The sequence below is a fragment of the Ascidia mentula genome, chromosome 4 (assembly GCF_947561715.1).
Source record: "Ascidia mentula chromosome 4, kaAscMent1.1, whole genome shotgun sequence".
NCBI lineage: Eukaryota > Metazoa > Chordata > Ascidiacea > Phlebobranchia > Ascidiidae > Ascidia > Ascidia mentula.
Genome location: NC_138569.1, coordinates 14,800,850 through 14,864,422, shown reverse-complemented (window position 1 = coordinate 14,864,422; position 63,573 = coordinate 14,800,850). Strand labels below are relative to the sequence as shown.

At 37.4% G+C, this 63,573-nt stretch overlaps 10 protein-coding genes across 12 annotated transcripts; 6 read left to right on the top strand and 4 right to left on the bottom strand.

Moving 5' to 3' along the window:
* Positions 1 to 751: 751 nt before the first annotated feature.
* LOC145899070 (trypsin-like) lies at positions 752 to 4,639 on the bottom strand. The gene is made up of 10 exons (XM_082987782.1): positions 4,528 to 4,639; positions 4,336 to 4,456; positions 4,197 to 4,268; positions 3,556 to 3,713; positions 3,381 to 3,479; positions 2,950 to 3,125; positions 2,604 to 2,769; positions 2,178 to 2,317; positions 1,702 to 1,840; positions 752 to 1,462 (listed from the first exon to the last, which is right to left on the bottom strand). The coding sequence occupies exons 1-10, from the start codon at positions 4,589 to 4,591 to the stop codon at positions 1,323 to 1,325; spliced, it is 1,275 nt and encodes a 424-aa protein (XP_082843908.1). The 5' UTR covers positions 4,592 to 4,639; the 3' UTR covers positions 752 to 1,322.
* Positions 4,640 to 7,146: 2,507 nt separating this feature from the next.
* Positions 7,147 to 14,057, top strand: LOC145897063 (uncharacterized). Its single transcript, XM_082985227.1, has 8 exons — positions 7,147 to 7,399; positions 7,938 to 8,078; positions 8,973 to 9,210; positions 9,740 to 9,890; positions 10,044 to 10,204; positions 10,376 to 10,982; positions 11,270 to 11,556; positions 12,677 to 14,057. The coding sequence occupies exons 1-8, from the start codon at positions 7,184 to 7,186 to the stop codon at positions 14,050 to 14,052; spliced, it is 3,177 nt and encodes a 1,058-aa protein (XP_082841353.1). The 5' UTR covers positions 7,147 to 7,183; the 3' UTR covers positions 14,053 to 14,057.
* A 1,587-nt stretch (positions 14,058 to 15,644) lies between these two features.
* On the bottom strand, positions 15,645 to 18,664 carry LOC145897064 (uncharacterized). Its single transcript, XM_082985228.1, has 8 exons — positions 18,543 to 18,664; positions 18,101 to 18,183; positions 17,505 to 17,590; positions 17,242 to 17,417; positions 17,024 to 17,167; positions 16,440 to 16,649; positions 16,255 to 16,328; positions 15,645 to 16,077 (listed from the first exon to the last, which is right to left on the bottom strand). Exons 1-8 carry the CDS (start codon positions 18,570 to 18,572, stop codon positions 15,645 to 15,647), a joined length of 1,236 nt encoding a protein of 411 aa, XP_082841354.1. The 5' UTR covers positions 18,573 to 18,664.
* Positions 18,665 to 19,287: 623 nt separating this feature from the next.
* On the bottom strand, positions 19,288 to 21,673 carry LOC145898944 (protein dcd1B-like). Its single transcript, XM_082987620.1, has 12 exons — positions 21,596 to 21,673; positions 21,402 to 21,534; positions 21,252 to 21,349; positions 21,078 to 21,148; positions 20,777 to 20,885; positions 20,561 to 20,690; positions 20,352 to 20,456; positions 20,172 to 20,287; positions 19,937 to 20,047; positions 19,745 to 19,862; positions 19,466 to 19,682; positions 19,288 to 19,398 (listed from the first exon to the last, which is right to left on the bottom strand). Exons 1-12 carry the CDS (start codon positions 21,671 to 21,673, stop codon positions 19,341 to 19,343), a joined length of 1,344 nt encoding a protein of 447 aa, XP_082843746.1. The 3' UTR covers positions 19,288 to 19,340.
* A 1,591-nt stretch (positions 21,674 to 23,264) lies between these two features.
* On the top strand, positions 23,265 to 24,816 carry LOC145898141 (heparan sulfate glucosamine 3-O-sulfotransferase 6-like). Its single transcript, XM_082986576.1, has 5 exons — positions 23,265 to 23,280; positions 23,457 to 23,530; positions 23,615 to 23,775; positions 23,900 to 24,074; positions 24,220 to 24,816. The coding sequence occupies exons 1-5, from the start codon at positions 23,265 to 23,267 to the stop codon at positions 24,814 to 24,816; spliced, it is 1,023 nt and encodes a 340-aa protein (XP_082842702.1).
* Positions 24,817 to 27,618: 2,802 nt separating this feature from the next.
* Positions 27,619 to 29,203, top strand: LOC145898140 (heparan sulfate glucosamine 3-O-sulfotransferase 6-like). Its single transcript, XM_082986575.1, has 5 exons — positions 27,619 to 27,634; positions 27,832 to 27,905; positions 27,989 to 28,149; positions 28,277 to 28,451; positions 28,607 to 29,203. The coding sequence occupies exons 1-5, from the start codon at positions 27,619 to 27,621 to the stop codon at positions 29,201 to 29,203; spliced, it is 1,023 nt and encodes a 340-aa protein (XP_082842701.1).
* Positions 29,204 to 30,355: 1,152 nt separating this feature from the next.
* Positions 30,356 to 31,866, top strand: LOC145898139 (meiotic recombination protein REC114-like). The gene is made up of 6 exons (XM_082986574.1): positions 30,356 to 30,431; positions 30,788 to 30,844; positions 30,914 to 31,107; positions 31,170 to 31,289; positions 31,547 to 31,680; positions 31,743 to 31,866. Exons 1-6 carry the CDS (start codon positions 30,356 to 30,358, stop codon positions 31,864 to 31,866), a joined length of 705 nt encoding a protein of 234 aa, XP_082842700.1.
* A 327-nt stretch (positions 31,867 to 32,193) lies between these two features.
* On the bottom strand, positions 32,194 to 44,842 carry LOC145898723 (uncharacterized). Its single transcript, XM_082987304.1, has 28 exons — positions 44,689 to 44,842; positions 44,276 to 44,336; positions 44,079 to 44,211; positions 43,821 to 43,934; positions 43,707 to 43,758; positions 43,587 to 43,654; positions 43,392 to 43,529; positions 43,171 to 43,283; positions 42,977 to 43,066; positions 42,659 to 42,769; positions 42,447 to 42,570; positions 42,101 to 42,210; positions 41,891 to 42,044; positions 41,557 to 41,818; positions 41,273 to 41,403; positions 40,921 to 41,032; positions 40,551 to 40,614; positions 39,888 to 40,137; positions 39,470 to 39,545; positions 39,263 to 39,401; positions 38,791 to 38,972; positions 38,506 to 38,666; positions 38,209 to 38,338; positions 37,740 to 37,872; positions 37,509 to 37,622; positions 37,323 to 37,383; positions 36,816 to 36,971; positions 32,194 to 32,305 (listed from the first exon to the last, which is right to left on the bottom strand). Exons 1-28 carry the CDS (start codon positions 44,739 to 44,741, stop codon positions 32,265 to 32,267), a joined length of 3,333 nt encoding a protein of 1,110 aa, XP_082843430.1. The 5' UTR covers positions 44,742 to 44,842; the 3' UTR covers positions 32,194 to 32,264.
* Positions 44,843 to 46,499: 1,657 nt separating this feature from the next.
* LOC145897381 (cytochrome P450 10-like) lies at positions 46,500 to 55,567 on the top strand. Of its 3 annotated transcripts, none has more exons than XM_082985647.1 (10): positions 46,500 to 46,722; positions 47,880 to 48,056; positions 48,118 to 48,287; positions 48,361 to 48,486; positions 48,563 to 48,638; positions 48,831 to 48,958; positions 49,023 to 49,153; positions 49,692 to 49,857; positions 49,955 to 50,081; positions 54,804 to 55,567. In XM_082985647.1, the coding sequence occupies exons 1-10, from the start codon at positions 46,659 to 46,661 to the stop codon at positions 55,121 to 55,123; spliced, it is 1,485 nt and encodes a 494-aa protein (XP_082841773.1). In that variant the 5' UTR covers positions 46,500 to 46,658; the 3' UTR covers positions 55,124 to 55,567. The 3 variants fall into 3 exon arrangements, with proteins under 3 accessions (XP_082841773.1, XP_082841774.1, XP_082841772.1); XM_082985648.1 differs by lacking the exon at positions 54,804 to 55,567 and adding an exon at positions 50,333 to 50,976 and having other exon boundaries at positions 46,502 to 46,722; XM_082985646.1 differs by lacking the exons at positions 46,500 to 46,722; positions 47,880 to 48,056; positions 48,118 to 48,287; ... (4 more) ...; positions 49,692 to 49,857; positions 49,955 to 50,081 and adding exons at positions 51,654 to 51,835; positions 51,995 to 52,171; positions 52,241 to 52,410; ... (4 more) ...; positions 53,963 to 54,128; positions 54,189 to 54,315 and having other exon boundaries at positions 54,804 to 55,563.
* A 4,939-nt stretch (positions 55,568 to 60,506) lies between these two features.
* On the top strand, positions 60,507 to 62,746 carry LOC145898765 (trans-L-3-hydroxyproline dehydratase-like). Its single transcript, XM_082987364.1, has 7 exons — positions 60,507 to 60,754; positions 60,806 to 60,955; positions 61,014 to 61,167; positions 61,482 to 61,649; positions 61,721 to 61,843; positions 61,903 to 62,018; positions 62,077 to 62,746. The coding sequence occupies exons 1-7, from the start codon at positions 60,609 to 60,611 to the stop codon at positions 62,222 to 62,224; spliced, it is 1,005 nt and encodes a 334-aa protein (XP_082843490.1). The 5' UTR covers positions 60,507 to 60,608; the 3' UTR covers positions 62,225 to 62,746.
* The last annotated feature ends 827 nt before the right edge of the window (positions 62,747 to 63,573 follow it).

The window sequence follows — 63,573 nt, the reverse complement described above, 5'->3', positions numbered from 1 at the left end:
GAATTCGCAGTTCTGTCTATCGCCGTAGTTCCTTTCCTTGTGAAAGTCCATTCATCACGGAACAATTGCCAAATTCCCATTGACACAAATTCGAACCTGACGAAACCCAGTTCACGCAACTGCCACTGCCAGGTAGGCTATAATATTAACATTACCTAGTAGGTTCGATGAGAAAGCGAAAGCTACAAAATACCCTATCGATTTGTATTTTACCTTAACCATGATACTTGCGTAGAAAAACAATCGCCCTGACTTCTGAATCAGGTGATCTCCGACCAACAAAAGCAATCGCGCTTTTTGCACAATTCTCTTCACTGCAGCATAGAAATAAAATGACCTGAAAAAATTAACTCAAAGGCCCATGGCGACACCTAGCCACAAGATTGGGCTACAATGGCGAAGTTTTGGCGTAAAATCTACATATGGAAACAAATTATGTTTTTTAAATCATGAACTCACCCTTACCCGCAAATTAATCTCTTTTTTAAATATTGCTTTCCACAACGCAATTTCTACATGTTTAATTCTTTTTTTAACTAATAAATCGAATCCTAATCCGACACTTTGAAAATGTGGTAGCCTACACAGTTTGCAGGCACAACACACACACTGCGTAAAATATTCACTAGCAGGCCGCCCCAGGTTCCGCACTGCAGGAATGACTGTAGGTTACTCCCCTTATCTCACAGCCTCGCACGTAGCTTCCTGTGTGCATACAAATGCAAACTCCACCCCGCTGAAACCACGCACATATTTTATTCAATAGACTAGGGAACGAGTACCGGCGGTACCGCTTGGAGAGGTTAGTATACAGAATGTGCCAATAAACCATCACATTCGCATAGTCGAACGAAATAAACAACTGGTAATTTCATGAAAACAAAGACTTTGGTTTTGCAAAAGCTAATAGTTTGATTTGAGTTAACAAGAATGGGAAAATGATGTATATTATTTTATTTTAAAACTGTACTTTAGGTTTGTTTTTGTGCCCCATGACTAGTTTGTTATTTTTTTGGTGATGTTTATTGCATCAGGTTCGCACAGTCAGCATAACTCAGATAAAAGGCAAGGTGACTATATATATAATGTTTTGGGTTTGACATGTATTAAATAGTGCAGGAAATTAATTTTGTGGCAACCGAAAGTTTTTATCTGAACCCTGTTCAACAAATGTAAACATATAGCGTAAATAAATAAGGTTGCAATAAATTAAGTTTCTTTTTTTTAATTTTACAGTGTTAGTTTATTTAGAAAAACACAAAATTTGGTAATGCACCCTACGCCACACTGCAATGACGCAAAATTTAAAAAAAAATAATCCACTAGACGGCGTTAAAGGACAACAAAAAACCCCGCTTGGAAACTGTGTTGTCCGAATGAAAGACAACCTTGAAGATTAATCTTTCTCCACCTTGTCTCGCCACAGTCAACTGACCCGGTGTCTGACCACCGCAGTAGGTACCTTCAAACAGGAGTCAAAATGTTATGGTGCTGGAAAAATGCCAACACGATTTAATTCATAACTTTAAAGTCCCTTGTCACTCGCTGTGATACACATCAGTTGTGTAGTTGGTAATAGCATTGTACATATGAACTATTAATGACATCTCGTGAAAGCACGGAAAAACCCAGATGCTATAATAGGCTTATATCGGTTTGTATTTGACCGAAACCAAACAATCAAATAAATACGACATTTACCTAGAAGCTTGTCGAAATTTTCCCCTACGAAGATTTGTGTGTAATCGTATCGACAATCTTCTGGTGTAGGGGGTTGTTCCAAATCAAACTCTTGAAATTCGAGGTGTGCCTTTGAGTTTGGCGCCGTGACATAGGAAAGCTAAAAACGACAGAAAATTACAATTTTAGATGAATTGCAAACAAAAAATGTTGAACATGAACGTATAGGGAATTATAGACACCATTTGCAAACAATCAATTGCTGGAAGAAGGAGTTGTCAGCTGATCGCAAGAGCCTTAATTGGTATTAAGCAATGTGTTGAGTCACGCGAAACAAGGTTGCTTGTTGGACTGTCATCGCACGGCTTGGCCACGCTAAAAGTAAACTAATGCCACATAACTTCCTTTAAAGGGTAAGCGGGACGCAGTTTTAAAAATGGCAAGAATATTTCCGTGCAACTTGTTTTGAAATTTAAAACTATTTCAGTTACACATACGTCGACTTCCCAAGTGCAAGTGCTGTCGTTTGGGTATTCCCCTTCGTCATACCCTGGACTGGCGATGTAGCCGCTGTTCTTGTCTTCAATTTTTACGCCGCTGTATTTGCAAGCGTCGTTGTTAATGGCAGACGGTGCAGCTGCACGAAAACGTAACATGTTTTTCTGTACTTCATTTATGGTGTGCAAAAAATGGGTTATAACAAGGACATTTTATCTACAACCTTTTCGTCAACCACGAGAATATGTTGAATTTACATTTTCTTACGGTTTTATTTTATAAATGCCATTAGGTTGCTTCTGCTTTTACCAAGACCTATAGTCAATGATTGTACTGATAAATCCAGCAACATCCATACAGAAAAACAGTGTTAAATTGTAGATAAAGCAGTTTTCAACCAAGATATTATAACTTTATTTACTTACATGTAGTTGCGTTTATCCAAGCCATGTATGGTTCAATGCGGGTGTAAATTCCTGGTTGGTGTTTTTCACCACAGCCCCTTCCCCACGATACAACACCGCTTAGAACTTGTTCGCCGTCGGCTTTTTCCCCATATCGACCGCATGTAAGAGGCCCGCCACTATCTCCCTGAAAGATATAACTTTCTGGTTTAAATTTTTAAAACACGCTTTAAAGTACGGCACCTAAATCTCCGCTGCTTTTAGCCTATAGTTTAGCCAACAACAGCATTGTCTTTCCTGGAGTGCAAACGAAAACAAACTTGGCGGCGAAAACTTTTTGATTGTGGAACTTTTGTTTGAAGTTTACCTGGCAGGAGTCTTTGCTTCCGTCAAGATATCCGGCACACAACATCTTCGGAGTAAATTCGGCGGAAATGGCAGACGCAGAATGATGAAGTCCGTAACACTGTTTCTGATGTAAGATTGGGATTTTTAGGGTCTGCAAAAGATCTGGCTTCGTTCTTGGATCAACGAAACCCCAACCTGGACAAACATTAAAGTCAATTTCATTATAGCCTAAATGCGTATAAAGTATAACCGTTTTGTGTGTGTATTTACAGAATCGACTAACGTTTTAAAACCATGAAGAAAAAAGCCAAAGCAAAGATGCTGTTAATCATTTTCAGTAAACGTTTCGAACCTATACTTGGTTCATCATCAGTTTTAAAACCAATTTCACAAACAAATCAACCACCGTATATGCGGATCAAATGATAAGGAACTGTCGTATGGATATACCTGAAATAGTGCACATTGAGTAAGGGAACGGGGACTCGTCGTAACGCGGCAAACACGCTGGCACCACATAGTCGTTATATTCATACGGCCGGTCGGCTTCTGTCGTAAAATAACGAACGGTTTAATTTTCTGTGTCCAGCAATTGGACCAAATACATTTACGGCCGATCACCCACCGAGAAGGGCGATGTCGTTTTTAAGAGACTGAATTCCGAACGCAGGGTGAATGAGGACCCGCGTGGCGTAGCGCACTTGTTCCTTTGAATCCCATTTGCTCACCGAGTGATCTCCGGCCACCAACCGATAGGCCTTGTTTGCATTGGGGTTTATAGCGCTGAAAAATTGAGTGCAGCGTAACATAACTCGATTCATTTAGGTTTCTACAAGCCTTTCTAGGTCACTGCTAGAGAACAGGTTGCGTCGGAAGGCATTAAGCTTTTTCAGAGGTCACCATTGAAACTGTGTTATTGAATGGTGATTATATATATGTATTTGATCGGTTGCTTCGCTTTGGATAGTCTTTCTGGCTGTGTTTGTGTTTAAGGTGTTTGCATTCACTTGAATTTACCTGTATTTAAAAACTTTGGATCTATGCAAAAGCATATCTCTATGCAGATTTAACGGACAAGTTATGCATAAAAATACAAATGAAACATTCTTTCTTGGATACAATTAAACGGGCCACATTTTTGTGCGTTTTTAGAAATACAACTTCATCGCGTTCTTGGTTCTTTTGTTAATATTTGTATATCGCGAATGTACTTACAAACTACACCCATTGGTTTCATTCCGTGATCAAATTTCTTGACAAACTTACCTTGCAATAACACAATGGGCAGCGGATAACACCCATCGCCTTTTGATGATAGTTCCACCGCATTTCCTGATTCTAAAGTACATTTATTGATTTACGATAATCGATTTATTCGTCTTTTTAGTAACAGGTCGTAACTCACTCGTTCTCGTATAAATTAACTTGCCACGGCACCTCGCCGTATTGAGCAGACTCTCCGCCGAATATTCTCGCGAATGCAGCGTTTCGAAGGGCAGGCTTAGTCCCGCATAGTACCTGACATTCTGCAGCAACAAAACAACTTTATAAAATAAAGGATGCCTTTACGCTTGTTTAGTGTAAATTGCGAACCTACCGACAGATGCAGATAACAAAAATAGAACAGCACCGCTCGTAAGTACAAAAAATGTAGAGGTCATATTGCAGGTAATTTCCGATATTCTGTTCCTTCCTGACAATGTTTCAAAGCTCTGATAACGCGTATATGAGTTGCAAGCGAACACTTCGGTGAATTTTGTTCCGCAAATCTAAATACGCGCGAACCAGGAAGTTGCGTCAATGTAGGATTACGCTTTGCTGCGTATCATAGGGTGACACACTTTGCATGACTCATCAAGGAAAGTTGACAACCAGTTCTGGTTTAATCAAACCGATGATGTAACGAACGTGGATTGAGCAATATTGGCATCCATGCTCCAAAACTGGAAACAAATTTCAATCCCCGAGTATGCAGTAAAAGTAAAGTTGCCCTCATTTGCCACTAAAACTACTTTCGCGAGCTGATAAGTCAGAACTAACTTCCTGTTGTAAGACGTATAATGAGCTTTTGTCATTTATGCGCAATGAAACGTGATTGGCATGTTTTACTTCAACCCAGGAAAATTTGCATGAAGTATTGGCACTGTGCAAAGGCTATGTACGGTCACTTGCATTACTAATCTGATGTGACTGCTAGAAACCGAAGAAATTGTCGTATTTGGACCAAATGCTTTGACAATTTGCATGCTTTATATTCATTTCGAGTAGAAAGCATTCGGTAAAAATTGATCAAAGTTGGGCACCAATTACAAATATCCCACAAAAAACAAAAATAAATGGAATATACGGCGTAGAGAAAAAATGTACATCGATAAAACCTGGGGTAAATAATGCAGACGGCATAAGGGGATTTTCTTACTTAATCACGCCCCCTGTACGACCTTACCAGGCCGCGCTTGTTATTCTGCTAATTTAAGCAGCGTTTCCTAAAGCGGGTTCAGCGGAACCATGAGTTCCACAACAAAATATGAAGGGCTTTATGAACTACTATCTCAGTTAGTTTTAGGCAAAGTTTAATATGTTCGTCAAGCGTTTAGGCAATAAACGCATATATGAGAACAAAAACAAAATGAAAAACTAACGACAATTTGATGTTTTCCTGGTAAAATAAGTGATAATTGTTGGTTGTAGAGTTCTCCGTAAAACTGAATTTCAGTTAAAGTCTGTGAAATTTAACGGCAGCTTATTCTCTAAACTTCTTCAGTTATTCAACGATGTTAATTGATTCTGGGAATCATTCCCCATTCTGTTGCAACTGGCCCTGACGATTTCCACCTAATAATTTCTGTGCTGCGTAAACACCCTTCTGGCATTGCCTTTTTTGAACAGGATCAATGGAGATTCCTCCATTTCCAAATTAAAAATTTACTTAGAATATTATTCATATTATTAGCTCCATATGGCCTACAAAAATGTATTGTGATTTGGTTGGTTGCACTTGAGATACATATCAAACACAAGGTGTCGCTTTAAATAATTACAGGAAAAGTTCAGAAAACGGAAGGATTTGTTGTGCAAGTTGTTTGCATGAAAAAGTGAAAATGTCGTTGCTGCAGTCTCATTAGTTTCTCGTAGAGGATAACCGATCACCGTTAACACATTTTATGAATAGAATACATGTTCGTTGAGATCTAACGCCTAATATTGCATGTATTATGTAGCTCCGGTAAATTAATTCATTATTTAATTTGTATACATCTTGCCAATAGTGACCATCTTTGCTTTTGCTATCAGGCTATGCAGGCGCCGAAGATACTTTTAGTGCTGACTTAGCTTTGAAATGAAATCTTGCATTTGTGAATAAAACTGATGTTTGCAATTTTCAAGCATGCTATTGTATCTCAGATTTAAAAGTTGAAAATTTGCGTGGAGGATTTCTTGTTGATTGTGCCTGCAGACAAGCAAACTACTTGCAAATCTATAATGTTGCGTTATGGTGCACGACTAACAGTTTGCTGGGGACCGCGGACCGGGGTACCTTAAATCCAGTTTAGTTAACTTTATTATGGTGCACACTGGCTGAATTGGAAAGTTTTTAATTTACGCTGAGGATTTTTGTCGGTGAATGAAGGTTGTGCAGACAAACTGACGTTTTTCACATATTAATGCATTATGTTTTTGCGCGGATTGGCGATTAAATTGCATGTCATTCTTTCCAAGCATTTTTTTCAGTCAGGGATCTATCCATATGATGTATGATACAATTGATATCCATTACATGGTGTATACAGCATAAACTATATTTTTTTGGAATGAATCATTTGTAGTACAACCCACATTGTTGAGCTCATAAAAGTAAACTGTATCCCACCTTAATATGATGTACTGACTCATTTGTATTATCCTGCAAACATGACATAATATCAAACTATTGTTGTATATTGTTTTATTGTATACACAGGAAATATGCTGTTTCATAAATTTACAAACAATGAACGCTTAGTTCTAGGTCACATTGCTGAGTTTAGTGTTATGTCAAGACAGTTTAAGCCTTGAATATATGTGTTCATTTAGCACATCAGATATATCCAATAGTTTGTTTTGAAATAATTTAAAAACAAACTTGGTTGCATCTTGAATGAAGTAAATAGGTCTGCAACATAAGAACTTACATGCTCAATAACTTCTGTTTCATTTCTGCTTTTCTTAGATCTAGTTTGCTTTGCTGTCCTGAACACACTGTGTTCAGCAAAATGTGGCAGCCCGAACATCGGAAAATTGCTGACTCCTATGAGCTGAAGAAAACATTGGGCCGGGGTCACTTTGCAGTGGTGAAGTTGGCCCACCATGTTTTTTCCGGGGAGAAAGTAGCTGTAAAAGTAATTGATAAGACCAAGATGGACAAAATATCTGCAGATCATCTTCATCACGAAGTAGTATGCATGAAGTTGGTGCAGCATCCTAATGTGGTATGTAAACTTTAGGCCTGTTGCATTCTAGTTCAGGACACTTCATGACCCTTTTATCAAAGAATGGTTAAGCACAAAATTTGGCATGGTGGTTAAATGATTTGTACAGCATAGTTTACATAACTGGTGTTTAACTGTTAGTTACCCAGTCCTCACCTAAAAAATGTGTTGGGTATTTATTACTAGACATACAAGCAAATATTTGTATACTATTAAACAAAACATTGTTTTGTCCTTTTATGTAAGATAGTAAAACTGTTTATGAAAAAAACAGGATGCAAAATCCATTAACTACAATACCAGAATGAGCTACCAGTTGTGCAGTGTGTGCATATTTCTTCATTACTTCATACCACATATTGTCCGGGAAACTTAATTTGAACAATGAAAATACCATGCAGCTAATATAATTGTGTACATACTTTGCAGTACTGCATGACATTCAAGGGTATTTTTTTAGTGCAATATGCTCTTTGCTTGCCGTACTTTTACGCCGTTTATTAAAAACAAACTTGCAAAAATTCACTTTTGTTTGCAGGTTAGACTGTACCAAGTCATAGAAACATCAAGCAAACTTTATCTTATCCTTGAATTGGGGGATGGAGGTGACATGTTTGACTACATAATGAGACATGACAAAGGTCTGCATGAAGACCAAGCCAAGGAATATTTTGCCCAGGTAATTATGGAACCACATAAATCATATCATCTGCAAATAACACTTTTTGAAATGCCCTGGTGAGAAAACAAATTTATTTTGGCACAGGTTCTAAGTGACCTTTGCTAGTGAGAGCTTCCCAGATCAAACTGTAAAGGTTAAAGTTGTCACTCTAAGAATAATAAATAGCATTCTTTGTGTTTGAGCTGACTATGGTAATTACACCAAATGCCTTTTAAGAATGTACATACATGTTGAACTAATATTTGGACATACCTATTTAAATGTGAATGCATACCACCATATAGGTATGTGCTCAGCAAAACATGTTATGTTGGTATCATAGCATCACAAACAATCGTTGCCGACTAGGTTATTGCAGATGTTTTCAAACAATCCGGGTGGAATTTTGTCCACCCACACAGCACTGAAATATGATATAGGCTGTTATGCTTTAAAAAGAACATTATGTAGTGCGCTGTATGGGTTTCATATTATGAGGGTGTGACCTTTTGTAGAAGTATTTTCTTATGGCATGACAATGGTCCGGCTTGTAAAACTTTGATTCAATCTCTTAACAGTAAATTTTTACATGGCAACACTTGAATTGTGTATTCTATTTTTTGTGTGTAAGTCCTATGATATTTAATTTTTTTATGCATAATAAATGTGAGGCTTCATTGTGCAGAATGTTAAGAATGTTCAAATTGAATATTAATTTATGGTTGTTTTGGAATTTTATTGTATTTACAGTGAATATTACAAAATGTTAACATTTTTCATAAGCAACTATTAAAGAAATTATATGTGTTATATACTTTTCCTACTGTACGATATACTTATCGTGTACACCTTTGCCATTAATATAGGTGGCTGTATAAATACATTTTACAAAAATATCACAAAAAATTTCAGATTGTCAGTGCAATAGCCTACTGCCATAAATTACATGTGGTTCACCGAGATCTCAAGCCCGAGAATGTTGTGTTTTTCGAAAGTCAAGGCCTTGTCAAGTTGACTGACTTTGGCTTCAGCAACCGTTATAGGCCTGGTGAAAAACTTTCCACTTCATGTGGTTCACTTGCATACTCAGCACCAGAGATATTACTCGGGGAGGAATATGACGCACCTGCTGTTGATGTATGGAGTTTAGGTAAATGACTTTTTAATCTGCAGCTTTAGGCACTGCAATGCAAACCTGCATAAATGATCCTTGTTTTGTGATTTTTTGTTAGTACCATGTAGGTTAAGTTTTTACTTCAGTATGCATTGCTGCATAAACAAGTTGAGGATAATCCTTAATGTCTGTTTTATCAATGATACAACAATGAACGTTAACTTAAAGTTGTCGAAATTAGCTGTTTTTGTAAAATAACTGGAAGATTTGTTTGAAGAACTTTATTAAAAAAGGCCAAAAATCATCGTTACCTATTTTGGAAATTTTGGTGAAATGTGTAATACAATATAACTTGCCACTTTCACAATGCAGTATGCATGCATTATGTAGTACCTTAAAAGCAGACATGCTTTTTAATAAATTTTGGGCTAAATAAAGAACAGCTATTTGTGATGTGACATGCTATTGCACAGGAAATGACCAAATGGGGCAAGCTAAAGGTTTTTGCTGAAATGCACATTTCCTTATCATTTGCATGATGACATTATTGATTTGTATTTTCCAGGTGTAATACTGTACATGCTGGTTTGTGGAGTTGCCCCTTTTAATGAGGCAAACGACAGTGAAACCCTTATTAACATTATGGACTGCCGCTATACCGTGCTCGAGCATGTGAGCGAACAATGCGAGGACTTGATCAAGCGCATGATTATTCGGTTAGTAATCTCAAATAATAGTGTTGGTGCTTGGTTATTCATTGTCAGGTAAAATCCACAAATCGTTTTACATTTATATATATTGTTTTTCTCCAAAAAGCGAGAATGCCCGTTTTATTGGATGATTCCTGATTTTTTGTTTGACTTTTGAAGGGAACCTTCCCATCGAATAACTCTGGATGACATAATGAACCATCCATGGCTGGCAGGTGTAAGTTCACTAACCAGGGCCAGGAGAAATTCTGTGCCCGTACTATCGAGAAACAATATTCCTCCAGATGTCCACAGAGATGTATTGGACATAATGACCAACGGTAAGCTGAGGTCTGCACGATGTCGTGCTGAATTTGTATCAAACATCAAAACTCCATACTGTCTATATATTTCATTTGTTTTATATGTATAACAATTTCCATATATACTGACAAACTGAAAAAACACAGAGTATAGCCGATTAACATCTTCCCTATTTTGATACATAACAGCTGAGTTAGCAGATGAAGATGAAATTCTAACTGCCTTGAGAGACGACCGCTATGACCACATTACCTCTACATATTTCCTTCTTGCTGAAAGGAGTATGGTACAACAAAACAACAACTCAAACCTCAGCAGTGATGACGAGGATCTATCAGATGACAATTCTTCTACTTCTGCCAGGACTTCTGTATCAGAATCAAGGCCTGTGCCCAACCGCTTAAGACCTATGTACCCTGATACTCATACAAATCCTGTCACGCCACTTAATCTTTCTGTTTCTCCACCATGCAACCAAACCTTGCTTATGCCTTCTTCCTCATTGGCTGTACCAGTCAATTCAGACCCTGCTCGCAGAAGGACAAGAAGTTCCAGTTCGGAAGATTCAAATTCATCACTCTCCACTTCAGTCGATCAAAGCCGTAGATCAAACCCTTCGTATATTCGTGAACATCTCACAATCACCCCACGACACGGCTTCAGCGTTGCCCATGGTGGTATTGACACACTCATTGAGGAAGAAGAGCGCAGTCGCTCACAAACCACAACAGATGATGAGGGCGATGCAGCTGATGACATTACAAACATGGTTAACCCTAAACTTCTGGCTACACAGTAAGTTTACATGGCTGAATTAAAAACAGAGAGGGAAAAATTGAAATAACAAGTGAAAATTTTTTGTGATTCATGACCTTTTTCTTGTTGGCACTCAGCACCCTTTTTAATCACCAACCAGTTAATGTCCCCTTCTTCTGGACATACATGTTAGAAAGTATATATATTAATTCAACCCTGTTTTACATAACTTTTTTTTAAGGGATTTTTTTACTATATTTTATTTCATTAAACATTGTGAATAGACTTTACTGGCTGATTGCAAACATATACGTATGCTTTTTTAGATTGCAACGGACACTGCAACTGAAACGATTTAAGAAACGTAAAAGTGCGCCAGTGCTGAATGAAATCTGTGAGGAGGCTGAACTTGAGAGTGACATCCATGACCTAGGGGACTCTGTGATGACACGCTCCACAGGTCAACACATGACAGGTCGACATTCAATTTCTTCCTCTTCCCCCACATCTCACCAGGGCAAGCAATACATCAACTATCAAGACTCCCAAACCACAAGCAATGAAGTGCTATTTGACCATAAAAATGAGACTGCCCATTATTCTGTTAGACCAGGTTCGTTCACCTCTGTATGAAGTTGTTTATATGGGATTAGATTAGAATCAGTCCCAACCAATTTCAAAATTTCTTTAGTCTCTAGCCTATGTAGGCAATAAGTTATTGTTTGCATAGCAAGCATATGATTGCTTAAGTTCGAACGATGCTGTTATTTTTGCCTGGTCAGTGGTAAGGATATCTGCTATTACACGCACTATTAATTTTATCACCACAATGTGGGTGAATGGTTTGCTGTGCACCAGTCCAGCCACTTGTGTGGTTTAACTATACACTGTACTTTTTCTAGTTGCTGACATAATATTATCACATAAATGCAATGTAGTCAGTTGCAGACCTAGAAAAAATATGAGGTTTGTCCGATTTAGGTAACCGAGTCCCGAATGATTGCGTGAGAGCCAAAATACGCTCGGAAGGCGTTATTTTGGTCGGACATCGTGCAAATTTAGCTTCAAAACAAGTTTACCCGATGTATCGATCAACTTTGGTTCACGAAAGTACACGAGTTTCAAGTTGCCTAAAAACGCAAAAAATAAACCCTATTACACGCAACAATGCGACTCACTCTGTATGCTCGACGAGTATGGGCAATATTTCACATCCCGTTGGGATCGTTTTTGGACAAATCTACGAACTTTGGCCCGGGATGTGACCTTGCAGCATTAAATATACATCAATATTTCAAAATTGAAATAATTGTTTAACTTCATCTACTTATGTCGGAAGCTTTTTTAAACAATTTTAACCCTTGTAGAAACTGTAATGAAATTGTAGCGAAAATCAATAACCGACAAGGCCGTGGTTTTCAAACACGCTTGTTGTTAACGAGTTATTGGCCAACGGCACGACAAACAATTGTTTTAAAAATGGTCGTCGCCGCATGAATGCAGGGAGGGGGGGGCGATAAACAAAGCAAGCAACTGCGGAGAAACTGGGCCTTAGTGTTCGTTGTTGCATAAGGGGAAAATTAACCGCTTTCACACCCCTCAGATAAATCCGCTAAAATGCTGAGGGAGATGTCATAACATATAAACACCCCCCCCCCCCCTTAGATCCGCCACTCGATGTAATACTTACTATCAATTTTAGGTAATTTAAGCTGTATATTTTCTCTTTGCAGGTCGTGCAATGCGCCGCCGCAAGTCACAGAAATGCAGTAGCAGCGAAACTAGCGACGATGAAGGTGAAAGCCGAAGAACAAGCAGCACAAACCTCAGCACCACTGTTGGTCGCTTGATGTTGCATCGCCGTCGGGACTCTAGTGATGACAAAGACGATGACCATGCTGGTGGAGGCTCAGGTCCAGGTGGCTTTTTTTCTGAAAACAGTTTAAGACCAAACTCCAACTTGCAAGAACCCTCAGCTGCGGTTGAAGAAGAGAATGAAAATGGGGCTTCTCATACTAATGCGAGTGCCGGTACCTCCAGGGCACTTGTGATGAACAACGCCAATCAACACTTCAACATTATCAAAAATCCACTCGGTCTAAATAATGGCAAAAACAAAATCAACAATGTTTTTGGTGTCAGAAGCAAAAGTGCTGAATCACATACCTCATCTTCTTATTCCATGTTTACCAGCAGTCGTAGCAGCAGCAGTGCCAGGAGCAGCTGCAGCAGCCTGTGTTCAAACCATAGATTGCATGCACTTGCCAATCGAAACAGAAGACTTACAGTCAAAAACTCGAGCTCAACTAGATCTGACACTGGCCTTGTGTTGAGATACCACAAGAACAATATTCTAGTGAAATATCAGTGCAGGAATCTCTCGCAGGCTTCAAGGTCATCTTCCTCCTCGTCCTTTTCCTCATTTGCTGGCGGTGAAAACCTACATGCCTCCAACAGTTTAAACTATGTTGGCCCGCCCGAATTTGCATTTGAAAATGGAGCAGATTCAGACAGTGGACTGCCAACTGGCCGCCACCATCGCTCCTGCTCATTGCCAAGGCGTGGAAGGAGGAGCAACCACCGCACCTCATCGAAAATAAAGAAGGGAAAGGACATATACCCTTACTCTTTCTCATCGCAGCTTACTGAGTCGAATGATGAAATTTGTTCCTCAGGCATACTCCAGGAATCTTTGACTGTGAAACGCAGCAATCTAAGCCTTGCTTCCTCCACGTGCAGTGGAAGTAAGTTTGTGGTTGACCCTGTAAACGAGCTGGCGCCATCACCGTGTTTGACACCCTTGTCAGAAAACAAAACCCACACTGCGAGATTTGATTTTTATGACATTGAAGGAAACCTGCCAGTGCCAACATCTGACGAAACTAAACCCACACTTAACAATCTAGAGAAAACACTGACTCTGTCGGCGAGCTTGGAGAAATCCGATTTGCAAAATTGTCAAAGTATTTTGACAAAACTAAACAACCTGAAGACAAACACAGCTCGAAAGAGTTCACAAGATTTTGTACATTATGGTAGCAGCCAATTCAAAATGGAACATAAAATAGTGCGGAAGGTTAAGGCAAGGGAATGTTGTCAAATTATGTGAATGAAAGTTTTTGTGTGTACTGTTGTTGCCAATTTGTTTGTTCAAAACACCTTTATTGTGAATAGGTCTGTTTAAAACAATTATACTGATTTGTTTACTCCTAATTATATAAAAATAATTTTTTTTTTCAAATTCAAAGTATGTTACTGTTTCTAATCGCTGATAAATGTTGAAATTTTTTTGCAAATTCGATGAAAAAATTTACTTTGTTTGTTTGCTTGGTTTTAAGACCTCAACTTCTTGCCATATTGTACACTAGGTACACAATTTTTTGTCAGTACCGCTAGTCAAACTTCCTACAAATAAACTGTTTAAATTGGCCACAAAGGCTGTTAAACTCGTCTGAAATTTTCTTTGTTGATTCACGACCCAAATTGTTTAGAATGTGTCATTTAAAGTGCTGATCTGAGGCACTGGTGATGCTTTTTTGTCAATTTTTCCAATAGAATAGTGCGGTTAACGTTACACTAATAGATGTGTCATTTTACAAGCATATATATTTTACATACATGTTTTTGTTCTGTGCATAACATGAATATTATTCATGTACTTTTTGTTGATTATGTGTATTTAATGTAACAGTTCAGTGTTTGTTCCAATGTTAGGCATATTCGCTTGGCTTTGCAGCAACATTATGCCTAACAAGTCATAGACAAGGTGGTGTACAAACTAGAATCAGTTCCTATTTGTTGTGTAGTATTACTATTTCCAACCCGTTTCATATCTGTACCTCTTGTTTGAATTTTGTAATTATACATAGTAATGAAGCAGTTTCGTAATTGTAACTAACATCAAAAGGCATTTATGATAACAATTGTTTTTGTAAATTTTTTAAAGTTGTTTGTGTGCATTTCCAACATAAAGATAATATGATGTGTTGTGGACTGGTGGCATGTAATTGGGGAAAAGAATTCTTAAATTTATGATTTTGGGTAAAACTGTATGTTTGGATGAATAAATGATGGACAACTTAATCTTGTACAGCAAACTGTTTGTATTGAAATTTGTCCAAGAACAGATACCAACTACCATAATTTGTCTATTTGCTTCTTTAAATTTATTTACTGACAAAACAATTTATTTTCCATTCAAAACACCCGTAAGGGACAAAATTACTTTTTTATCATAGTAATTGGTTTTGTAGGTGATAGGATTTGTATCATTGCCAACTTTATGGGTGTTTTTTGTGTATATTTATAGTTGTGTATTTTCACTACAGACTGTTGCACATTTTTCGTACTCGTTGAATAGAAATGTCACACATTCCCTATTAACCCCACTAATTGGCCACCGTCACCTCATTGCCATAAGCTTAACAACGCTTAAAAACATTACTATGGCCACACACTATGTCACTAAGTGGTCTTAGCAAATATATTTGCATTGAACAGTGTTTGCAGCCGTAGTGAATATAACTTTATCATCTCAAGATTTATTGAAATAAAACAAAATGTGGACATAAATTTTTAGTCAATTGCATAGCTTAAAAATATGCAGCACCAGCTTAGGTAAATACTTTCAAAGCACCATTGAATTGTAAGCAGTGGAAAATAAGTGCAGTTAGCAAACAGATTACATAATACACAAAAAAACTAAAAATACACATCAGACACTCCCTTTGAAGCTTCTTTCTTCTTTTTTAGAGATTTTCGACTGAAATCCACACTAGAATAAGATGCTTCACTTTTGCCAGAGGATTTCGAATTGCACACTTTACTTAATAACTCATTTAGTAACTCGCGGCATTCTTCTGTGTGATGATCTGTTACTGTTACAGAGTTTTTGGATTGTGTGTCCATACCAAGGCTGTGCTCCAATGAGTTAAGTAATTTGTCCAAATCAGCATCTGAGTCTTTTTTAGGGGGCAAGAGCATATGACGTTGTTTGGGCACTGGTGTCCGGCCTTGTGGTACAGTAAACTTTTCCAAGTTATTAATGGTCATAGTTGGTTTTCTTGGTGGTTTTGGAGGTGGAGAAGCAAGTGGTCGAATATCTTGATCAGTTTTCGCATTTCTTATAGCAGGCCTAAAAGCCCAGTGATAAATAATACAAACTTCAACAATTATCTACTCTGTCTAACTTTAATATATTAATATATAGAGCATAGTACATAGATGAAAAAACTGTTCAAGACTTTTTTAAGATGTAACACACTTTTAAGATGTAATATTGATCCTAGCAATTTTAGACATGATGCATTACCTGGATGGTGATTGGCGAGATGCTGGTAGAGATACAGCATGCTTGGTTTGCATTGACTTGGTGCACTGAGGTTTCTGCAAAGGTAATTAACAAACACATGCATGGAATATCTGCCCAGTGTGTAAAGTTTCCACATGGCTTGAAATACTGTTTTTAGCTGTTAGGGTAAAAAACAGTAAACTTACAATTATCTGCGGAAGTCGTTCTGTCACACCAGTGTAATAATCAAGGATTTGAAACAGTTTGTTTCCATCCATTTCAAGTGTTGTAAAATCATATGTTGCCTCACCCATTGGTGATCGTCTACCAGCTGTTATCGAAAAACTGTTTGCACTTTGTGATGAATAACTTCGGATGAACATTATTGGCCATATTGCAATAATCGTCAAATCACTCTGAACAAAATGTTTAAAAATTAGTTCCCTTTTTTTGTGCCTTTTGGTAGTAAGATAGAGGTAAACAGTAAAACGTGGCCCAGAATAAAAACAACACATGAATAGAAACATTTATTTCCAGGTTCACATTTGTCAGCTTTGTTGTGATGTTATGCTTGTGGTATAAAGTATAAAAGGGGGAAATTGTCATGGTGATTGCAGTAGAATGGGGAGTGATTCTCACAAACGATTATCCAGAATAATAAACAGTTATATACAAATCCTAGAGGGTTGGATGTGCAATAACTGGTGTTTATAGTTTCAAATTTAAATCATCTTTTATAACATGTCCCCAGATTCTATATATGAAAAATGTTAGTTGATAGAGTATATACCTTCAGAGCGAGTTTGACTACATCCTTTGAAAAATGCAATATACAGTGCATTTCAGCAGCACCAAGTTGTTGAAAAACTTTAGTTCTTGTTGTTTTTACAGTGAACTTATTTTCTTCGCACCCACTGGGAAGTTTTGTCAGGCCCTGACAAAATAAACTTAAACTTATTTTTTAAGTCATGTTTAAAGATAAAATTCTCACACATTTTTCGGCCATACCTGGGTGCATTTCATCCATACCGTTGCCTCCTCTAATGACCTCATGCTCATTTGTATGGCTGCTGTGCAAGGGCTACTAAAGCCATCGTCAAAAACTTTCAAGATCAGCTGGTACGATTTGTTGGTATTGACTTCCATGTGGACACAATACTTCCATGGAAGCAAGGTCACTTTTTCTTTGTAAAAACACAATCAAGCATTTGAAATATATATGGCCAGCCAAGCCCAATGGTATATATGTAAACACTGCAAGTTATGACTACCTTGAATCAGTTCCTTGCAGTGTTTTGGAGTTTTTGGATAGAAACGGATTTCAATACCTCCACTGAAAAGGGTTAGTGTGGCAAACCTAAAAACAGTTAGCGTACATTGCACAATTTTCTTAAAAAATTCTTAAAACCTGTTGTTGTTTTAATGTCTTTTTAGGTATGCTATGGTGGAGTTGTACGCATCAGGATTTTCCCTATGTTCGGAATATTAGCTTTCAAATGTGCATCCGAGAAAAATAGCAAAACATGCCTTAATGTTAGGGTATTACACATCTTCTACAGATATATGTCAATATTGTTAATGACCCTAGAATTCCTATGAAGCCAGGGACCCCAAAAAGGTTATTTACTAATAAAATTAAAAAGGTCATCACCAAGACGCCCTAACAATTTAGGGTCATAAAATTTAGTCAAGGTGACTGAAACAAAATGGTTATAGTGTGCCTTATCAGATAAATAACCCTATCCCAATGTGCACTTTGAGTTTAGCAAAGTGTAAGTCCAGGGAGGTTCATTTCAAAGTTTTTAAAAAAAAACAAACAATTTACTCGGCTGGAAGTTTGAATGATGCAATCTATGTCTGCCATTACCTGGATTTGGGTTTGTTTTGCTTGGTGGTACTTAAATTGGGAACAATCATTTGCTTTTCCACCCATCCTTCACAGAGAAGCCGCTAAAATTTTAACAATACAGCTGTGATTAGTAAATCAAAACTGGATCAAAAAACCAAAGGCCCCTGGCAGGCTGTCGATCGCACACCGTATCAATAATAATGTATTAAAATCCCAAAACAGCGATCTGTAGACAGCTCAGATCGATTTATTGAGAGAAAAATGGAGAAACTGATGATGCCGTTTTAGGCGGAACAATACAGCTGTTTACATTAATCAAATCATGATTATTTTGCGAAAAAAAAGCAACTACGCAAATGAACAATATACAAAGAAGAAAGAATTAAATGGCATTAGAAAAAAACTCCATTGTAAAATTTTCAACATAAATTTAAAGTACAATTTACACAAAAGTACTTACACTGGTATACTCGCTGCTCTTGGGATTCATCCAACTTTGTTTTTGCGAAAACAAAACACTATTTCATTTGTAAAAAAAATTATCCGGCGAAAGAACGTTAAGAACCCACCACTAAACTATACAACACCAAATAAATAAGTTAAGGGACACAAACAATATCAAGGAACGGAAAATTTTTAGGTAATAAAGTGAATTAATATTTTCCAAAACAGATTCATAGCTTAATGTTGCATGGCAATACCATAGTATAATACAAATAAAACTTAATTAAATAGTTTGGTAAACAAACAACAAATCTTTTACGTCAATACTTGTCATGCTCTGGTGAGTTTTTATTCAGCCAATCTTTCCGGTTATGGTTGACAAGTTCAAACACTACAAAAGTTTAAACATGATTTTAAAATTATTGCTTAAAAGTATGTTAAAGTTAAAGATTGGGAAAATTTAATTTTTCCAAATGTCTAATGTGTGGCTTGGTTTTTAGAGAAGCTGCAGTTTGTAGACCAATATAATTGTTTGAGCAATATAATTGTTACGTATCTAAACGTAAATGTGCAAATTAAACTAGCCTACCATTTTACATAACTTGAGTTTCTGCCACAATAACAGTCAAAATCCAAGACAAGGTTATATTTCACAGCAATTGTACTCCGTATTAGGCAGGCAAGATAAATAACACTTATTTAATCGTCACAGTAGTAGGCTATTAATCACAGTATAAATCGTCACATTAAAAATAGAGTAGCAATTGCAAATTACAAATGCACCATCCGAGAACTTGATTATGGAACAAAACTTTTAGTGCGAAGGTTGGGTGTCCGAAAACAACGCAGCAACATCGAACTGGAAAAATGCCCTGAAAAGTAAAAATTTAAATGGAGCTATAACGTGGGGTAGGGTCAATCTGAAAAATGCAAAATTACCTATCGTATGCCGCATCGGGTCCGGTTTGAACGTCGGCCTTATTGAAAGATGTGTACATCATATTATTTTCAAAGTCATAAATGGCAATATGTGTTGATCCGCTTTGCACAATGGAGACAACATCCATGATGGTAATTTCGGGCGTCAATTTTCCGTGATATTTTGTTATTTGGTTTGCCAAAACTTGCGTATAACCAGGACAAAGCCAATCCATTCCTTCGTAATGTTCACAGGAATTTTCATATAATAGCATACCAATGGACATTAAGATTCTTTACCGTAGTAAACAACATCGGAAATCCTTGGATGCCAAGGTTCTACAGGTCGCATGTTTTGATCGTCGAAGAAGTTGGCCACCGATGCCGAATACTGAACGCCACGAAACCCTCTTTTTTCCTAACACATAATACCGGTCAACAAAACTGTAGCATTGCAATTTTTCAATTTTTAACGAGCGACATATAGGCTACCTTTCCATCTCCAACACCAAGTATCAAATCGCAGGTTCGGTGGGCGTTTGCAATCCTGTTGATAGCGTCGTCTAATGTGAAGTCGAATTGCAGTATGTCCCGAAGTATGTACTATTTGACAATTTGGATTAAAAATTGAAGAATATAAATTTTAAGTCCTTGAGATTCGAATCCCAACGAAATTTCCAAAATATATTTAATAAACGAAGTATTTGTTTGTTAAACATCAATAAACCGTAAAGGGAATTCCAAATCTCGATTCCTTCGAAAAGGTTTCGTCGGGATAAGAAGTTCCGATCTCCGAAATGGCGAGTTTCGCTTCTGACATTCCAGTTATCGATCCGATCCACCCTGTAACGTTTGCCACATAGCGATTGTAAATGAGTAACATTTGTCACTTGATGTGCTGTATTACCTGTCCAACCGATATTAACGAACGCGTTTGCTGGAAGGCCGTTGGGCCCCGTTTGATTGGAGTTGGGGTGATACACAGTCAACTGGGGGAAGTTCTTGAAAGGACCTGCCATACAACAGGAATTTCTTTTTATTGCATTTTTGAAGTTCCGTTTCGGTTTATTTGCCATGCATTAGACCGGATATAACACACCAGTCACTCAGATTTACCATCCATGTTCCAATCCAATGATCGCAGTTGAAGCAATCCATTTCCAGTGGGCACAGCGCTATCCCAAGCCCCAAACATCGAACAACTGCCTTTAGTTAATTCCCCGAGCAAGTGGATTCTTTGAATTTTCTGCGTCAAGTTGTAGTAGCGGATAAACAACGCGAGGTATGAACAAATGACGCCAACCATTGTCTTTCGTACAAAAGAAACATTACCTTCAGGTTCACACCAGAGGCATCTGAAATGCCTTTCAATTCTTCTAAAAAGTAATCACCAGAATACTTGGAAGTTGCCCAGATCTCCAGATCACAAGCCGCTTCCACTCTAAACGAATATTTTGGCGTCAATTTTTCTGTCCTTGTGTGCCGCAACGTCTTGCGTATAATTCAAAATGATTCCTTTGACAGATGATATAGAAATGTCAAAGTTGCAATTAAAATCAGATGACTTCTATTTCTTTTTTAACGCTACTTAACGACAACAAATTTATTTGAGCAAATTCGTAGTATCCCTTACCCAACGTTGGCTACGTCTTTGAGAAACCAATCGTGAAATTTGTACTTCACCGAACCGTTGATCGCCTCAATCTGTTCCAAATAAATTATAAATGTACAAAATCTATTTTGACCACAATAAACATATATGGAACAATAGTGACAAGACGCTGGGTGTATCTAAAGTTAGGTTTACCACTTGCTCTTCGAGATAATCCCAAACTTGATTCATGAAATCCGTAGTTTCCTTTTTCAGCAATGTGCCGTGTGCGAATCCCATTTCATAGGGTGTGCCTGTGACGTCAGAAAAATTAGTTGCGAAAATCGGGTTGAGAAAATGGCTTACCCCAAACATGCAGAACATGCAATGCCGGATTGTCTGCACCAACAGTGTATAACTTTCCATTCTTGGTGGTAGAAACCAATTTGAGTTGTGGTTTTATTATTGGGTTCATGTTAGGCTTGGCGTTCGGATCCGGCTAAAATAGTTGATAGCATATGATATTTAAATTAGATTTTCGTTTTGTCTTAACAACTCACTTTTCCATGACACTCTGCCTGTAGGGATGGTCCAACGGACGCGCTAACCACAAACAAGAACAACAGCAAGAATTTCATTATGTCTGCAACAAAGCTAAAAAATGTATTATTCAAGAGATAAAGCAAGTTTTGACCCTTCCAAAGAGATCAACAATTGCACTAAAACGCAAAATACGCCGAAGTACCACGACTCAAAAGTGTCTGCAGCAAAAGCACCAGATCAACTTAAGTGCGGATTAGCAAGTCAATTGTGGACGTTGCACCATCATATGACCCAACATGTCGCTTGAGCTATGTTGAAGGAAATTAATCAACAACCAGCGGGGGACAAATATTTCTGCAACAAGAGCTCTGTACTGCCTGTGTCAATTGTTAATATGTAACATTTGTTCCGTCGTAAAGCTTTTGTTTTTGAACAAATGTTGCTTCTGCAGAATGTGTTGCGTCATATCCTGTCACGACACATAGCAAACCGGCAAAGTGGATTTCAAAATGTACAAAATCTGCCAACAGCCTTACAAAAACTTTTAATTGAGTTCAGTCCAATAAGAGAAAGCAAGACATGCTTTAAAACATAGAGGTGGGCAAATTTTCGACCGGAAATTATTAAAAATTTACCATGCGGGCCAAGCAAAAACTAAGATGCACGTGCTTTGGCCTGTGGGCCGGAGTTTGCCAATGTCTGGTTTAAATATAGCCACTTCATTAGTAACAAGTTGATCTTGAAACACCATCAAAAACTTATATAATATTAATCAGCTGTATATCGTTATATCGTACACAATTATGATTTTGTGGTTTAATGTGGCAACCAAATATTTATTCAAACAATGATGTATCATAATACATAAAATCTAAATCAAGATGAAGAATACCTCAAAATATAGATGTTTAGAATACGCAAGTTTTTCAGTCAGTATAAGTTATAAATTTTGATTCATATAAATGCGATGTACCGCATCCAATTTATTAACCACCAGACAATAATTAAAAACTCTGTTGTAATTACGCTACTGTGTGATGTAGGAAATCTTAGCCTCGGGGCAATAGAGCTATTGGAGTGTACAGTCCACTATCGTTAGTTGTAACTAAATGGTCACCAGCAGAAAGGCATGTGTGCGTATACGGTTAGTTAATTGCAGAGTCCGGTAATTATAGCATTTTTAGGAAATCACAGCTAGTTATGTCAAAAATCCGGTTGTCTTGAAGTAAATATATCAAAATGGAAATAGAGATACGATTGTTGCAGGTTCGCAACTGGGTGCGAATGATATGCAGAAGTTGACACATGGGTATAAAAGCAGTAAGGTGTTGAAACTTTTTGTGAGTTGCCTTGTGTAAAGCGCTTAGAGAAATACTGTTGTATGTAAAACATACATAACACAGTAACAGTTGTTTTTCTCGTCCACGCTGGCGTGCAGTTAAGTGTCATACGAATGAGTGTTTGTATGTGTACATTACAACGCGTTGGACAAGGCTTTGTGAATTTTATTGTGCATGCTCTATATGACACAAGTGTATCAAGAGAGAACATTAGTCAATATTCTGAAGCACAGCGATGAGGAAGTTCTTACACGTTGCACCTTCAGGAAAAAAACTCCTTTCCTTGATGGTCTTTTGTTTTGTTAACATATATCTACTGTACGAAGTAAGCGGATGGGTTGAAGAAATGAACAATATTAGAGGTTAGTGATACGCATTTTTATGCCTGATCAACACATTGCGCCAGCTTGAAAGAAACAAACAAAGATTCCGTTGACGCAAAACAGGGTGCGTGGACCCGGCCATAGTTATTTTTAGGTTGTTTTAAAAAATTTCGAACGATCTATTGTAATGTAGACACAACAATATTTTTCTGCAGCTTACAGCGATAAACTAAAAAGACGAGAGGAAATGTTGGCAGAAATCCATCAATACAACAAAGAGAACGTTAAGGTATAACTTTACATGATGCAATAAACGTCGTCACAGGTGCATTGCACGTCGTAGTCGAAATACGGTTTTGTAATTATTTTACAGAATGCAAAACAAAGCTTTCCTAAAGTTATCGGCATAGGCGTGAAAAAATGTGGAACAGATGGAGTGATCCGATTTCTCAATCACCATCCGATGGTTCGAATACCTCCAAATGTGGAGGCCTTCTTTTTTAATTCTGAAAGCAGAGAATATGATAAATACATGTAAGAGAAAGTCAAAGTTATACAGGAAAATAACTTTATTGCAGGTTTTGGTTTTGAAGTATGCAAAACTTTAAAACGGCGAAGATCAATGAACAAAACCTTTAAAACGCTTTTTTACATGAAGTGAAAAAATGCCGCCAACAAATGACAGACAAGTTGGCATGGAAAAAACACCGATCTACTTTGGTTCCCAGCCAGTCGACATGCCACAGAGGATCAAGGAAGCCATTCCAGACGTCAAACTTATTTTGATTGTATGTGACCCGACTGCGAGGGCATTTTCAGACTACGTTCACGAGGTTTGTTTACGAAATGATTTAACTGAGTTAAATTTGTCAATCTAAGCGGCATGTACTGTTTCCGAGCAAGACATAGCAGTGGTTATACAAATACAGTTACGTAAATGTTTAAACTTACACAGAAATAACGGGTTTGATTTTGCAGCGCGAAAGAAACAGACTTTTCGGGGACAAACTGCTGGAAAAATACGAAACTTTTGACTCGTATGTTGACGAAAACCTGCCCAAGCTTCAAAGAAAAATAAAGGACTGGAAATTACGGAACATCTCATACGAAAACAAGAACTTAAGAAACGAATTTGTCAGGCTTTTCCAAAGGGACGCTGCGCTTACTATGTTGTCAAACGGAATTTACACAGCACACATAAACAGCTGGAAAGCGGCCTTCAACCAATCCAACTTAAAAATTATCGAGGGAAAACAGTTTATCAAATCACCAGGCCCCATTATAGAGGAACTGCAAGATTTCATCGGGCTCCCAAAAGTTTTGTTTCACGATGACTTTGTTCGAAATCCAGATAAGGGATTTTACTGCTATCGGCAATTCACAATGGATCACCTTCACAATGAAACTAAGAAAACTGACTGGACGGGAACCAAGTGTCTTGAAGACACAAAGGGAAGGACTCGCAACAATCGCAAGGAAGCCTCGGAAATAACGATTAAAAAGTTACAAGCATTTTACCACCCCTTTAACGAACAGTTTTACAAGGACGTTGGTGTTGATTATGGGTGGCAATAATAACACCCCTGAAAACATTGGATAACATGTATTAGTAGATAATACTGATTAGTTACATATATGTACGACCCTTCATGTTAAACGTTGTCATTATTGTAGGTTGTGGCAAAGTGTTTCTTTAAATTACGATTTTGTGATCGCGCGTACCTGTATTGTTGGCCTCATTTGACAATATTGTAGACAACAATATGCAAACCCGGTATACCTCAGGTATATTTTTGTAGATTCGTTCTGCACATACATTCGTACTCTTGTCTACAATTTTCCGAGGATTTTCGTGTTGGCTCAGGGACCCCTAAGCTCAAGTTCTAGCACCGCATATTTGTTTCCATAAGAGTCCTGCATAAACCTCATTTGCTACACAAAAAAATATGTCTACGGATCATTGATGACAAAATCCAGCCCATTACTACATCAATAAGCAAGTCGGGTACAAAATAAGTGGAGTCGATAACGTTGAAAAGGAAAGACAAAGCTAAGATGCTGTTAATCATATTCTAAGTAAACGTTTCGAACTTATACTGAGTTAATTATCAGAAATACTACATTGAACTGGTTGCAGAAAAGCGTCGGGTTAATAAAGGACTGAAAGGCAGAAGGGGAACAGCAGCAACAACATCGAGTAACAAGCCGGAGGCGTGTTGCGCGACAGCAGCATCGATAGCACAGCAGCGATGTCATCTTTATTAACCCGACGCTTTTCTGCAAACAGTTCAATGTAGTAGTACTGATGATGAATCCAGTATGAGTTCGAAACGTTTACTTAGAATATGAATAACAGCATCCTAGCGTTGGCGTTCCTTTTCAAAGAAATAAGCAAGTCATTTGTTGACTTTCCTTTTTTTATATTTTGCACCAACGTCATTACGCACATAAACAAACGTGAAACCTAAATTAGCATGGACACCAAATTCACCAACAAAATCTACAAGGGTTATCCAGTCAGGCACCTTTTTTCTCGCGGAGAATCACCGTTTGCCGTAGGATCGGGTGTGAAGTTGCAACAAGCCGTATATGACTTCAGGTGGCTCCCGGCCGCGCTGGCCAAAGTAAAACGCAAACGCCAACTTGGTCCAAAGTACGCGCAAAGTAAACGCAAACGCCAACTTGGTCGACAGACTCCGTCGTCCCGAGGACTGCCTAAAAGTGATGGTATAATTTAGATGTGGTCAGAAGCTGCTGAAGATTGCGGTTGTTACCTCGATGTTTGGCTAATGCAAGGTTTGATAATGCAAGATAATGCAAGTTTTAACCCTTCGAAAGAGCTCAACAATGCACTAAAACGCAAAATACGCCGAAGTACCACGACTCAAAAGTGTCCGCAGCAAAAGCACCCGATCAACTCAAGTGCGGAATAGCAAATAAATTGTGTACATTGCACCATCATATGACCCAACATGTCGCTTGACCTACGTTGAAGAAAATTAATCAACAACCCAGCGGGGGACAAATATTTCTTCTATAAGAGCTCTGTGCTGAGTGTGTCAGTTGTTAATATGTAACATTTGTTCCGGCAGAAAGCTTTTGTTTAGCAAGCTGGCAAAGTGGATTTCAAAATGTACGATACTTAAAAAAAATCTGCCAACAGCCCAACAAAACTTTTACTTGAGTCTTCAATGTTCTAAAAATTTTAGTTCAGCCCAAGAGAAAGCAGGACATGTTTTTTTAAACACAGAGGGGGGCAAATTTTCGACCAGAATTTATTAAAAATTTGACATGCGGGCCAGGCAAATACTAAGATGCACGTGTTGTGGCCTGTGGGCCGGAGTTTGCCAATGTCTGGTTTAAATATAGCCACTTTATTACGAACAAGTTGATCTTGAAACACCATCAAAAACTTATATAATATTAATCAGCTGTATATCGCTATATCGTACACAATTGCGATTTTTTGCGTCCTGCGTTTTTAGTGTTTTATGTGCGTGATGCTTCACTGTTGACGTAACCCCGAAGAAGTCTCGCCGGATGGCAGACGAAACGTTGGTTTCTAATAAACACTTTAGAAACTAAGTGCCAGAAGAGCAATTCCGATTAATTAGTATGCCTGGCAACAAAAATAGCAGTATATGCGATTTTTTGGTTTAATGTGGCAACCAAATATTTATTTAAACAATGATGTATTATAATACATAAAATCTAAATCAAAATGAAGAATACCTCAAAATATAGATGTTTAGAATACGTTTTTCAGTCAGTATAAGTTATAAATTTTGATTCATATAAATGCCATGTACCGCATTCAGTTTGTTATCAAACAGACAATAATTAACAACTCTGTTGTAATTACGCTAGTGTGTTATGCAGGAAATCTTATCCTCGGGGCTATAGTTGTTAATTAAGTGTATTACAGTCCACTATCGTTGGTTGTAACCAATTGGTCACCAGCAGAAAGGCATGTGTGCGTATACGGTTAGTAAATTACAGAGTCCGGTAATTGTAGCATTTTTGGGACAACATAGCTAATTATGTCCAAAAGCAGTAAGGTGTTGAAACTTTTTGTGAGCTGCCTTGTGTAAACCGTTTAGAGAAATACTGTTTATGTCCACGCTGGCGTGCAGTTGAGTGTAATACGTACGAGTGTGTGTATGTGTACATTACAACACGATGGACAAGGCTTTGTGAATTATATTTTACATGCTCTATCTGACACAAGTGTAGAGAGAACGTTAGTCAATATTCTGAAGAACAACGATGAGGAAGTTCTTACACGTTGTACCTTCCAGAAGAAAACTTGTTTTCTTGATAGTCTTGGGTCTTGTTAACATATATCTACTGTACGAAGTAAGCGGATGGGTTGAAGAAATGAACAATATTAAAGGTTAGTGATACGCATGTTGCAAGATTGCTGTTAAATTTTTATGCCTGATCGACACATTTCCCCAGCTTGAAAGAAACAAACAAAGATTCCGTTGACGCAAAACGGGGTGCGTGGACCCGGCCATAGTTTTTTTTAAGTTATTTTAAAAAATTTCGAACGCTGTATTGTAATGTAGACACAACAATATTTTTCGGCAGCTTACAGCGATAAACTAAAAAGACGAGAGAAAATGTTGGCAGAAATCCATCAATACAACAAAGAGAACGTTAAGGTATAACCCCACATTATGCATAAACGTCGTCACAGGTGCATTGCATGTCGTTGTCGAAATACGGTTTTGTAATTATTTTACAGAATGCAAAACAAAGCTTTCCTAAAGTTATCGGCATAGGCGTGAAAAAATGTGGAACAGATGGAGTGATCCGATTTCTCAATCACCACCCGATGGTTCGAATACCTCCAAATGTGGAGGCTTTCTTTTTTAATTCTGGAAGCAGAGAATATGAGAAATACATGTAAGAGAAAGTCAATGTTATACAGGAAAAAAAACTTTATGGCAGGTTTTGGTTTTGAAGTATGCAAAATTTCAAAACGGTGAAGATCAACGAGGAAAACTTTTAAAACGCTTTTATTTACATGAAGTAAAAAAATGCCGCCAACAAATGACAGACAAGTTGGCATGGAAAAAACACCGATCTACTTCGGTTCCCAGCCAGTCGACATGCCACAGAGGATCAAGGAAGCCATTCCAGACGTCAAACTTATTCTGATTGTATGTGACCCGACTGCGAGGGCATTTTCAGACTACGTTCACGAGGTTTGTTTACGAAATGACTTTTCTTGATTTAACTGAGTTAAGTTTGGCAATCTGAGCGGCATGTACTGTTTCCGAGCAAGACATAGCAGTGGTTATACAAATACAGTTACGTAAATGTTTAAACTTACACAGAAATAACGGGTTTGATTTTGCAGCGCGAAAGAAACAGACTTTTCGGGGACAAACTGCTGGAAAAATACGAGACTTTTGACTCGTATGTTGACGAAAACCTGCCCAAGCTTCAAAGAAAAATAAAGGACTGGAAATTACAGGACATCTCTTGCGAAAACAAGAACTTAAGAAACGAATTTGTCAGGCTTTTCCAAAGGGACGCTGCGCTTACTATGTTGTCAAACGGAATTTACACAGCACACATAAACAGCTGGAAAGCGGCCTTCAACGAATCCAACTTAAAAATTATCGAGGGAAAACAGTTTATCAAATCACCAGGCCCCATTATAGAGGAACTGCAAGATTTCATCGGGCTCCCAAAAGTTTTGTTTGACGATGACTTTGTTCGAAATCCAGATAAGGGATTTTACTGCTATCGGCAATTCACAATGGATCACCTTCACAATGAAACTAAGAAAACTGACTGGACGGGAACCAAGTGTCTTGAAGACACAAAGGGAAGGACTCGCAACAATCGCAAGGAAGCCTCAGAAACAACGATTAAAAAGTTACAAGCATTTTACCACCCCTTCAACGAACAGTTTTACAAGGACGTTGGTGTTGATTATGGGTGGCAATAATAACACCACTTATAGCATTGGATAACATGTATTAGTAGATAATACTGATTAGTTAAATATATGTACGACCCACTTCATGTTAAACGTTATCATTATTGTAGGTTGTGGTAAAGTGTTTCTTTGAAATACGATTTTGTGATCGCGCGTACCTGTATTGTTGGCCTCATTTGAAAATATACAAACCGGACAATATTGTAGACAACAATATGCAAACCCGGTATACCTCAGGTATATTTTTGTAGATTCGTTCTGCACATACAGTCGTGCTCTTGTCTACAATTTTCCGAGGATTTTCGTGCTGACTCAGGGACCCCTAAGCTCAAGTTCTAGCACCGCATATTTGTTTCCATAAGAGTCCTGCCTAAACCTCACTTGTTACACAAAAAATATGTCTACGGATCATTGATGACAAAAATCCAGCCCATTACTACATCAATAAGCAAGTCATTTGTTGACTTTAATTTTTTTTTATTTTGCACCAACGTCATTACGCACATAAACAAACGTGAAACCTAAATTAGCATGGACACCAAATTCACCAACAAAATCTACAAGGGTTATCCAGTCAGGCACCTTTTTTTCTTGCGGAAAATCACCGTTTGCCGTAGGATCGGGTGTGATAGGTTGCAACAAGCCGTATATGACTTAAGGTGGCTTGACCGTGCTGGCCAAAGTAAAACGCAAACGCCAACTTGGTCCAAATAACGTTTCCTTAGATCCTAATCGACAGACTCAATCGTCCCGAGGACTGCTTAAAAGTGATGGTATAATTTGGATGTGGTCAGAAGCTGCTGCAGGTTCCGGTTGTTACCTCGATGTTTGGCTGAATAGCACTAATTAGTCTGAAACAATTTTTTGTTTACTGCAGTAAATTGTTTACTAGGGGTTTAAAGTTGTTTGTTTGTAAATGATACAACAACAACTAAACACGCGTAAGTATAAAAAGAAAACGAAAATACAAACGTACTGTGGAAAATGGACAAGATTCCTAATACCCAATCGACGTGCAAGTGTATTTGTGACGTCACAGCAATCATTTTGCTGTTGAATTCAAAGAAGTTATTATCACTGTCTCGGGACTGATGGTCTGATAACAGCAAAAAGATATCTGCCTTAATTTATGTGAAACACTCGTTGGAAATAACCCAGAAAATGGAATGCTCGCGAACAGAACAGGCATGGAAACTACTGGAATACAGTAGATTTAAGCCGGATTCGAAACTAAAAGGTTTGCCCATTAGTCACTTGGAAATTATTGTTTCAATTTTGTCTAACATTAGAGTAAGAATGCACGCTTTACAAATGCTTCTGGCAAAGTAAAGGGCATTTTAATTGGTCTTTTTGCTGGGTCTTAGCTGATACAAAAGTTCTGCACTTGCATTTCACAGGGAATGTTTAACAGCAAAAGCTAAACTGTCTATTGCGAATGGCGTAACCAATAAGGTCATCAACAATGCCGAAAATATGCTTTAATGTTATATGTCCTATTTGACTAAAGTTTGAAAAAACTACAATTTTAGCCGATACTACGAATTTATACCATATAGCAGGTTAGTGTTTCCTCCAAAAAAAACATTTTAACAGTGCCTTCAACTGGACCTATACCGGAAGCAAAGGGCCAGTGGATTCCATATCAAGGTCGTATATTAAAGTTAGTTGTGTAAGGGAACTAGGCTGTTTACTTAACTTCGAAATTTAATCTAGTGACAGGCGGAAAATCGAAGCTAGTGGTTTCGTTAAAGGATAGTGGATACTTCATGGTAACAGACGGCGAAACAGTGCTCGAAAGCTTATTTCTGCTCAATGCTTCCATCAAGCCTCGTGCGTGCAAAGTGTTGCAGAAAAAAGACACGTTAGTGTTCCTGTACAAAGTACGAAGCGAATCGCGCATGTTTCGCTTGCAGGTGGGTTCAGTCCCTTGGCCTTGTTAAATTTGTAACAGAAATTCGATGTTTTGAATTCAAAGTTTGCTGGTTCAAAAGAAATAGAAGGTTTGGCTTTGTGCAAGGCGTGTGCGTCTGCCCTCTCAAAATACGTTAATGTCCGATATGCCAAAGACGGCGACTCACAGACAAGTGTGCAAAAGGTCGGTGGCCAAAATTTATAGTTTTAACTATACTGTAGGCAATACACACTACAACCCAAGCTTCTCCATGGGACACTTCTCAAATAATCGATTTAAGACTACCGCATTACAAGCTACACGTCATTTCTTAAGCATATTGTTTTCTGAAGCTGCTGGGGATTTTTTGTGAGGGGAACCCTGTATGAACTAGTTTCAAACATGAGAAAGCCAAATATGCAAAAAGCCATGCTCCCGCTAAAAGGTTCTTTATCGTGCAGGAGTCTGCCCCAACGACGAAAGGTAGCGGAGAGCCAGGACATCCAAGTCTATCTCAACTCGTTCAAACTATTATGAACGACGATGCGGACAAGTTGCCGCTTATCTACAGACACACGCATATGGAGGGGGAAAAGTAAGACGTACCTAGGCCGGGTCAAGTTCAACAATCATATGGAAATATTTAACTCGTTTCAGGGATGGCGGACATGTAGGTCTTGAACAAATGGTGATGCTATGTTTCACAGACCCAACGTTTCCCACGTTCGTTGGCGAAGTGGAACAAATATTGGATAAGTTGGTAAAGTCGAATGAAAAATGAGATCATGTGTCATGGCATATGAAGGGAGCGTTGATCCGTCTGGCCTGGAACCCAATTGTATAGTTCTGACCTAAAATTGCTTCGAACTCGCCTTATCGCTGAACCACACCGAATGCTTTCGAAAAATAAAGACAAGTTTTGTAAACAATCCAATGTTTTTGAGTGTTAGCACAGGCCTTTATCTGCATAAACGCATTTGCTAAAAGAGTAAAAGCCACAAGGCAAAATCCATTTCTTTGCAGAAGGTTGAATATTTAGACGTCATTCTGACCGTCTATCCCTGTAACAAATGGACAAAAATACTGAAAATTATAGAATTTTGTATTAGGACGAAATACTGAAAATCACAGTGTATCATGGCATTGCTTTTAAATGTTTGAACCAAAAGATCATCAACTTTATGTTGAAACTGTTTGCGCCAACAACGCCTCGATCATTTCTGCAAAACAAATGTTAACATCAAGTTTTCTTTACTTATATCGAAAAGCTATAAGTTTACTACCTTTGCAGAATTACAATATAAAATAACCTTGTGTCAAACGCATTTATTGTTAAGAATACATGTTTCGCTCAAAATAAGCATCTTCAGTTCTACAATAAAACGGAAAACAAAATAATAAAATGCTGAAAAATAAATGCTAAAAACTGGCCGAACAAATGGGCTACTGGTGATAACCTCCAAGACAATCTGAGTAGCAATGTCTGGTTACCTACTTGCGTGATGTAGCGCCGCAGTCGCAAGCATGCGTTGCATGTAGATAAAAACGTTGGGCATATCACGTGATCGCAGGTAGTACCAGTTTTTGTACATTGATTTGTGCGTTTAAAATTTTTTGCCATTTGCTTTCACAAATGTCCAAATGCTCCATCGGGGGTTGTTCAAGGAACACCACAGAGTAGCATGTAGCCAAATCAGGTCTTTTGTAGAACGTCGCTGGGTGACGTGCCTGAAAATGGCGGAGTAGCGCACTTTTGTCTCCCGCTTCATCGGTGTTGAATGTTCTCCACATCTGTCTTTGCTTGTTCCACCTGGTGGAGAACTTATTCTTCGTTTGTCCGATGTATTTTTCGGCCACATTTTCGGCATGGTTTCGAACACCCTGGCCCTGTGTGGGTACGGATTGCAATAGACCTAAAAGCAGTAAGCCAGCTCCGTAGTGTCCGGGGCTTTTTAAACGTCACTTTAGCGTTTGGTTCCAATTCTTTTTCCCTCGACGATAAAGTCACATAGCCGGGGAAGGATGTAGCCCAGTATACTCAGCAATTTTGTTTTTCTTGTTGGTTCTTGGGCCCAAACCTTTCCTCCCAATTTCGCGCAATCTCAATCAGTCTTTTGGGTGCTTTTTGGTGAGAATTCAGACATAGCGCACTTTCTCTGCAGTCGTTTAAGACGTGCCTGGTAGTCTTCCGGTTCCTTATTGAGACGACGCATCCTAACAGCTTCCCCATATACAATGGCTTTGAATACATGTTTGGGATGGTGTGATCTCCCGTTGATAAATATTCTCCCTTCGCTTGTCGGCTTCACGAAATCCTTGGTTTTAAAACCCAACAAGGAATCACTTGTAATCACGTGGAGAATGTCCAAAAACTCCAGTGCACTGCCTTCTTGCGTCGTATTTATTTGCTGAAGATTAGTGTTAGTCCGTGGTCATTAAAAACTGTTCTTAACGCGTTTTTGTGACCTCTGTTTATCTTTCCCCATACGAGAGAAAAATTATATCTTCTATGTAGCGTTTAAAGATTTCCGTTTTTTCTAGTTTCCGTTTAATGCGGGTTATAATTTCATGGACTGCAATGTTTGCAACCGATACTGAGTGGTTGTCTCCGGTGACTATTCCATCTTTTTGAACGTAGTATTGCCCCTTGTAGGTGGTAATAACATTTTTCAAGCAAAGTAGTGTAAGTTCTACAATCACACCTCGAGTTCTTGTTGAGTACTTGGCGTGTTTTTTGAGTGCGCTGTTTTTTTTCACCAAGTCCCTGTGCAAGCTTGTATATAGTGCAGTGACATCGGCGGCCACTAGTTGGAGAGTTCTTCCTGCGATTCTGGGTGTTGTTTGTGCTTCCACAATGCCAACGCATGTAAATAGTCCTTGCTGTCTCTGCAGTACTCGTCAAATACGGATTTGCAGAATGCATTGCTTATGGGCTGAAGGATGCATTCGAAAAAGGCAGTAACTCTTGAGGTGAATATGTTACCAGCTGCCTGCAGCAGTCGTGTTGGTATGTCTGTAAGAAAGGTTTCTTTTAATTGTTGCTCGGAGAGCTTATGCGTCTTGAATAACGGGTATGCATAAGCCGCGTTGAGGTTTCCAAAATGCTTTGCTGCTGGAGCCACATGTGTGTTTGTATTTCATATCATGATATTTGATACCCGTTGTGTGGTACAAGATGTCATCGTTTGCTGCTCCCTCAGAGTGCAGATGTTTCATAACTTCCTCACAGTGCAGTTTGACAGAGAGCGCATGTTTGTGAAAAGTAGCTTCGTCCATGTCAAGCTTTTGGAACTTCTGCAATTCTCTCATCATGATGTTGTTGTAATCATCAAATTCAATAATTATTAATTTTCCATCTCTATCAGATTGACACACAACGATTTCCTGATTATGAATTGCTGTCGACAACTGTTTTAAACTTTGCCGTAAGTTGTAGGATAGGTTGTTATGTTTAGCAAAACCTTCCCTTACCTTTTCCCCTAGGTTTCTAACTTTAACCGTAACGGCTTTGACGTACGCTTTTATCCTTTCAGAAAGTTGTTCTGTCGATGGTCTAGAAAGTTTTTTGATTTTGAGTTTCCCAGGCAACTTGTCCCGACATGAAGGACTTTCTTCCTCCTCCTCATTGGAAGGGAATATACTGGCCCACTCCACCCGCCTGATGTGTGATTGTACCCTTCGCCATTCTTCCATTTCTACTAGGTTGGACCAAGTTGGTGTGGGTGCAAATTTGAAACCTTTCAGAAGCAATAGTTTATCATCCATTGTTATGGCTCTACTGGTTTTATTTATTATCCTTGTATCTGTCGCACTAGTTCTTGTCTGCGTTGATATTTTTTTCTCCGGCGATAGCGAATCCGATCGCGTTGATTCCTGGTTTGCATTTCTGATGGGCCGGGCAGAAACTTTTCTCTCAAATAACTTTGCTTTTTCCAAACGCCACAGAAATTTCTTTCGGTGACTTTGTTTTTCCATCGTCTGCAACATTTCCAACATTGCCATCCCTGACAGCAATTTGTTTCTTAATTCTTCTTTCTTGCTGCACCAACAGAAGATCAAAATCAATTCCCTTTTTGTTGTTAGAGGGCAAAAGAACACGCTTTGTAATACATTGCTTGAGAAAGAGTTTCAGGGCCTGCTGTTTGGCCAATTTACACATTCTCTTATCAGGGTTTTCCGATTTCTGGCTGTCAGATGGATGTCTTGGTGATTTCATGGTGAGTAATCAAGTAACAACATTCAATATTTTCAATCCGAAATCGAACTCTTTTTAACGCCACTTGTTGTACGTGACACAGATGGAAACTTCACGTGTACAGAATTACAATATAAAATAACCTTGTGTCAAACGCATTTATTGTTAACCACGTCTAATACTAACCTTCAGACAAATAAATACGACACAAGAAGGCAGTGCATTGGAGTTTTTGGACATTCTCTACGTGATTACAAGTGATTCCTTGTTGGGTTTTAAAACCAAGGATTTCGTGAAGCCGACAAGCGAAGGGAGAATATTTATCAACGGGAGATCACACCATCCCAAACATGTATTCAAAGCCATTGTATATGGGGAGGCTGTTAGGATGCGTTGTCTCAATGAAGAACCGGAAGACTACCAGGCAAGTCTCAAACGACTGCAGAGAAAGTGCGCTATGTCTGAATTCTCACCAAAAAGCACCAAAAGACTGGTTGACATTGCGCGAAATTGGGAGGAAAGGTTTGGGCCCAAGAACCAACAAGAAAAAAACAAAATTGCCGAGTATACTGGGCTACATCCTTCCCCGGCTATGTGACTTTATCGTCGAGGGAAAAAGAATTGGAACCAAACGCTAAAGTGACGTTTAAAAAGCCCCGGACATTATGGAGCTGGCTTACTGCTTTTAGGTCTATTGCAATCCGTACCCACACAGGGCCAGGGTGTTCGAAACCATGCCGAAAATGTGGCCTATGTGGACATTTCAAAGGCTTTGACAGCATGGTTGACGGGGTTCACCAGGTTAAAACACCATCTGGTACAATCAAGCTACACGACCAATTGGATTGTGCAAGCTTTGGAATTTATACGGCAATTTGTAAGGAATGCCAAGAAAAGTACGTCGGACAAACGAAGAATAAGTTCTCCACCAGGTGGAACAAGCAAAGACAGATGTGGAGAACATTCAACACCGATGAAGCGGGAGACAAAAGTGCGCTACTCCGCCATTTTCAGGCACGTTACCCAACGACGTTCTACAAAAGACCTGATTTGGCTACATGCTACTCTGTGGTGTTCCTTGAACAACCCCTATGGAGCATTTGGACATTTGTGAAAACAAATGGCAAAAAATTTAAACGCACAAATCAATATTCAAAAAATGGTACTACCTGCGATCACGTGATATGCCCAACGTTTTTATCTACATGCAACGCATGCTTGCGGCTGCGGCGCTACACCACGCAAGTAGGTCACCAGACATTGCTACTCAGATTGTCTTGGAGGTTATCACCAGTAGCCCATTTGTTCGGCCAGTTTTTAGCATTTATTTTTCAGCATTTTATTATTTTGTTTTCCGTTTTATTGTAGAACTGAAGATGCTTATTTTGAGCGAAACATGTATTCTTAACAATAAATGCGTTTGACACAAGGTTATTTCATATTGTAATTCTGCAAACGTGAAGTTTCCACCTGTGTCACGCACAACAAGTGGCGTTAGAAAAGGTCGATATCGGAATTGAAATATTGAAAGTTACCTGTCAGTGATTGGTCGGTATATCTGGGACGTGCTTGTTGTCTCGATTGCGCAATCTTTTCTTCGGTGTTTCTCACAAAATCGATGAAGTTTTGTAAGGGTGGAAAATCTGCGTGAGGTGCCGCTTGCGCGGTTTCGACAGCATCACCACGGGACTCTAAAAAGAGGCGTTTAGAAATTAGAAAAATTGTTCAGACTAAACTATTTTTTCATAAATTATTCTAAACCTATAGACCTGAACAGGCGTCGGTCATATAGCAAGTCCCAAAGGTAAATATTCGAGTTCTCTCAAAGTGCCAAAACGTTGCTTAGTTTTTAAGAAAACAGTTATTGTCATTAAGCACGCCCAGTCGTATTCTGGTTCGTCGGACGATTTATCCCCACAACTTTATTTGAGTAAATCTAAAAAATATTTCCCCGCTTAAAAAAATTTGAGGTTGAATACGTTATCGCACACAGGTTTAAATTCAAGTATATCCGCTTTTTTTAATGTTGTTTAGGGACTTACCAGGGGCGTTTCCTTTGGTGCTCGCCATACGTTTCAATAAGGTTGGCACAGTCACCTCTTTCTGCGTAAAAACACAAAAAGTAGCATCAAACACATCTTGTAACGTTACTGGGTGCATTCGTTGCATTCTTCCCAGACATAAAGGGGTATAAACTACAGCATATTTGAAGCAAATAAAATACTTACTTGTGGTTTGGGTGCAGATGAAGAGCGACTACGAAGAAACTTTATCCCATCGTGTGAGGTGGGTTCAGGCGAACTTGGTGGGACTGACAAGTTTTGAGCCGCATGAAATATTTCCTTTAAAATTAACTGTACGTCGAACACGGAATAGTATAATGTAAATAGAAGACTTTTTATTCTCAGAATTATGAGTAAATCCGTGATTTCTGTTCCTAAATGGAAGAGTTTACTAACCTTGGCACCGGCCTTGGCAAGCCACTTCTTCGCCCTCGGGTCGTCCCACTGTTCAATCCCACACAATGAGGCCAAGTCACAATTTTTACCATCGACGTTACGGGTCCGCGTCAGTACCTCGTATAGAATATCGCTGCAAAATGTGACAGTTTCAGTTTACATACATTTACACGAATATAAGTAATTGAAACTTTCTCGCTAATCACATATTGTTGCAGAGAAATCGAAATTAAACTTTTAATACAGGCTTTCGTTCCGTTGCTTGCTGCTGTACATGCATGATAACTTATATGTAAACTTATGCTGTGCAATACATAGAAAATTATGTCTTAAGTTGTAATAATCTTAGAAGTGTGTTACCAAAGCGGAAATGAGAATGTTATAGAAATCATTGAACAATACTTCATTGTTAGTGTTTGTTTTTTAACAATCTTATTCGTGAAATGTATTTCACGGCAAAAACGCGAACCTGTAATTTTTTTTGTCACCCAACTCCTCCAAAGCTCTTGCAACAAACTCCGGTGTCAGTTGTATCATACCTCGGTCCACTTGACCAAAGAACCGCTCTTCCAACTTTCTTGAATCACTTTTCTCATCATCTGTTTGCATTGCAAACGGCACGAAATTTCACATTTGGACTTTGCAGCTTTATCAAATGTTACGCTATAATATCATTATTGACTTTGATTTTAAGATCATGAAAAAAGAAAAAAAACATTTGGTCGACAAGATTATTGGTTCATTCAAGTAAATATATTGCACTGACTTTTTGTGATTGGAAATCGAAAAAGCAAACATCGAAATGTGAGGCAGGTGACGAACGTCTGAAAACCGTTTGGCAGAGGGTAGCAAATCATGGAACAAACCAGTTGAAACTGGTTGACGGCGGTTAACAAACGTTGCTCCTTATTCGAAGCACTGATAAACCTGAAATTCGAACAACAATGTTAGGAACTTCACAGAATTCAATAGTCACTCGAAACAAGGCGTTTCTAAGTACTTGCGTCGCAAAATTGCGATATATACTTATATATATACAGTCAAAACTTACAATGAGCGCTCAAAATCTTCAACTCCCGACTTTAACATCATAAGAGTAAAAGTGTGGTGAACTGATCGCATTTGTGCGTAAATGTAGTCACGTGACAGATTGGATACATTAAAACAAGTTTCCGATGCGACAGGGTTATTGGGCAAGTTAGCGCTGAGGTGGTCGCACAGCTTCTCGTTGGTCTGCAGAAATATACAAAAGTTATATACATCAAGCAACCGTTTACTTTTATCAATGGGGAATTTCGAGCAAAATTATGAGAAACTCAGGCAAAGCGGATATTTAATTATTACCGCTTGTGCTTTTATTGTGACGATAGGTAGTTTGTGTTTTTGTCATGAATTATTGGTTGATCACATGAGGCTATAATTTTTTTATCACCGCAATTAAATGGCGCTGTATAGTGTGACTTTAGGTCGCAAAACAGACAACCAAATTCCCAGAAAAAAATAAAACACATTTCAACACCCACCAACACAATGATGCACTCCGATGTTTGATCGCGTTCGTTTTCATTGAGAAAAGACAAAATGCTTCCGCGGTAAAGATCAGGATCCGGACCCATAGCGCTCGTGCTCGATGAAGCAACATCGACCTTCTTCAAGAAATCCCTGTAATTTTTATTTTGCAGAAATTGCTGATTCACATGCACTGTTTTACGTAGGTTTGCAACAATAACCTTGCATAAAATCCAGTCAGTTGGTCAAGAAGATTTCGACTTTGTGCGGGAATCGATGCTGGTTTGTTTTTTCTTCCTTAAAATTAAAAAAGCTTCTTTCAACAAAAATAACAAAAAAAAGCTTTTTGGACCAAAAGCAGAAATATCTCTTTACTAGCATATGCACTTTGCAACAGCTATGCATCGCAAAACCGCAACGGTTTGTAGCTCATATACTGCAATATTTCATATATTTCGGGTATTTTTCTCGCTTATTGGCTGAACCACATCAAATGCTTTCGGAAAGTAAAGACAAACTTTGTTAAAAATGCCCTTTTTACCACGCCTGGATTCGAACCCAACGAACCCAATCATGTTTTCTTCTGGGTTTAGTATGTGATTTTTGTGGCTCCTTTTCTTACTCCAAAAAAAGTCATACCGTAATGCACAGTAGCTTTGCTGATAATTGAAAGCTCCTCGCGGATGCACTTCAGGTCGTATGCATAAAAACTCCCGGATTTGCAAGCATTCAGCGTTCTGTACCACAAACTCTCTTTGGTATCCTGGTTTCCAGCACGTTTCCCCGCTGTCGTTCTCGTAGAACCGTCCAACGATGAAATGCTGGTATGAGCCACCGACTGACTTCTTCCCACCACAAAGCGGAGATTTAAACTTACGGAGGCAAGATACTAAAAACGACAAAAAGGTACCATAATACCTTCATACAAAAATATCGGTAAAAAATTGTCAGAATTTGGTTCTTCTATATGTCCAAAATGTGTCAACCTACCAAATTATTTAAACAAATGTGATATTCGTTTCGCTTTAACCATCGGTAAATCCCTATTACGTTTGTGCGAGTAATGGTCGTGTGTGTGACGATGACGTGTGTTGGTCGGAGTTTCAGCCAAGCGTTTTTGAAAATTTTTTATTCCAAACCTTCACAAGCAGTTAAAATTAAACTGGTCGTAACAAAATGGCGCAAAAATTCGAGCCAACGGGGGTGACAATCCAGTTTTTGGGACTAAAATATCGCGTTAACCATGACCAACACTCACCTCTTTTTGAAGTCTTAGACAAAATAATAATAACAAAAACCAACCTGTTCAATTTGCATTGTAATCAAACTTACATCAATAGAGTTCAGGTATTCAACAAGGCTTTCTCTGTTAAAGCAAAACATGGAAGATTGTTTGTGAACTGGTTGTTTTTAATGCCACTTCCTTAGGAGATGTTATTTATTGACCAAAATCCTAATTTCAATACATCACAAATTATATTTTTTTTTACCCATGAAACCACAATCAACATTGAAAAAAACTTTTTTTGGTGATGTCCTGTAAAAAATGAACTTGATCACTTGAGATATTATTGTTTGTGGAAGTCTTATGGACCCTCGGTAAGTCACTGTGGATCCCCAGTTGCGAAACCTTCGGTTATGGCAATTCAAAAATACAGTATAGAAAACTTACAATGGATTAAAACAACGTAACAGACAGCTTGTTGGGACAGTTGTAGGAAAAAGGGGAAGTACCAAAGGCGGGATACTTTGTTTGTGATCATTCAGTTCCAACACTGTTGAAGCTGCGTGCAAAGCAAAATGTTAAAAAACAAGCATATATTTGGAAAATGTGATCTGAGGATACTTTTTTTTCTCACAATGGTTGAAGGCACTTTTAGTTTTCTTCATGAAAAGTCTTCTGTGTTACGATACTTTAAAGGGTTAAAATTAACAAATAAATGAGTAGCATATGTGTTTGCCGCAAAAGGCTCAAGTGATATGCATGTCAGCATTCACAGCAAACAGTTTGTGTTCATGCTCACTTATAAGCAGCTGGGCTAGAACACCGGTCACATGCAAATTTGTGGGGTTGTTCATAATAAGGTCCAATATTGCTGAAAGACCCAAGGAAGATGATCTTGATGAAGCCACACAAAATCTTGTCAAAAATATCCTGAAAACAAAAGATGATTACAGACACAAAGATTGGAAATTTTTGCTTAGGCCATCACTTTCACTATTCAAAAGAGACAATTTTCAAAACTGTTATTTTCCCAATATTTTTGACAAATTTCCTTCTAATTTTACACAAGAAGCATGTTTTAACCTGTTTTGTATGCTGAGTATTTCATTGCTAAAAAGTGATCCAAAATGTTTGTGGTTAAACTGCAACAAAATCAAACATCCAGAATTGCTGTCATAACAAAGAGCAGTGTTGGAAAACGTGTTTAATGAAGCAGTTGACGACAATGAATCTACGGAGTCTGTTAAGACGCTTGGCTCAGTGGCACCTGGAGACCTTTCTATAAACCTTACACTGTGGGTAAGAAATTCCAAAGAACAACCCAGCAAACTAGGAAAACAGGTCTCTAAAATAGAAAATAGTTTATTTTAAAAGTTATTGCGATACAATAAACATGGATGGACAGAGTCATTCACACCTGGCAAATGCATATGGTAAAGCCCGTTTGACATTTCTTGAACATCACACGTCATGTTTTTTACATCATAGAAATGCACAAACTCCCCTGGACAATGTACCAATAACATTTGTCCCAAGACAAGAAAGGCAACTTGCTTATTTTGAATTGTTTCCTAAAATACACTGTGATTTCTAAAATTCAAATTTTAAAGCAACAATTTTTGCTTACATTAGTGGGATATCTTATCCACAGTTCTTTGTCAATAACAGCAATTGTGTACAGCCAAGCAGGATTGTGTGAGGTGGAACTGAGTTCTTGCCAACAGAGGCACACAGTACCTTTCAAAACCATTATAACAGTATTTATTTATTTATTTATTGCTTGAAATATTTCATGGTAATTGAGTAGCCTGAATATTGCAAAAATAATACCACATGTTTTCGAATTAACATATTGAAACGAAAAGTGGTGTTTGGCAATAAACAAATTTATAAAAGCAGCTAATTTATATTATCATTTTCCAGAAAATCAATAGATTAGGCATTGCAACATTGTTCAAACCCATGGTGTTTACCTGTTTCATTGAACAAACATACTCTCATATTGAATTCTTGGCTTGACACTGTGGGGTTTAACTCATGGTGAGCAGACAGAGAACTCTTGTTAAAAAGGGCAAACTTTGAAATTTTAAGATCCACCTTAATATGTCAATGTTAAAATTGTTAATGTTAGCTTCTCATACAAGTTTGGGAATAAACATATTACAAAACAATTTATTTTATTTACCTGCACTTCCATCACTTTTTTAAGGGGCATGCTCTCAAAAAATTGAACACAGACAAACTGACAATACCGTGGATTGACTTCATCAGTTTTGTTTCCTTTTAGAGTTGGTTTCTTAAAAAGAAATGTAGAAAGTATATCAATAATTGAAACAACTACATTTCATTAATTGTTAATTTAATAGGCCTTTGTCACATGAACATATAATCCAGATAATAATCCCCATTAATCTTCTTTTAAAGAAGTTAATTGCTAACACAACAAATAAAGAGCATTATGTGATTTAGGGATTAATCATTAACTAAATGCAACAAAACTTACATGAGCAGTTGTGCGTCTCACAGGAACCAAATAGTACAGTCGTTGGGTAATTGCATCCCATTGGCTCCAAATGGCACCATCAACGATCACCTGTAATGCAAATACTCCATTTAAAATAGAATATACCAAAAAGGATTTTGATGTTGTATCTTCTCCACCTACAACGTATGATGTCAATAGCTACACACATTTACCTCAGCTGTCGGTCTACCATGTACACGTCTGCTGACATGCCTGGAGGTGCTTGAAGTTATTTGTTTAGCACTTGAAATTTTTGAATTATCTTGCAACTCAACATTGTACAAACCTGAAAAAAACTTCCATTTTTCAACCAACAAAAACAGGTTTATCATTTTGATGTATACACAACAATGTAATATATTTTCTGTTACAGAAAGTGGAAAGCAAAATATACCAATTGATTCTCTGTGTAAAATCAAAAGCACTTCATATGTTGTCAGTCTGAGGTCTCCATTCTGCTTCTTGGTAATGTGATTTGTGAAAAGCACCCTTTGTTGCAACCTTCTGTCAGTGTCGAACTTCATTGTCCAGCCTATAAAAAAAAATCAATCAATAACCAAAACACTGATAGCCGACTGGAATAACCCACCTGTTGGGTAAACTTCTGCTAGGAATGATCTATAAACCCCATGGCGACAAACAGTTGGTTCAGAAAGACTGAAAAGTCATTGCTGTTATGTTCACATCTACAAAAGCATGAAAAACCTACCTTATTGGTGTGCCGTTCTCATCACTTTGCCAAGCCTTGATAGGCATTGCATCTAGTGCAAGATTTTAAAGTGTAAAATATCATGTCTTGTACATAAGCATTACATCCACAAACCTGTCACGCTCTTGGGTAAAAGATGGAACTGGTCAGATTTTTTATGTGCTTTGACAATAAAATCAAAGTTTGACTTTGTTTGAAAAACATCACTGCTTAACCACATCGTAAATGCTAGAAAATATATAATATTTGTAGCATAATATTTTGTGGGTAAAAACATGTGTGACAAGGTATAGCTACCGATCCACAGAACAGTATTTATTAGTTTGGTTATCTGAACAAATGGACGGTTTAATGTAACCACTATATATTTACCAATTGCATGTTGATCTGGAGATATATATGCAGATAAAATATCCGCACTTGTCTTGCATATTAGGACAACATCATCTTTATTAGTTTCTGGATTAAAGAGTCGAATGTACAGTGTTGAATTACTTTTCGTGTCCTTTTACATAAAACAAAAAAGTCACATGTAAGTAGTTGAAGTTCTACAAAAGGTAACAAATAACCTGCTCCGCATCATCAGTCCATGAGTATAAAATGCAACCATCTTCTTCCCACGACAAAATCCTGAAACAGTAGTACAGGTTAAACAATTCCAAGTTTTTCAACCAATACATGCCTTGACAACATATATTATTTAAAAAATATATTAAGTTTTGAATTTATCATTAGGAAAAATTTTAGTTTATAACTTTCTCACTTTATTGTACGAAACCATGCAAGACAAAAATTATGCATCTCAAAATATACTGGGTTGACAGGGTTTCCCAGGTTAAGTTAACATAACAAAGTTAGGAACATAGGCAGGATTAAACCAAACTCTAGACCCACACTAACCCTAATCTAAAACCTTATTTTTCCATATCTTTATAGACAATAACATTTAACACATCTGTACTAGTGATGTAACTGCACTTGCCTGACAATTTTTCCTGTTCCTGAAGCACACCACATGTTTTCTTTTGTAATCATTTTGAATGTATATGGCAGTAGGAATCCTATTTGTGTAACATATGATTCAAAACCCGTCTGCTAAGACTTGGTCAACAGTCTCAAATGTACAGATCATTAGTCTTAAAACTGGGATATATAGTTTTTTCCAATGCGTTTCTGAAAACCTTAATAAACGACCAAATTAAAAGCTTCTAGCATATGTAAAATATACTTATCACCTATCAACAAATGACCTGGTACATGCAAAAAAAAGTACAAATTTAGACACATTTTTTGGAAATAAGCACGATATGGCATCCTGGTGTTGGACCAACCTCAAGAAAAAGAAAGAACCGTGAGTGTGGTTTCACAAAAATAGGAAACTTCTTCAAAGGGGGGTTTACCCTATTTGCTTTTTCTTGTGGTCACGTGTGCTGAGCTTCTTATTTCGCACAGGTTGTAATCAAAAAGTGATTTTGTTTTTTGTCGTGATTATTTGCTGGAAATTAGTGGTGATTGGTTCACTGTGATATTAGGTTCAATTATTGGTCAGCAACCTTGGGCTGCAATCTTCATAAGCGTTTCAAATCTCTAAAGCACAGAATACAACACCTTCGTCAATCGGGAAGGCAAGGACAGCAATGCGCCTTTAAATGTGCCGTGGTTGACGCGTGACCTTTTAGGGTGCCAGGGGTTGTGCTTCATGACGGGTTGGTTGTCTACAACATTTGTTTAAAACCGTTTTCAAGCTTTCTGGCATCTCTCCTGGATTGGTTTGCAGCACACTGAATTTGAAATCAGTTTAAGTTTTAAATAAAGATACAATATAGCTCAACAACAATATTTATGCAAAGTGGGCCTTGTAGGTGAATGCTGTCCGATAAGCTTATATCATCCACAGCTTTCAGTGCGAACGTTGTGTTTTATACACAACACAAATGCCACGGTCAACGGCATATATGCGCCCTTTAGAAGGTAGTTGAACCATGACCACGGAAAATATTGCATAGACAACGACAAGGCCATAAACTTGAACAATTCAAGCACCGATGCAAAGATGATTCCTTACCGTGAGCTAGCGTCTGTTGTAGTATTGTCATGTTGTATGCATTGGAAGGGGATAGTCTTTGTTACGACAAGTCACACGGTCAAGCAGGTTTTACGATGTTATGATTCCACGGGTGAAATCAAAATATGACAAATTTACACAAATCGTTGCAGTTACTGCAAACTAGGTTTCTCACGACTTCTAATCATTGGATTCAAGAGGGATAGACCAGGATTAGGCAGTAGTATTGTTATGGCACAACTGTCCCCGATAATGAGTATTGTGCCAACCGCGTATTTGTGATTGTACTAGACTAAAGTACGAATTCCGGCTCGAACTTTATTCCGTGTTGGTTCAACGCCCATCACAAATGCGCATTATAGGTGGTGCAACGGTTGATATCTGGTGCAACGGCTGATAAGCTGGATCAACAGTGTGTAGTTTATTGTGTCCTGTGCGAATTTAGGCATTTTTCAAGCAATTGCGTGCCTTGAACAAGAAATTTATTTCAGCAAATTAACTTTGACTGTGGTGATTAAGCTCCATGACACAACATACGCTGCGTGCCACGAAGCGTTTGCAAAATAGTCACATGCGTAAACACAGCATTAGTTTAAATCATAATTGCTTTGACTGCCGTTCTGTACCAATGCCCTCTTTTTTCTGACGTTATTGAGGAGAAAAGCATATCGTCTGCAGAAAAAACAATCAGTGAAGTGCATACTCGTTTGTTGTTGTGTCTGACGTGCACGATGACATAAATGAGCTTGAGGTTGATGATATATTATTGTATATGACCTCCAAGACAGGATTTTATTGGCACATTGGCCCTCAAAGTACTATATTCAATTTCAGCTAAAGAAAGCATAATTTGTAAAACAACAAGCAGAAAAAAACACATAACAAACATGCTTCAAAGTGGTGCGTTCCTTCATTTGAAATGTCAGAATGCTTGCCGACTTTTTGCGACAAGTATGTATAATTTATTATTATGATAGGCCTACTCATTATAACATGTATAATAGATTTTCTGTAGTTCTTTTCATATCTTTTTTAACATCCGGTCCAGACGCATATTCTTCTCGTAGTAAACTAGAATTGCGGCATACGTTTGCACCGAGCATTTGTTATTGGATAGAGCCGCAAGTTTAGGTTTTCAGCAACGATCATTGATGACGTAGTAATATTTTAGCTCGGTGATTATAAGATCGTTGCCCCCCCCCCCCCAACAGTATGCAGGGAACTAACTGACAACGCATATAATTTTTGTACCTTTGAACACATTTAAAAAACAAAAAAAATTTGAAGGTTCCTAATGAAGGAGCCCCATATCAATTTTTACATCACATAATAATGCATGAACACTCGATAAGAATGTTAGAAACTTTGTGTAGTTTTAGATCCAACAATGTTCAGTCAAGCTTCCTTGCAAACTGTTTTTAACACATAATCTCCCAAAAAAAGATCACACAAATGTTCTGCGAGCAAAAGGGAGTGCTCAACAAAAATGACATGCATCCATGTTTGAGTTGTGCACCATTGTACGATAACCAAGTGCTGTGCAGTAAAATAGGTCCTTATCACTTTTTCCATAATGGGTACAAAATGCTGACAGTTTTGCACAGAGCTGTTACATAGGGATGTACTGAAATCCTTTCAGCAGGGGTGTAACAATATGTTTTGGTATGTGTGATGTTGACTCTTTATGACCTATGACATTTAGTGAAATTTCATAAAAAGAGGGATTTTATATGTATATACCTATTTGTTTCAGAACCATTAGTATTTCTGGCCTTGTTCCCTGGTTTACACCATGGTACAAATTTAAAACTTTTAAATTGCATCTGACTTTCAATGTTCTAATAGAACTGTTTGGTTTTAAATTGAAGTTTTTTAGAGTGTCCATATACTATGTTTCTACCATCATTTATTTGTGTTTTGTATAAAAACTGATACAAATTCCTTGACAAACATAAATTTTGTTTATTTGAAGTTTGTTTAAACATTTAACCAAGTTGTCATGAGGACAAGCATGTTTTCTTTGTAATCATTCTGTGACATGTTTCAGAAATGTTGCTGTATGTCAATTTACCTACAAAATATTACATTTCTTTGTTACCATAATCTAGAAGCATCATCTTATGACAAGACTTCACCCCTTCCTTACAACCATATACCCAAGCCTGGACCGTTGCAACACTTGTCAAAAATGACAGTTATGGCTCAAGGAAAATTTGATTTGATGCACCATGCCTACCAACGGCACAAAGAGCTTGGGCCAATTTACAAAGAAAACATTTTTCCTGGTTAAGTTCTTCAACAATAGTTTTAGGATTTTACTGAATTAACAAAATAATTGTTGTTTAGGTGTAACAAAAATGACAGTAATAACTTGTGATCCTGGTGACACTGAGACCTTATTGCGTCTGGACAGTAGACTTCCTCTCCGACCAACACTAGATCCTTTGGGTAAAATAAGAACTGAATTAAATTTTCACAAAGGAATCTCCGAGTCAAATGGTGAAGAATGGTACAAAGTAAATATTAGGAGACACTTTGTTGATATGATTGTATCGAATGCCATTAATGCAGAAAAATGTGTCTTTAAAGATAAGAAGTGTGGTGAATCAACACTTTCTTACAAACCCATCAATATGGTCATATGGAGAAGAGCATTTTAATGTTGCAAAGGATTTCGTTGACTTCATTGGCAAAAACTTGGATGAAAATAATGAGGTGTTTGCAAAAACATTGGGAAAGTGTTTGGCGACTATGTTTCAAAAAGGCATAACTTTTTTGTGTATAATTTTAGGTTCCTAACTTCGAGTATGCACTGAAATGTTGGGCTCTGGAAGCTGCTGGGGTTTTTAGCTTGGACACAAGGCTAGGTACATTTCATGACATAAAAATTATACTTTGGTGTGAAGGCACATTCCTTACAAAATAACCTTTGTGTGTGCATTGCGTAAGGGTGTGTCTGTGTTTGGTCTTGTCAGTTAGTGTGTTTTGCTGAGGTCAAACTACATCAAAATGGCAGCAAGTGAATGATACAAAACATGCAACAAATATATTATTATTAGGACTTTTCAGTGAAGTTGCTCCCCATTCTAAAGAACTTATTGAAGCCCAGGAATTGTTCTTTCAGTCACTTCACGCAGTGTTTCACAGTTTTCCTACATGGAGGTGGTTTGAAACTGCGTCATACAAGGTATGTGTCACTGAAGTAGACTTGCATGTTGACATCATTGTTTCACACGTTTTTTTTTTGTCAGGAATTAAAGGAAAGTCAGTTTCGTGTCATCAAGGCAATTTTGAAACACATAAAAGCAATGCAAAGTAACTCTTCACCGGAACAGAAGACACAACTAAAATCATTTCTTGATAGAAGTGAACTTACCGACAAGTATGTTACTTAATTGTATTGTACACATGAAAAAATATGGGAGGGCCACTTACAAGCATATCATATTCTCTTTCAATGTTATTACTACGCAACATTACCATGCCTTTTTCCTTATTTTTTAAAAAAAGGGAATTTTGCTGTTTAATGTTATTTTTTATCAATAAAATGTTGAACATTTTGGTTAATTGGTTGTAAAAGGTGTGTGAAACAAAGATACAACCGTAAAAACCAGGTGTGCACAACACATGACATGTCAAACTTGACACGCTGTTGATTTGAAAATGGACGGTTTATTTTGACAAAATTTAGCTTTTATATCTGTCCTTGCCAGTGCATGAACATGAAAGTCCAGAAATTGGTTTTGCCAAACAACTTTACCAATCATAAATAGTTAAAAATTAATAAAATGGTGGTTAGTAACGTTCTTGTTCAAGGTGCCTACTGTTTGAGGTAAACTTTTTGTGTAGCACCAAAATTACTGTGCATTCATATTTTTCCTGAGGCTCAAAAACTTTTCAAAGACTTTTTTTTTATGCAGTGAAAAAGAAATGGTTATATCTGATTTTTTGTCGGGTGGAATTGAGACAACAGCATACAGCTCTGTCTTTCCACTTTATGCAATTGCTAAAAATCCGAATAAACAGGAAATACTTCGAGATGAAATCACCAAATACATTGGGGATTCTCCTGTTGTTAGTGGGAAGGTGGGGAACATTTTATCTGTTGTCTGCTTTGGTATAATCCATCCTCGGTGTTTCAATGAATCGGTATTTGTAACTTATTTGACTGATTTTTGTTTAGACCATTGCCCAAATGCCATATCTTAATGCTGTGGTTAAAGAGGCACAACGTTTGTATCCATTCAGTGCGTTTTACGCTCGTGATTTTGAGAAAGAAATTGTGTTGTCGAATTACCGAATCCCACCAGGTGAGGTCAATTTCCTTTGAAACATGAGTAATATTACACATTCAAACTCTTGAAGAGAAATGCAGTTGTTGTCATTGCATTTCCTTAACTCCAACACATGATAAAATTAAACAAACATTCCCCCTCTTCTTTTACACTCATTTTACATTTGAAATGTTGTAATTCAAGCATATATTTTTTTTCATTGGTATATTATAGGCCTACATGCATTTAAAACATGCTTCATCGGCAGTGAAAATTGTTGCCTTCAGGTGTAAGTGTTTTGAATTCATCGAATATTATGAACAATCGTGACCCGCGTTACTTTGACAATCCTGACGAATTCATTCCGGAACGCTGGTTTGATTCGAAGCAACGGAAGAAAGCTTCATTCGCAACTGTTGGTTCATTTGGCGTCGGAGCTAGAAAATGTCCAGGAAGAAAATTTGCGTTGCAGGAAATCCACTGCCTCATCGCGGCGATTTTAAGTCGTTATCGCCTGGAATATCACCACAAGCCACTTTCGACCAAACTTCGGTTACTTATTGTCCCTAACGAAGAACCAAAATTTACATTTTTGCCTTTGTAGTGGTGCCAACATAAGTATTTTGACGCAGTGCTAATGCAAATAGACATTCATTCTGTGCAATTTCCCGAGTGCTTTATGTATTTGCCGTTGAACACTAATTTATTAACCTCATGTTCATGATATTTTAACTTCAGTGTGTATATGCACTTGTTTTGTTTGTATACTTGATGTGGTTGCAATCATCTTTTTTGTAACGGTATGGCTCGCCTTTTTATTCACTCGAAGGGTAAAAGGAAAAAAGTATTGTTCTGTCTTTTACTCTTTCTTGTGAATCGTAGTTTTTTAGCTTCAATTTTGTGCAATGTCATGCTAATAAAATTTGTGCTTTCGGCCAAAATGAAATCACAATAGAGTGTGCACTTCGTAGGCGCTATTCAACTCCTCACTTCCAAAAAGTTACGAGAGTTTGCACTGGAAACTGCTGACGAAGCTGTGTCTATTCAACTGTTGAAACTGACACCCACGCACTTCTGTTTACGTGACGTATGTTAACAGATTACCGAATGACATGACCAAGAATATTGCGAGCAAAGACAAAGTTTGAGAAGCGCCATTTTCACCTGTGGAAATTTGTTTCGTGAGAATTTTGCGGTCTAAAGATTATACGCGCCTCTGATTTGAAACCGATAGTTCCAAATTGAGATAATTTAATTTTTTTCCCCAATAAATGTGATGTGACAGACATTTTGTATCATTAGATATGGCAACCCTTTTGTACACGCGCTCATTCAAAAGCAGTCCCTTTCGAAGTGATAAAGAACCGACATACCACAAGCGCTTTTGCAACCGTGTAGAACCATTTAAGTTCTAACGTGCGCAAATTTTTGGACTTTATTTCCATTGGCAATGAACAACTATAATACAAGATCTGTATGCCTAAATTGACCAGGTTTGTTAAATAAATAGCATTTGCGTTAAAAATTTTCTCTCGATGAGCGGCGCCCACCACAACCGTTACGCGTGACATCACACAATTACATAACCGAATTTGACGAAGGGACATTCCCTGTTTTTTTGCGTTTGTCCCGTGACATTGTCTCAGCAATTGGCACATCAATCACGTTTGTGGCTTTCAAAACAACACAAACAAATTGTTTTGCGCTAAATCGAAACAAGATGCTTCAAACAAAAGTGTTATGTCTTGATCTTATGGTTGGCTCTCAATTAGGCCTTCGGTTTGCTTCAAGTATGTGACTTTATTTATCAAAGAACAAGAAATAGATAAACAAAAACATACAAGTGTAGTGACTTATTGTTATATTTTGTGAATTCCTGTTGTTACAATGAACTTTTATAGTTGCTATGCTACATCAAGCAAAGCACTGTGTTTTACCTTTTCTTGCAGAGGCATCAACTTACAAAGATGTTTCACCACACTCATACAACCAAATTCCCAAACCAGGGCCATTCCAAAGTATAAACAGGATTGCTGGTTTTATAAATGGAAACTTTGAAATAATGAATCATGTTTGCAAAAGACATGGGGAATTAGGACCAATTTACAAGGAATATATGCATCCAGGTATGCTTTCAAAAATTTAATTTTTTTTTTTAATTTTTTTTTTTCTTGTAAACCATCAGTATTTTTTAGGTGCAAGAAAAAGGATGGTTATAACATGTGATCCAGGTGATAATGAAATCATGTTGCGACAAGATGGCAGGTTCCCTATTCGCCCTCCATTAGGTCACTTGAGTAAAGCTAGAAAGGAGCTTAATTTTCATGAAGGACTGTCTGAGTGCAATGGTGCAGAATGGCATAAAGTAATGAAGTGCATTGTAGAAAAAAAACGTCACAGCACTGAAAGTTTTGTTTGCAGATCAGAAGTGTCGTAAACCAGCATTTTCTATTGAATAAATCTATATGGTCATATGGTGAGGAACATTTTAAGGTGGCTAGTGACTTTGTATCCTTTATTGCAAAGAATTTGGATGAGAATAATGAGGTTAGTTTTTGTTCCTTGTGAAGACTGAAGTAAAAATATATCAATTATAACAGACATCAAAGGTTACATCTGATGCAAATGTTGTAATCACATATTGTGGTTGTGTTTGGTGTTGATGTTACTTACTGACTCAGAGCCTGACTTGTCACATAGTAGCTTTCTAGCAATGGAATTCTTGTTAAACCTTATATTTACTTTGCATATAATTTTTTTTTAGATTCCCAACTTTGATTTTGCACTCAAACGATGGTCACTAGAGGCAGCTGGTGTCTTTAGTTTGGACACAAGGCTTGGTAAAGACTAACTTCTTTAATAAAGTTTTCATGTGTCAATCACATTCTTAGAGGTCACATTGTAAGTGTAATGATAAACATCCAGAATAAGTAACCTATAATAGTTTTTGAAAGTTTTTTTTTCATAAAGTATGTAAATTTATGTTTGTTGACAAAGTTTGTATTGACCTTACAAGCACGGATTTATGCACCACTTTGGTAATAATACAAACTATATTTTCAGGTCTTTTTCAAGAGGATTTGGATTCTAATTCTCAAGACTTAATTGAGGCTCAGAACATCATGTTTCAGTCAATGCAAACACTTTCACTCAGCTTTCCTGTTTGGAAGCTTTTTAAATCACCTTTATATAAGGTTTGGAATTTAAACAATAAACATTAATAATTTTTGTTACCAAGGCTGGAAAAAAATAGATTTCATCAAAAACTGCCAAATGAGTAATTGTTTTTGCGAAGAGGAAAAAGAAAAGAGATTAACAGCTTCAGAAATTGATTCAAACTTATACATATCAAAAAAAAAATATACCTATTTTTAAAATTGATGAAAATGATCTGTCTAAACTTACCGGGAGCTTATTTTATGGGTAAAGTAGGTTATAGACATCATAATACTCACATACAACCCTAGGAGAGTATCTACTTGTGACATGTTCTTTGTTTAAGGAACAGTAATTCACTATTTTGTAGTCTCTTACTTCTTGGTGATTTAGGTATTGAAAGACAGTCAACAACGGGTAGTCAATTCAATTATAAAGTACCGCAAAGCATTGCAAGATGATACTTCTGCAAAAAACACACAGTTAAAATCATTTCTTGATAGCAGTGAGCTCACTGAAAAGTAAGCCCCAGCTCTAGAAGTTCTTTTCGATTTTATAACATCTAATTTTAATAACTTTCTTGATATTTAAAAAAGGAGTGTTTAAGTGTAAAACTTAATAACTGTGAATGGTTGTTAAATTTTTCAATGCTGGTTTGGCAAATGTTGGTAGTTTGAACATAATAAACTTTTATGTATACATACTAACATTATTGTTACATGAAGTAAGGATTTACTTTCATACATGCTATTGTTTTGCAGTGAAAAAGATATGGTGATTTTCGAGTTGTTCAGTGGTGGGATTGAATCAACAGCTTACAGCTCAGTATTTCCATTGTATTTACTTGCAAAAAATCAAGAAATACAAGAAGTTTTGAGGAAAGAAGTGAAAGAATATCTTGGCAAATCTGCAGTTCTGACTGGAAAGGTAACAAACTAATTCTACAAAAGTACTTTAGCAAATGATATATTTTATTTTGTTCAACAGACGATTGCCCAAATGCCATATCTTAATGCTGTTGTGAAGGAGACCCAGCGCTTGTATCCATTCAGTGCATTTCATCATCGAAGTTTTGATAAAGAAGTTGTATTGTCAAACTACAGAGTACCACCAGGTATAAAAATAATTGTTTGTTTTAAATGGCTTCTGTCTAAGCACAGTTTATGTATGGGTAGGCCATTGGACATTAGGACTATATTTAAAATATCAGTAGTCCATAGATAAGTGACAACACAAATTTTATCATGGTTAGAGTGGTTATCTCCAAAGGTGTCAATCACTCGAAAACTGTTGTATTTTGTCAACGTTTATCATAATCATACCTAACAAATGTTAAACTTGCATAATTTTTTATAATGTAGTTGTTTACTCTATAGGAAACTGTTATAAAGTAATGTATAAGTATTTTTAACTAGCCTGGTAAAGTTTGGTTGCATTATAATCGTCACCGGTCTGTTTTGTGGCTTCAAATTTCGAAAGAAAAGCTACGATTATCGGATTTGTTAACCCACGAAAAGATCATGTGGCGAACTTGATATTATTAAATTACCCACTCAGCGAATAGTCGTGACCTTAAAAAGCGAAAATGGAATTTTTGTTCAGGTGTAAGTGTTTTGAATTCATCGAACATTATGAACAATCGTGACCCGCGTTACTTTGACAATCCTGACGAATTCATTCCGGAACGCTGGTTTGATTCGAAGCAACGGAAGAAAGCTTCATTCGCAACTGTTGGTTCATTTGGCGTCGGAGCTAGAAAATGTCCAGGAAGAAAATTTGCGTTGCAGGAAATCCACTGCCTCATCGCGGCGGTTTTAAGTCGTTATCGCCTGGAATATCACCATCAACCAATGCAAACCAAACTGCAATTGGTTGTCGTTCCGGCCGTGGAACCGCGATTTACTTTCATACCATTGAAATGATGTGATTGAATTGCACGTCAAGATTGCAACGTAAACTTGGTTTTCTAAACACATTTCTTCTAAATCGTTATTTTGCATTTTATTATGTATAAATATTTGCATTTCCCAGCATTGTGTCGTTTATGTCTTGTTTTGGAACTGTTTTTATGCACTTTATGGTCTGAAATTCGTTTTTTAACCTCCGTGATTGATGTCGCCATAGTATAAGTTACCTACATGAATTGTGTGTTTTTGTTTGGCTTATATCGTCAGCAGAAAAACAAATTACCACCCGTAATAATTCATACCAGATGACGTATTGCTTGAGAGAAAGGTTGCCCTTTACCCTTTAGAGCCCCAGGGGTCACCAGTGAGCCCATGACTTCAAAGACCCATACAAGAAAGGTTTCTGCTTTTTCAAATTTTTTTTTACCTTTAAAGCCCAGAGTCCCCCCTTTGCCCTGATTTTTATTTTATGCATGGTAATATAGCTATTTGTGTAGGTTATTTCAAATTTTTTTGATGTAAATAATCACTGACCAATAAAAGTTGTCAAATATCGCTGTTACAACTTGTGTAGCATCAACACGGACCTAAATAAGGCGTTGTTTAGCTTCAAATACTGAAAAACAAAGTTTTCTGCCCATATGAACCTGCGAAACACGAAAATCACAAGTAGTGGGGTTCCAAAAATTAGTTGTTTGATCAAACATTGTAAAATATTACCTCGGTTTCATTCAGGTTGTTACTTGTACTTCTAAAGAAATGCATAGCTTCACTCGTTTCAACAAAATTAGAAAGGTAATATTTTTCATTGGGTATACGCCAGAGCCCAATGGGTCACAGGTGGCCCCACCAGAAAATGGGGGTTAACGGTCGAACATCTCAAATTTTTTTCATAAAATGTGTTTATTCATTTTTTTTATGTTGCTCAGTGTACCCTTGGGCTGTAAAGGGTTAACCTTGCAGTCGTTTTCTTTTCTATATCTTGTATTATGCTTCTTTATAGAAAAAATGAGAACAAATTTTGACTACCTTTTGGTTTCAATCATTTAAGACTGAGGTTACCACTTGGGTATCGCGACACAGTGTGCAAAATGTTTTACCGTTACCAACCGAGGTTATACCGAAAAAGGTAGCAGAATACTAACTAGAGTCATACTTCATTTCCCCCATAATCAAAAAAACCCAAAACTGCAGCGTAATAAACACAATCGACAGTTTTAGCTTGAAATAACCCGAATTGATCGTTAATGTGTTGCAAGAAATTCTAAACCATTCGTGGTAAAAATTCAAAATCCCTTTATCGAAATAAAAATAAAACATTCTTTCATCGGAGTAAAACCCAACTATATCTTTGTATCAGACCGAGCAATTGCACCCTATTAGTTAAGAACAGTGTTTCCTAACCGGTGATACGCGTACCAATAGTGGTAGGTGATGGCATTCTGGGTGGTACGCGAGCACCTTTCCGTAATATACGTGTTCGTTACTTCACCCCCTAGGTTACTTTGTAACACTCAACTAGGTGTGTCGAAATTGTTTACCTCTAAGTGGTACGCAACCACAAAAAGGTTGGGAATCACTGGTTTAGACATTACAATATGCCCTTTGGCTTAAAAAACCTTGTTGTTTAAAACACACAAATGTAGCGTATTGCTTATTTTATTTGTCGATTCGAACGGATGCCGGCAAAATAATTGCAGCGTTGGTTATTTATCGACTCTTGAAGCTTCTGTAAAATGGGATTCGTTAAATAGGCAACTTAAACTGTATGACATGCATTTTTAAATAGTTTTAACAAAGTCTTACATTCTTCAAAATCCTCGTCATCTTCGGGCATGAGGTCTTCAGCATTATTCTCTAAAAACCGCAATTATTTGTTAATTGTGCACATGTAGGATTCTGTTGAACAGAATTGAGTACAGAAGAGTTAAACTTTTAAGTTTCCAAACCTCTCGGCATTTTGGCATGCACAAACACTCGACCTTGTTTTAATCTCACCTTCGTCACCCCTGCGAACACTCCAACGACGGTAACGACGAACCCAACGAAATCGCCGAACCCATCGGCGTTTTCTCCAGATATATCGACGAGCGACTATTGACTCAGTGGAGTCGGCTGCGAGGAGAACGAGTCCAAGAAGAAGAGCGAGGAGCAGAAGTTTATTCATCTGAAAGAAACAAGAAAGTTGTTATACAAGTAAACTCTTGTCGCTCCCATATATCTGAGTTAAAGAGTGATTAATGTACAATTTATGGCTAAAGTTTTTTATTAAAATAATTTTTCATTTACAAGTTTAGTTATTTTCTGCTTGATTCGAAGTTTCAAACAAAAAACTTTTGTTCGCCAAAAACCAAAAAAGATTTGGCCCCGACCAAAATGTTGTGCTGCCTATAACGTCATAACCATACTCGACGCCATAACTATAATCATAGTCAGACACTTGTTACATATATAAGGCCTACACAGTTGAGCTTACCTTATTTCTTTGCGTGTTTCACAAAGCAAATGATAATTCTTTAAGCGTGTGCTCTCGGCTTTATAGAAAACCGACATTTGGCGACTGAAAACACGCGTTCTTGACTCATTTTTAGTCATAGTTTGCACCAAACATAAACCCAAATTAACCCCCTAAAAATGCACACAAAAATCCTCCACTTCCTTCAATAAAACGTTATCGGGTGATGCGTCAGCTGCATATGTGGCCAGTCGACACGAATTTAGGAAGTATCGGAGATGTGTTTTAGCCGCACCATATGGTCTGATCATCTTCCGCAATCAAAATAAGCTCTCAGAACCTCGTGCTTATCGGTGTATGACGATTGTAATATGTAAACATAAGAAAAGTGTCAAAACATTTACGTTAGAGAATAATAATTCAACAAAAAAAACATTTTTGCTCACCACAAATCTCAATAGTTAACAAGTTTGGTGCGTCATCTGTGGTCATAATAATTTTTTGTGTATTTGCATCCTTAGTTTAGCATAAACTCCTGGCTGTTGACTTCATTGAAGTCCAGCATGTGGCCTAAAACCGCGAAGACGTCCAAGATTAGATGACTTAGTTTCGTTCTAGAAAACACACGAATGTAACTGCAGTTTACCCGGAAGATTTAAAAAAGTCACTTCACTACATTATTTTACGTGAAGTACGGGAAACTAATCGTGCCCCCCATTTCGTAGGACCAACTTGTTCAACTGTGAAACCAACAAAATATTTGGTAGCAATCACTCAATGATTGTGAGCTCAGATACACCAGTGGAACCGTATTACATCATTTATACGTTACTTCATGTGGCGTAGCCATATTATTGGCTTCAACAAGTTGCATAACACTAGAGCTATACTTGGTGTATTTTTGTCAAACGCTCAATTTACAAACGTTTGCAAAAACAGACATTTACCACTCCTCGGAAATTTAACGGTCAGTGGCTTAGCCAGCTTAAAATGCCATCTTCCGACCCTCCCTGGCTACGCCAGTGGTTACAATAGGCTCCTTGTTTCCCATATGTTTAACATCGGCACGAATTCAGGAAGGGTCGTTACATAACGCACTCTCAACATGTTTAGTTTTTCGACTTCCTTTCGTGGTCGAAAAAATATCACTGTTTATGCGTTGTTTCATGCAAACTTTAAAGCAGAAACCAAACGGTATAAATAATATGAAATTCCTGTTGCTGCCAGGCATATTGCAATTAAAAATGTACTGCTCTTCTGGCATAAACGTATTGTATTTTACGACGTTTCGTCTGCCATGCGGCGAGACTTCATCAGGTATGACGCAACAATTGAATCACACTAAAACACGCAGGGGCACAAAAGAAAAAGAAAAAGGGGAACGTTGACACCGCTTGTCAACTCACGTGCTAGAGGCAGAGGCACCGAGGCAGAGGTATAAATAATGCGGACACTACTAGAATCCGCGAATTCCAATTTTCGCCCGGGGTTTGATATAATGTGACTGGATACTAACTGTAGCCGGCCTTTCTTTATCCACGGAAGCAAACCAAAACTGTAGCATCATAAATACAATAGATATTTAGGCTTAAAATAAACTTGACCAGGCACGAAGATGATGCAAAAAAAAATAATTTGTGGTAAATATACAACATTCCTTGGTTTACACAGACCATGCATTGTGTTGTAATTATCCGTTACCACAATTCCAACCGACTAATTGCATTTTATCTTCGACCACCCAAAACTTGATTTACGAAAAGTGTTGAGAATCACGTCTGCTACCTCGAAGAGGAAAATTTATGAGACAAATTCGTTTTGTGATAAAAACCATAGTAAACTTTTCTCCGCACCAAGAAGAGTCAAGATACTTGCAAACAATACACAGCACATTTGTAAAGGTCGCAAGACCCAATAAAATAACTTTAAAAATAGTCTATTTGTGACAGACTACGGTTTTTCCTTTAAATGTCTTTCTTCTAAAAACAGAAGCAATTTTAGCCATACTAACAAAACTCACACATTACGTAATGATTCCGTCACAATTTCATTACTTCAGTATAGTCATTTTTTGCGCCGTGGCGAAAATCACATCACACAAGGCGGTCGCGTAGAAAAAATGCATTGTTTAGATAGGAGAAGGCGCCTTATATGTTGCAGATATCGAATAGTTTTAAACATAGGAGAATCCACAGATTACGTTACCCTAAAAGTCAGGACAGGGTTTTACATCACACAAAAATTTGTCATTGTGACGTCACAAACCAAAGGATTATTTGTCCCTAATTATCGGAGGACCAAAGGGTATAGCAGCAACGCCGTTGACCAAAGCGCCTTCTATGACGTCATGTAACAATAATCTCGCTTTTGTTATGAACATCTCTTCGTTTAATTATTAACATGTTTTATTTTTCCGTGTTACATGCACTTTAACTAAAAAATTTTTAAAAGCAAAACTGTAGTAATTCGTGTTAAAACAATTCGAATTTATTTGCAAGTATCCGAATATTTCCACATTGCAAAAGTTGTATTTGATCTCCTGGAAATAATGAGTGACTATAGAATCTATAATAGAATCTTATAAGATTCTCCAAGAGAATAAAAACCAAAGAAAAGAGGAGAATTTGCACTACAATAAGAATAAGAATTTTACCATTATTCCAATTTCGTCGGGAAAAATGCTATACAAAAAATGCTGGACACGCTTTTGAGCTAATATGAGCTTAACATTATAAATTAACTTTTTCCAGAAGGATTTGGCTATTGATACATATTGTTCCGCTTTATAAACAGGACCACTCGTGTGCATTACAACGAAACGATTTATCTCATACGAGGGGGAATTCCCAGTGACAAACGTGTATGTTTTGTTTTTCATTATTTCGATGGCTGTGCGTTTGTTTTGCAGTTATATTAATTTCCTTTACCTTCTAGCCCAAGTAATGTTGAATTTTGAAGTAATTTATGTGTGCCAAATACTTGAAAATATTGTTTGCAATGTTAGGGCTGAATGTCTGTTAATCAAAGGCAGACAAACTCTCTACAATGGACAAATTAAAAGTTGATGTAGTTGATATGCATACTGGAGGAGAAGCAGTAAGAATTGTCGTGTCTGGTTATCCTGAAATTATTGGAGAAACTATTTTAAACAAGAGGGATTATGTAAAGAAAAATTTTGACCATTTGAGAAAGTATGCTTGCAACTTAATGTTATTCAAAATCGTTACTCATTTTAACTTTAGATTTTTAATGTATGAACCTCGGGGACATTTTGACATGTATGGGGTTATTCCTGTAAAACCAGATGTGGATGATGCAGATGTTGGGTACCTATTTATGCACAATGAGGGCTATGGCACTATGTGTGGGCATGCTATGATTTCATTAGGAAGGTTGGTACTTAAACACCCAGCAAGTTTGCTGCAACTAAGTAACATTACTTTTGTCTAGGTACTGTGTTGATAATGGAATTGTTCAGTACAAGGAACCAGAGGCCACAGTCAATATTCAATGTCCATGTGGCGTAGTAAAAGTGTTTGTTACTTGCAAAAATGGCTACACAGATAGTGTCAGGTTTCTGAGTGTGCCTTCATTCGTTGTAAAGGTAAAAGATAGTGCTCACATGTTCTATTTTTAAACTCTGCCCAAATAGCAAAGCATTTCATGAAACTAGGTATATCCATGTGAAGTTCCTTTCTGGAGGAAAATTATTACAATGAGATTATGAAAGGATCTCACATTAAAAAGCTGACTTCCTCCATTGTAACCATTATTTCCCACAGGGCCAATAAATTTAAGAACACCAATTTTCAGAAGAAATAAACTCTTTTTTTATGACATGGATTACTGGCTGTTGAGCATATGACCTATATTACCAAAAAGGAACTTTTTTAAAACTTACAATATGTACATTGACAGACTGATGTTAATCTGCACTTAGAAGAATTTGGAAATTTTAAGGTGGATGTAAGTTATGGTGGTGCATTCTATGCATTTGTTGATATTGACAAGTTGGGAATTGATTTTTCTGATGTAGGAGTTATTAGAAATGCTTCTGCCAAAATAAAATCTGCTGTCAGTAAAGAGGTATTACAAGAGCAGATATTTTATATGATATGGTTAGTTTTGTAGTTTAGCATAAACATAAAATTTTTTAGGTGAAGTTTTCACATCCAGATGACTCAAGGCTTAACTTTGTTTATGGGGTTATTTTTACAAAGTATCGCAAGGGAACTCCTGAAGAACCAATAGCAGAACTTTGTGCTTTTGCTGACTGTCAGGTAGACTACATCTTCCCGGAGATTTTTTATGAAATGTTTACTTTTGTTGCCTTTTGTAGATTGATAGAAGTCCATGTGGCTCTGGTACAACAGCCCAAATGGTGTTAATGTATCACAAAGGACTAGTTTTAACACAAGAAGTAAAAGTTATTGAAAATCCTATTACCCATTCAAAGTGAGTGATAAATTAAATATGAACATGGTTACTATGAAAACTTTCGCAATTTTTATAGATTTGAGGCACAAGTAGTTGGGGCAACAACTTGTGGTGAACATAAGGCTGTTGTGGTTGAGGTAAAAGGCAATGGATACTACACAGGACAATCAACTTTCACTTATGAGGAAAGAGATATGCACAAATATGGTTTTCTGATAAAATAATGTCTTGTGTACCAAGAAGCTATATTTAGTACAGTATTTCAAAATGGTTATTTTATTAATTTTCGGCTTGTTTTTGGTGTTGGTCCATAAACCATCTAAAGTTTGTGCCAAAGATAGAAATTTACTGACAATCCGAGTACAAAGTAATGTCTTTTTATTATGATGTATTTCAGTAGTTTGTTGTTCCAGCGCTACCAAACCTGTTTGATGAATTGTGTGCAATATTGTTGCTTAACTAATTTGATATTGCATCCTGTTAAGTTTTGAAATATGGTGGTTTATTTTATCATGTCCAAGTAGTGTAATTTTCATCAGTGTTTTATACTCACCCATCCTGCCCATTCTATTGCTATAGCCTCAATGTATTTTCATGTGTTAGAAAATACATAAGCACACACTTATTTACGACTACCTGGCATCGGTATTAAAACATAGTCTTACTGTATGGTGCAAAAATGTACATCCTTTTAAAATTGCGTTTCTGAAGCTTTAGAATCACGTAACGCGACTGCGTTACTTACACCTTTGTGTTTAATTAAGTTTACTTGACCGCTCATTGCTATATCTTGGCACTTATTGGAACAGTTCAATTACACGTACTCCTTGCTTCAAAAGTTGTGACAAGACGTAATTTGATTTACGGCAACTGACAGTGCAAATACATAGAGTTTAGGATATTGAATGCCAAGTTAGCAATACCAACTTTGACACAGAAAATAATTTCTTCAAAAACAATCAATAATAAATAAAATAAAACGTTATCGGGTGATGCACCAGCTGCATATGTCGCCAGTCGACACGAATTTAGGAAGTATCGGAGATGTGTTTTAGCCGCACCATATGGTCTGATCATCTTCCGCAATCAAAATAAGCTCTCAGAACCTCGCGCTTATCGGTGTATGACGATTGTAATATGTAAACATAAGAAAAGTGTCAAAACATTTACGTTAGAGAATAATAATTCAACAAAAATCATTTTTGCTCACCACAAATCGCAATAGTTAACAAATTTGGTGCGTCATCTGGGGTCATAATTATTTTTTTGTGTATTTGCATGCTTAATTTAGCATCAACCCCTGGCTGTTGGCGTCATTGAAGTCCAGCATGTGGCCTAAAGCCGCGAAGACGTCCAAGATTAGATGACTTAGTTCCGTTCTTATAGAAAACATTTCCAATTTGGACGAATGTAACTGCAGTTTACCCGGAAGATTTAAAAAAGTCACTTCACTACATTATTTTACGTGAAGTACGGGAAACTAATCGTGCCCCACATTTTCTAGGACCAACTTGTTCAACTGCAAAACCAACAAAATATTTGGTAGCAATCACTCAATGATTGTGAGCTGAAA

Coding starts and splice junctions, on each gene's coding strand:
- LOC145899070 (XM_082987782.1), bottom strand. CDS start 4,591: ATGACCTCTACATTTTTTGTACTTACGAGCGGTGCTGTTCTATTTTTG. Junction 2,318..2,603: donor TTGGATAAACGCAACTACAT/GTAAGTAAATAA, acceptor GTTTTCGTGCAG/CTGCACCGTCTGCCATTAAC. Junction 1,463..1,701: donor AAATTTCGACAAGCTTCTAG/GTAAATGTCGTA, acceptor TCCTGTTTGAAG/GTACCTACTGCGGTGGTCAG.
- LOC145897063 (XM_082985227.1), top strand. CDS start 7,184: ATGTGGCAGCCCGAACATCGGAAAATTGCTGACTCCTATGAGCTGAAG. Junction 9,211..9,739: donor TGTTGATGTATGGAGTTTAG/GTAAATGACTTT, acceptor TGTATTTTCCAG/GTGTAATACTGTACATGCTG. Junction 10,205..10,375: donor ATTGGACATAATGACCAACG/GTAAGCTGAGGT, acceptor GATACATAACAG/CTGAGTTAGCAGATGAAGAT.
- LOC145897064 (XM_082985228.1), bottom strand. CDS start 18,572: ATGAATCCCAAGAGCAGCGAGTATACCAGT. Junction 17,591..18,100: donor CAAAACAAACCCAAATCCAG/GTAATGGCAGAC, acceptor AACTGTTTTTAG/GTTTGCCACACTAACCCTTT. Junction 16,078..16,254: donor TCTCGCCAATCACCATCCAG/GTAATGCATCAT, acceptor CTGGGCTTTTAG/GCCTGCTATAAGAAATGCGA.
- LOC145898944 (XM_082987620.1), bottom strand. CDS start 21,673: ATGAAATTCTTGCTGTTGTTCTTGTTTGTGGTTAGCGCGTCCGTTGGA. Junction 21,350..21,401: donor GCATGTTCTGCATGTTTGGG/GTAAGCCATTTT, acceptor CTGACGTCACAG/GCACACCCTATGAAATGGGA. Junction 19,683..19,744: donor TTCCGATGTTGTTTACTACG/GTAAAGAATCTT, acceptor AACATTACGAAG/GAATGGATTGGCTTTGTCCT.
- LOC145898141 (XM_082986576.1), top strand. Junction 23,531..23,614: donor ACAACAAAGAGAACGTTAAG/GTATAACTTTAC, acceptor ATTATTTTACAG/AATGCAAAACAAAGCTTTCC. Junction 23,776..23,899: donor AGAGAATATGATAAATACAT/GTAAGAGAAAGT, acceptor TTTTACATGAAG/TGAAAAAATGCCGCCAACAA.
- LOC145898140 (XM_082986575.1), top strand. Junction 28,150..28,276: donor AGAGAATATGAGAAATACAT/GTAAGAGAAAGT, acceptor ATTTACATGAAG/TAAAAAAATGCCGCCAACAA. Junction 28,452..28,606: donor TTTCAGACTACGTTCACGAG/GTTTGTTTACGA, acceptor TTGATTTTGCAG/CGCGAAAGAAACAGACTTTT.
- LOC145898139 (XM_082986574.1), top strand. CDS start 30,356: ATGGAATGCTCGCGAACAGAACAGGCATGGAAACTACTGGAATACAGT. Junction 30,845..30,913: donor GTGGATTCCATATCAAGGTC/GTATATTAAAGT, acceptor ATCTAGTGACAG/GCGGAAAATCGAAGCTAGTG. Junction 31,108..31,169: donor CGCGCATGTTTCGCTTGCAG/GTGGGTTCAGTC, acceptor TTGAATTCAAAG/TTTGCTGGTTCAAAAGAAAT.
- LOC145898723 (XM_082987304.1), bottom strand. CDS start 44,741: ATGATTACAAAAGAAAACATGTGGTGTGCTTCAGGAACAGGAAAAATT. Junction 43,067..43,170: donor ATGGTAGACCGACAGCTGAG/GTAAATGTGTGT, acceptor TTTGCATTACAG/GTGATCGTTGATGGTGCCAT. Junction 39,402..39,469: donor CTGACTGGATTTTATGCAAG/GTTATTGTTGCA, acceptor TAAAAATTACAG/GGATTTCTTGAAGAAGGTCG.
- LOC145897381 (XM_082985646.1), top strand. CDS start 51,766: ATGCTTCAAACAAAAGTGTTATGTCTTGATCTTATGGTTGGCTCTCAA. Junction 53,723..53,962: donor AGCAGTGAGCTCACTGAAAA/GTAAGCCCCAGC, acceptor ATTGTTTTGCAG/TGAAAAAGATATGGTGATTT. Junction 54,316..54,803: donor AAACTACAGAGTACCACCAG/GTATAAAAATAA, acceptor ATTTTTGTTCAG/GTGTAAGTGTTTTGAATTCA.
- LOC145898765 (XM_082987364.1), top strand. CDS start 60,609: ATGGACAAATTAAAAGTTGATGTAGTTGATATGCATACTGGAGGAGAA. Junction 60,755..60,805: donor AATTTTGACCATTTGAGAAA/GTATGCTTGCAA, acceptor TTTTAACTTTAG/ATTTTTAATGTATGAACCTC. Junction 62,019..62,076: donor AATCCTATTACCCATTCAAA/GTGAGTGATAAA, acceptor CAATTTTTATAG/ATTTGAGGCACAAGTAGTTG.